At 37.7% G+C, this 61311-nt stretch overlaps 3 protein-coding genes across 9 annotated transcripts; 1 reads left to right on the top strand and 2 right to left on the bottom strand.

Moving 5' to 3' along the window:
- Positions 1 to 7879: 7879 nt before the first annotated feature.
- LOC148846906 (cytokinin riboside 5'-monophosphate phosphoribohydrolase LOG8-like) lies at positions 7880 to 13085 on the top strand. Of its 6 annotated transcripts, none has more exons than XM_088952029.1 (8): positions 7924 to 8190; positions 8520 to 8617; positions 8744 to 8774; positions 9199 to 9298; positions 9408 to 9478; positions 9581 to 9724; positions 9811 to 9915; positions 10115 to 11194. In XM_088952029.1, the coding sequence occupies exons 1-7, from the start codon at positions 8053 to 8055 to the stop codon at positions 9901 to 9903; spliced, it is 675 nt and encodes a 224-aa protein (XP_088808155.1). In that variant the 5' UTR covers positions 7924 to 8052; the 3' UTR covers positions 9904 to 9915; positions 10115 to 11194. The 6 variants fall into 6 exon arrangements, with proteins under 6 accessions (XP_088808154.1, XP_088808155.1, XP_088808152.1 ...); XM_088952026.1 differs by lacking the exon at positions 10115 to 11194 and adding an exon at positions 12709 to 13085 and having other exon boundaries at positions 7929 to 8190; XM_088952027.1 differs by having other exon boundaries at positions 7929 to 8190; positions 10744 to 11194.
- A 7239-nt stretch (positions 13086 to 20324) lies between these two features.
- On the bottom strand, positions 20325 to 21092 carry LOC148846905 (uncharacterized). The gene has a single exon (XM_088951878.1). The coding sequence runs from the start codon at positions 20907 to 20909 to the stop codon at positions 20532 to 20534; it is 378 nt and encodes a 125-aa protein (XP_088808004.1). The 5' UTR covers positions 20910 to 21092; the 3' UTR covers positions 20325 to 20531.
- An 8197-nt stretch (positions 21093 to 29289) lies between these two features.
- On the bottom strand, positions 29290 to 59467 carry TAG1 (membrane bound O-acyl transferase (MBOAT) family protein). 2 transcript variants are annotated; one of them, XM_088951876.1, is made up of 16 exons: positions 58905 to 59467; positions 57757 to 57837; positions 57514 to 57587; positions 57342 to 57417; positions 56450 to 56517; positions 56230 to 56353; positions 55128 to 55226; positions 49516 to 49617; positions 49271 to 49407; positions 42267 to 42348; positions 42118 to 42138; positions 35585 to 35647; positions 33894 to 33941; positions 31440 to 31502; positions 30924 to 30977; positions 29290 to 29908 (listed from the first exon to the last, which is right to left on the bottom strand). In XM_088951876.1, the coding sequence occupies exons 1-16, from the start codon at positions 59292 to 59294 to the stop codon at positions 29804 to 29806; spliced, it is 1587 nt and encodes a 528-aa protein (XP_088808002.1). In that variant the 5' UTR covers positions 59295 to 59467; the 3' UTR covers positions 29290 to 29803. The 2 variants fall into 2 exon arrangements, with proteins under 2 accessions (XP_088808002.1, XP_088808003.1); XM_088951877.1 differs by lacking the exon at positions 42118 to 42138.
- Between the last annotated feature and the right edge of the window lie 1844 nt (positions 59468 to 61311).

The following is a 61311-nucleotide window of genomic DNA, read 5'->3' as shown; positions in this document are numbered from 1 at the left end:
AGGGGAATAAACATAAATGGCCCATGAGGTATCAACTATGAAAAATTGAGGCGTCAAAAAGGATTATGAAAAAATGAGGCATATAAAAATAAATTTAGATGAACATCAATGATATAATTAAGAGTAGATTCTGGGGCATGGCCGCATGGGGGACTATGGCTCCTCTAGGCCCCCCTTAGCTCCATCCCTGCCCAATAATCATTGAACAACTTAGGTTGTTTTTTGGTGATTGTTGTATATAATTGTTCAAATTCAAGGTTTTTAAAATTGAATCAGACAACGAATAGGGGTCTGGATCATCAGAATTGAATAAAATGTTTCATTCTGACAAATAAATTAAAAAATAAAAATAGGTTAAGCCGTTGAATGATTCGACCACTCGGGATAGCGGTTTACTGACCAAATCAATGGTTTTTGGAGAAATAGCGGTTTTGGGGTAAAACGGATATATAAGCAAGTGAATGTCATAGACATAAACATGAATGGTAAACCCAAATGGCACCTATGGTCAGCATGTTAAGTTATCATTAGCATCACACGATTGCTTATATATTTTCTTATCAGCTTTATAAAGGTAGAAACTTTCTTGTCCACTGAATACCAGAAGTTGAAAGGATTTAGATTTTGAGAACAATAATGGCAATTCTACTGTATTATCTTAATTTGAACAATTTAAGGGTTGTTGGCCAATATGTTTGATATTGTTTCTTTAAAAGAAAAACAATTATTCTTTTGGTTTAAAAGACAAGGTCATACACTCATACATATTGTCAAACACCCCGTTAGAGGTTAGAAACCCTCATCATTTGATGTAAGCTCTTTCCCATATGTGTAACAATTCTGCCAGCCTACAACATGTTTAGTGAAGGTATCAATCGAATCACTCCAAACCCCAAATCCAGTTCTTTCATGGAAATCCTCGTCATTTGGTGTAAGCTCTTTCCCATACGTGTAACAATTTTGCCAGCCTACATTTTTAGTGAAGATATCAATCGAATCACTCCAAACCCCGAATCCAGTTTTATCCAACCATTTCCTCAACAAACCTAAATTTTCCTATCTAAAAGAATTACGAGATCAGACACCAATGCTAGTCAGAATTCGTCTAGCCCCCATTCCTGAAATACATATAAACTACCTTTTTCTTTAGCTGCAATAAATATAAACTACCCTTAAGCTACGGTTATTACTCTTGTAAACTTTTTCCCAATTCCCAGTCACCGGACAAGATGTACAACTTTTAATTTAAAACACCATAGAGCAAAGGATGCATGCAATTTTACCAAGACAAGCAAAACCAGTAGCAGAAGAAGCCAATCCAGCGGCAGCCGGAAAGTTGTTATAGGAAGCAATATGTACATGCAATTTGTCCCAATCTTCCTTCTTAATGTGAATCCCCTTGTCGTCATCACCAACACTGTTTGCACGGCATCGGATTTCCCTCAGACAGTTCTGAAATCTACCACCAGAGAGGGAAATCTCCTATACTAACGAGCAAAAGTTAAAATTTCCAAGAATGAGCAAATACTGACAAACAAATGAGACATCCATGAAATATTACTGTTTGAATCAAATAAACTACAAGAATAGACCATTCTAATATCGATTCTAAGGGATTTTAATTCTGATTTCGATATTCCAACCGCAAACCAAACAGACTCTGAGTCGCATTAAAAACAAACAGTATGTCATGCCCAGACAGAGATAAAAGATACTTTTAGTACCATTGATAATATAAAGTTGCATCCTTGATATATGGTATGAGCATATTAAAACTAATAATAAACTCTTAATTCTTCTCCTAATCTAATAATAAATCTAAGAAACTGACAAGATCGAACATATTATTTCAGATATTAAGAAAATGATAAATCTAAAAGGCATCTTTGTCACTAGATATGAATGGGTGGTGTAGTGTGTTTCCATCTTTCACACGGCAAAACTATTAGTTTGGAGATCAGAAAAGAGTCTCGTCTTCAAATTCCTTACTTTATTCACTAAAAAGAGTTTCATCAGCCCAAAAGAATCTGTTATGTGTAAAAAAAATAAGCCCATTTACAAAAATTGAAAATTTGAACAGATAATATTAATTATGTGAACCAGAACCACCAATACAAAGTGGATTATAAGGATAATGTTGACTCTGAGATTAAACATGTGGCCTAATCCAGTGGATCCCCCATTCTTCGTGGCAGAAATGCATCCAATTGCGTCTAATTTAGAAATTTTTTTATTTTTTCTCAACACGCACTTAGTCTCGTCAGCTCCTTATTGGCTTGGAACTGGGTGGACTTAATGTCCATCTGGTTTGTATTATTGAGTCCAAAAATTGACTCATGGGAATAAGTATAAGGGTCATCTCCTGGCATGATAGGGTAGGGTCATATTGGTTAAGTTTTTTCGACCAAACCGGGCCCATTACAGTGATAGTACAAAATGGGGTTAGAATTTAGGGCTCGTTTAATTCACGGGAATAGGGGTTTGGAATTGGAATTAGAATGGACCATTCCGATTGCAATTGTTTGGTTGGATGAAATTGAAATTCTATTCTCATTCTTGGTGGAATGGTATTTCCCCATTCTCTCATTTGCGGGAATGGTCATTCCCTCCCCCTTCTATGGAAATGAAATTCCATTCCAACTGATTCCAATTCCTATTTCAATTCTTGCCTGAACCAAACAAATTATAAGAATGGACCATTTCAATTCTAATTCCAATGGATTTTGATTTTAATTCCAACTGTAAACCAAACAAATCCCTAATATGGTGTGTGTGTGTGTGTGTGTATCTACCATGTATACATTTTTTTACTCACCAAAGAAGTTTTATAAAATAGTATATATTGATTAAAACTCTAAATTTTTATATTGATAGTATTGAATGTTGCTATTGTGAACCTTTTGTATATATTTGCACTATTCTGTACATATTTGTATTTGTACTTCATGATGCGCATTTTGGCAACTACCTCTTGAAAGATAGCTCGGATGCCTAGTTGAACAACTCCTAGTTGAAAGGTGGATTGGATGCCTAACTGAACGGTTCCTAGTTGGAAGATGGCTTGGGTGCCTAGCTGAATAATGACGAGTTGTATAGTTTACTAGGGCGACCTGCATAAAAACAATGTCAGAATGCTCGAGTTGCTTTACTCAGGGTGGGCACTCTAATGCTTAAGTCAACGAATCGAAGATTTTTTAGGGAGCTAAATGTGAGAGAGTTGTGAGAGTTAAATCGCGCATATACCTTCTGAGGTTGGAGGTAAGGCCCTTATATAGGCATTGTTTGGCACGGGCTTCACGCACCGCGTCCGAGATCTCCGAGAAGATGTGCCTAACCGATCTGAAGTCCTTAGAGGTAATCCTGCACGTAGACTCGGGAGTGATGGGATGCATGTAGAATTGGTTGGCGAGCATGTCTCGCAAGTCGCCACTTGGACCTCAATCAGGTCGGCAAACCCTTAAGGGAGGTCACTCCTCATGTTGAGGTCACTTCGGCTGGTACTAACGAGGTACCACAGGTCGGCCCTAGACGAGGTGTTGCTAGATTCCCTGAGTTGTGGACGAGGTCACCAAATAGGTTTCCACTAGGTTGGCGGAGGTAGGTTGTCAGGTAGGACTCCATTTTGGCTAAGGAAAGTCATCGCCCATGTGGTATTGGGGTGTCATCCAATTGTTCTGAAATGCCATGTGTCATATTGTCAATGGAGGGCCAAATCTACCCTCATCAGTACTCTTGAGTTTGGAAGGACTACAAATGCAAATATGTAGAGTGCAAAGCCTTATATTTTGTATTATCTTGTAAGTATTTGCACTCTATATATTTGCATTTGTACTCTTTCCAAACTGAGCCTTAGGGAACGGTGGTCTAAGTGCAATATTTGTATTGGTTCAAAGTCTTAGTTTGGAAGGAGTACAAATACAAATATGTTGAGTGCAAAACCTGGTATTTTGTATGTATTGTACTATATATTTTTTATTTGTAGTTGTACTCATTCTAAATTGAGTCTAGGCTGTGTTTGGTTGCAATGCAAACAAATTTGTATGGATGTAAAACTATAGCTCCATTTAGAAGGAGTACAAATACAAATATGTAGAACACAAAGCCTTGTATTTTGTACTATTTTATATGTATTTGTATTGTACATATTTGTATATGTACTCCTTCCAAACTGAGCCTATGGCAGTGTAAATGATTTCAGTATAAATTTTGACATATTTTTATTTCAAATTTTAGCTTATTCTGTTTGATTACAAATTTACAATACAAATGATGTAAATGAAGACATGAAGAAAAATAAAATAAAACCCAAAACAAAATTAATAAAATTTTAGCATTTTTTTTTCATTTGCACTCCCATGCATTTGTACTAGTGCAAATAAAATTGCACTGCAACCAAATTGAATCTTAGGCTTGTTTGATTGTGGTGCAAATTTATTTGCACTAATACAAATGTATGGGAATGCAAATTCTCATTTAATTTTGTTTTGGGTTTTATTTTATTCTGTTTCATGTTTTAATTTACTTCATTTGTACTGAAACCAAATAAAATAAACTAAAATTTAAAACAAAAATAGGTCAGAATTTACACTTGCACGGCAATAGTTTTACAGCAGTGCAAATTTATTTGCATTGCAACCAAACACAGCCTTAGAGAATGGTCTAAGTGCAATTAACTCTCCCTTAGACCACTTGTCATCTATCCATATTGACCCAAACCTCCAAAGAGTTGGTTAAAGTTGAACTTCGATGGGTGAGTGGTAAGGGACCACAATATATCCTTCTTCTATGCTCGGGATATGAATGTAAAAGCTAGTTCGGCCATGGAAAGTGAAGCTTTAGCTTTGATGGAAGCTTTGAACTTTGTATCTTCTCCTAATCTGGATAAAGTTCAAATTGAGGGACACTTTTACGCTGATAAACTCTCTATTGGAGGACTCCTCTTCACCTCCTTGGTGTATTAGACCACTATTGCAGAGAGACATTTTCTCTCCTCTCTAACTATAACTGCTTGGTTCGAGTTCGAAAATCCTATCCGTGCCTCGTTACAGTTGTATATTGAGAATATCTATCGTATTTGCATATTACCACTTATGGGGAGATGTTAATATACAACTGTAGTGTCATGCGGGTAGGTGAAGGGAGGATTCTTGTGGGTTAAGAGATCTGAATTCGCTCTGTTCGCCATACTCCATGATAGCTTAATAAAGTGGCTACTTGATTGTTCATCATTCTCTCGCTGAACTGTGCTTTCATTTGGTCTTCACCTCTGTTTTTCATCGTGGATGCTTTATCTGTTGATCTGTTTCATCCTTCTTAATCGTCCTGAACAGCTTGTTGTGTTGGTTGCCACTGGGTGTAAAAAAAAGTTCCGACTATTATTTGTGGGTTATTTAGAAGGAAAGATGCAAACTAAAATTTGAAGTTTGCATTCTTTTGATGATAATAAAGGGCCTCCTATTTCTTCAATTCTTCTCTTGTGATGATAATAAACAGATGGCTAATGGAGATTAACTTAGCTCATGGTAACCATATTTTAAAACATATATAACTCTCTTATTCTCAACATTCATAATATTCCCATCGCACCTCAGAGAAGGTTCGTCGGGTTCCTTTATCTGTTGATGGTTTCAGCTTAGGGATGATGCATGTTGAGGTTGAAAGTGATACTAAATGTTTGATTTATGTGTTATGAAATGAAAGCTCTTATCCCTGGTAAATTACCCATCTTTCTCATGGAATTAAGACAATAAGTTCAAATATGAGCATTAAATATTCTCACACTCTAAAAGAAGGAAACCATTGTGCTTATTTTCTTGATAACATGGGTATCAATGAAGAAAGATTTTAGATTTATCATACCATTCAAGATATCCCTAGAGAGTTAAAGAAGTTGCTCCAAGAAGACTATTTGAAGATTCCTCTTCTTTGTATTGGTTAATGGTCTTGTGTTCTAATATATATTTCTTACTCTGTTTGAGTCTTGTATTAAGCAGGGTTGAGATGATTAGAATGTGTGATTTTGTATTGGGTTTTGGGCAAGGCAGTATGCATCCTCTGCTCCTGTATTATTGTTACCCCCTGTTGATAATGGTTAATATAATTTAAGATGACTACCCTTCCACCTGGATAAGGATAACCTTAGGGGTTCTTAAAAAAAAAAAATCTCTGTATGGATTAATACACTGTATTATCATACTTGTTACTTAAAATGAACTGACAAAATCACAGTGTCTATGTGAAGAATCAAGAGTCTTGATGACAACGCATGTGGGTCAAGTTTATTGGATTGGTTTCCGAGTTATGGGCTGTTAAGGGTTACTACAAAAATGGGCGTGTTTGTTGCTTGGGCTAAAGTGGTTTTTCAACTGAAAGGGAAAATTATAAAGGGAAATTCTATGATGTGGAAAAGATATAGTATGAGAAGAGTTTTGATCAATTAAAATCCATCCATGAATTTTGATAAATAACACCTGGTATCACATTTATGATTCCAATTCATTGGGCAGAAATTTTTTAGATATCATATCTTTTCCATATGATAGTTGAATATCTGAACTCTGGAAAACTGTCACTTTAGGCCAAAACTGTTAGGTGAAAGGACAAAAATACCCGTTAAGGTTGATTGGTTAGCATCTTCCGTATAAAAAACCAATCAGCCTGACAGGGTTTCTGATACTTTTATTGGCGTAGTTACACGGAAAATCATAGCGGGAAAAGAGTTGCGGAGAATGGTGTTACTGTCAATGACACATGATTTCTCTACTAATCCTTTTTGCAGTTATTCACTTGAGAAGAAAGGGGTTTTAGATCACTGCCATTGCCAAAGAAGATGAATAATTGTTAGCATTGCTGAGAAAGAAATTTAAGGTGAAAAAAGTCTATATATTTTTCTTCAAGTCTGATGTAGTTTAATTTACACTTGATTCTATTCAAAAACCTTCATTGTTCAACATTCTTCTCTTTTGCAATCATTCATTCAAACTTGAATGAAAATAAGAAAACTTTAGGTTTCAATGGTTTTAAAGAAAAGGGCAAATTGGCATAAAAAATAATGAGAAGGTTAGTTAACATTTTTAAAAATTTTAAATGCACTTTTTAAAACTCGGATGTTAAATTGACAGTTTTCAGGTGTTTTAGGTACCGCACCTTTTAAAATTCGGGTACGGAAGTCAAAGGCTACTCAAATTACAGGATAATAATATGCAATTTACCCCAGCCGAAATTACTGGTTTTAAAAGCGTGGAGGGAATCCAATAGCCTCTGATCGAATATCATTTGAGGTGGGGCCCTCGTGAGTCATTAGATCGCGACCCTTACCTTTTCTTATCTTTTTTATTTTATTTTTGTCTTTTGTTGGATGTAGTTCCCATCATACAAAGTTTTCAAAAGAGGGTTTTGAGCACTGTTTTCAAAACCGGGACCGATTCTGTTTTCCTCCAAATCAGTAAACCGCTGAACCGACTGGTTAATCGTTCGAGTCATTTTCTAATTTTTTTATTTTTTGTCAGAACAGGCCAGCCGTTTGGGTCGAACGGTCAGACCGTTCGAACCGGTAACCGGACCCCTGATCGGTTCGTTTTTAAAAACCATGGTTTTAAGACTAAAAATTAGTTGTTTATAAGCAAAGAGGGACGAAATTTCTGTGACGATTTCGATTCTGAGAACACGTTTCGGATATATCGGCCGAATATACCTGTTTCTATGTTGAAAGTTTAGATAGGTTCTCCATGGAAGACTATAACGTGTAACGTTTCCTTGTTTCCTATCGGAAGCCGAAAGTTCCTATATTTACGAACTTAAAATTAATGCATTCCTTTTTTAACGGAGAGAAACGAAAAGCAAAAAATAAAAAAAAGAGAATTTTATGCTGACAAGGACCGACAAGGAGGCGTTTGATTAAATTGATGAATGCAACAAGAACCTGGTTTTGTCTTTGACCGCCGGTTCTGTGACTCTATTTTAATCCTCTCTTTTTTTATCTTCCTTTGTTTTCTGAAGAACCCAATAACAGTAAGTGAAGGATTTCTTTCTTCCACGTGATTTGCAATTTGAATGAGAACTCTTGAAACCTTTAACGTAATGGAGGGCAACACCCAGAGCAAATTCAAGAGAGTATGCGTTTTCTGTGGTAGCAGCTCAGGCAACAGGAAAGTCTTCAGTGATGCTGCTCTTGAATTGGGAACTGAACTGGTTAACTCTGGTCCTTTTCGTTTATCTACATATAAATTGGTCGATTGCTTTTTTTTTTTTTCTTTCTTTTTTCTTTTTTCGTTCTTGCTTTCATGTAGCTTTCTATTTCTTTCTATGAAATTTTGGTTTTCGGCTCCCAAACATAGAATTGGGTGTGCATTAGGATTGGTTTTGAGGACCCGCGTAATGGGTATTTTATGTTTTGAACTGAATTCCTTCTGTGATTACTGTTCGGTTTTTAGTTCATAGAATTTCAGGCTTTTTTCTGGGGTTGGTTCAGTAAGATCTTTTGTGGGTTTTATTTTTAATTTGGTCGGTGTGGACTGCAGGTGAAGAGGAAAATAGATTTGGTCTATGGTGGTGGGAATGTTGGCTTGATGGGTTTGATTTCTCAGAGAGTTTATGATGGGGGTTGCCATGTTCTTGGGTAAATTAGGATGCTTTTATTTACGCTTTTGAAACAACTCTGGCATCAAAACAATCTATGAGCTTCTTCTCTAATTGATTTTTCTGTTACTCTGTTTTCTTTTGGCTTTGTTCTCCATATACGCAGGGTCATTCCAACAGCACTCAAGCCTATTGAGGTATTTGTGCTCTTAGGCTGTCATCTCTTTCTTCTTCTTATTTTCAGTATGTTTTAGAAGGCTGAAACTTTTATATAATTGAGGGAACATACTTAGAATACCATCTATCCTATAGAAACTAGCAGACATGGAAATAGAGCTATAATTTCATGGGATTATCTTGATTTTGGTCTCCAGTTGGACTCCAGTGCTTATAAAAGCGGTTCTTATCCTTTTCATCCGTGTACGCAGTGACCTTCAATTTTATCTGTTAATCATGTTATAAAACTTACTGCTATTATCTCCGGGGAGAAGGAAATCTCAATCCTAAAAGCAATTGGGAGACATGAATAACTGATTGGGTTGTAGCTTTTTTAATTGTATGATATTGTCACATTCTGGTTGAGTAGTTGGAAACTAGTTGCAACTTCGACTGTATCAACAGATATCTGGCGAAACTGTGGGGGAAGTAAGAACTGTTTCGGACATGCACGAGCGCAAGGCTGAGATGGCTCGGCAATCTGATGCATTTATTGCTCTTCCAGGTAAGAAACACAGAAGCTTTTAACTCTTCAAACATAAAATAGAGGTAACTGACTTGGTTTTCTCTTGTTCTTGGTCGATTTTCGGCAATGGGATTTTGATTTTCTGTAGGAGGATATGGAACAATGGAAGAGACACTAGAGATGATAACTTGGTCACAGCTTGGAATTCATAACAAGCCAGTATTAATCAGAGTTTTCTGGTTTTTCTTATTACTTATTTGATCTATTTTCAGGGGTGGAGAGGTTACTCATAATGCTTCTAACTTGGTATCATGTTCACAGGTTGGTCTGCTAAATGTGGATGGCTATTACAATTCTTTGCTTGCATTATTTGACAATGGCGTTTCAGAAGGATTCATCAACCCAGCTGCTCGTGATATAGTTATCTCTGCTCCAACAGCCAAGGAATTGATGTTGAAGATGGAGGTCGTCAGTTCATCTGATCTACCTCTGTTTCTTTCTTAACAGATTTCTGGGTGTTTCATCTGAATGCATTTCTTTAATCTTTGCAGCAATACAGCCCATCCCATGAACAAGTTGCCCCACGCAACAGCTGGCAGATAGAACAACTGAGTGGTTATCCAGAGCCACCCAATCAACCATGACATCATTCATCGGTGGGTGTCCATCCATTCCACTGCTTCACTACTTCCAGTTCTGATTAGATTCTTTGTCATTCCATTTTTTTTTTCTGAGAACTCATTGAAATTGGATTTCACTTTCCACTGTACATAAATAAATACACACGCACTTTGCCAATTCAATTCTAATAGCATCTTCTGCTGTTGATATCCCTGCACAATGAACTGAATTAAGGGTGGTCAATGGGCGAACTGTTCTTGAGTCGTTTTGTGGGTGTACCTCACAAACAGAACATTGAACATTCCATCATGTGGTGAGATGGCCCCTCTTTGCAGTTGCAGTAGCTTAAATTTTCCACTTCTGTTCAATTGCCGAGTTGCAAAGTCAACTGTGACACACAGCAGGAGAGACTCGGTGACAACTCACATGATCACCCAACTGACTCGATCAAAACCCTGCAGCTCATCATCTGATATGCTACAGTATCTGTGACTACTGGGTAACTCCACGTAGCCGATTTGTCCAAAATATGAGGAGACTTACTGACCTGTCACTTTTTTGGAAATTTCAGATTATGTTCATTGCTTTTATAGGAAGAATTGGCCTTATTTGAAGATGCCAACTGACACCCACATGGATGTCTGTCTTAACTCTTGATCTACGAGTCCATTAGCATTAGGTCCTATACCCGTTCAAACACAAGTCTGGACTCTGGATGAGTTTGTTACCTGAGCTGACAATGAGGTGGGCCTTCTGGTCTAACAATTTAAGGCCAGAATTAAAAGGTGGAAGACTAGAGAGATAGCTGTGTTTTTCCGTTCATGGGTCCCTTCTCTCCTATGATGTGAAATGGTTTGTACCAGTGTCGAAAAGCAGCCAGCGTTTACCAGTTGCAGACATTGAACTCAAGTCAGAGAGGGGGTGCCATCATACATTTGTTCATGCGAATTTGTTACTCAGAATTAGCTTATATCACACTGAAATCCACTCATTGTCATTTCCGGATTGGAAATTGAAATCATCACTAGGGCTGCAACTTGGGCCGGGTTGATGATCTGGCTAGGGTTAGGGTTGACCATTCGGGCAACCCGACCCCCTATAGTACTAGACTACTAGTCTACAACTCTACTACATGTCATATATATATATATACTGATTTGTTTAGATACATGATAGTTGTATAGCCCCCCCTACATACTATCATGCCTTTCTTTATTTAAGTTATTCACACGTACTTGATTACTTGTCTTTTCCTTTTGTCTTGTAATTTTTATGTGTGACATATCAAATAGATTCAAATTATTTGATTGATCCTATGAATTGTTATTAGTGATTTTATTTCCATAATTTTATGTTTTATTATTGTTAATTTCATGAATTTATATTTTTGAGAAAAATTCTATCATAAGTCATAACTCATGATAAATAAATACTTATTTTTCTACTAAATTTTAAGGGATGGGAAGGTTGGGTTGGGCCGAACCCAACCCGAAGTTGACATCGGATTGGGTCGGGTTGGGTTAGGGTTGAAGGAATTAGTTAGGGTTAGGGTTAGGGTTGAGTAGGTCAGGTTGAATATTGGATTGGGTTAGGATTAGGGTTGGGGGTTTAGAACATAGGGTTGGGTTAGGGTTGGCCTCAACCCAACCTAACCCGTCCCGACTTGCAGCCCTAATCATCACCGTTGTTTCTTCACTTGGGAAAAACAAGGGAGAAGAAGTTGACAAATATTGATATTTTAGATTTGCCATGCCAAATGAACAAATTATTTACAAACTAATGCTCCAGACACATGACTCCAATCAAAGAGTTAATCTGATCCGGCACCACACAGTCTCCAACTCATCTGGGTGGGTTTTGAATTCCAAAACCATTATTGCACTGGTATTTAGTTGCAACCCATTAATCTTAGGGAAAATTTTGGATTAGTACCCTGTACTTTGGGCCTAGTGCCATTTTGGTCCCCAAACTTTAAAATATGATAATTCAGTATCTAAACTGTCAAAACATGACAATTCAATACTTGTTGTTAACTGGTTGTTAACTAGTCGTTAAGTGGCATTTGAAAAAGACACAAATGCCCTTCAAGTGTCATCTAATTTATTTTATCAACCATCCAAACATTGACAAAAAATTAACAGTCTCAAATCCTTGTCTCTTCTATTTAAGAAAGTTGGGATCACCAGAATGCCCACTCTAACATGACTGACTTAACTTTCTTTAATGAAAAAGGCAAGGATTTGAGTATTAATTTTTTATCAACGTTTAGATGGTTGATAAAGAAAATTAAATAATACTTAAATGACATTTGTATCTTTTTCAAATACCACTTAACAACGACTGATTAACAGCTAATTAATGACAAATACTAGATTGTCACATTTTAAAAATTTGAGTACTGAATTATCATATTTTAAAGTTAGATACTGAATTGTCATATTTTAAAGTTCGGGGACTAAACTGACATTAAGCCTAAAGTAAAAATACTAATCGAAAATTTTCCCTTAATCTTATTTGTTTTATCCACACAAAAGTGCGGTAGATTAATGTTTTTTTTTATAATAAACTGTTCATTTGTTTTAGTAGTTGGTCTGTTGAGCTTAGTAGGACCCATTGAGCGCTTGGATCGGGGGAGTGGATTTTGTTTTGAATTCCACTCTTTAATTGATTCGTCCGGGGAAAAAAAGAATTACTTTCCTCAACGATGCAACTAGAGATACTATTTTTTTTTCCTCTGCCTCAATATAAACTCATCAAACAGTTGAATCTGGAGATTCGTAGAATTGACGATTCTAATTCCGCTGCCTATCCCATTTCAATCCAAACAGTTTGCAATCAATGATGGGAAAGAGCTAATTCGTCCCCAAATGGTTCGAATTTATCTTCGCTCTCTGCAGTCAGTGACGGACACATAGACAAACTGAATAGTAGCCTAAAAAAATTCAAGCCTTAATGCTGATTACGTGTCCATGACCATCAGTGGAGTGCTCTGCGTCCTCCATGCAACGAGAGAATTTGAACTCAAATCCGACGTCTTATATTGGGTAAGGGCTGGTGGACAATATATAAATCTATTTCGTTTATCCATAAGTTTTATTTGGGTAAATGCATTTTTCTGCGTTGTTTTTAGCATAAATTTTGTTCAGATAAAGTTAAATAATTGACCATTTTTATTTATAAATATCACTATTAGAAGGGTCAATTATGTCCAATAATGTTTTACCGTGAAACCTGCAATTACCTACCAATACACAAATGCGAGTAAATTGATCGATGGATTACAAAAGAGGGCTTTTGTTTTTAAGGATAGAAAGTGGGTTATTGTGGTTGTAAGATTGACTTGAATAATCTTTTCTTTTTTTTTGAGAGAGAGAGAAAGAGAAAGAGAAAGAGAAAGAGAGAGAGACTTGAATAATCTTTTAGTATGGACTCGTAACGGTTTGAGAATTGATTTTTGACTATTGAACATGGGTGGGTTTGTAATGAATTATAACAGTTTTGTATCCAGAATTTCGATATGAACTGATACAATTGCATATCAGTGGATATAGGTGGATTGACACCGAAACAAAGAAATCCCACCCTGTAGTCCTGTACCATGTGATGGTAATAATAAGCCGATACACATTGGAATGAATAGGGAACAATACATAATCGGTACTAACACACGTCAGCCTCATAGAAAATTGATTGTTTAGCGGTTGGTGAACTCCTATGACTCCACTAGTGTAGATTTGTAGTAGTCGATAAGATGCATGCTGTGATTCCAATGGTTTTGTTGATTTTCCCATGGTTGAGTAGTTAAGACAAACAGTTGGTAAACTCCTATTGACTTCACCTATAGTGGGCATGTTCTAATAGTTGAGTTATTGGTGATTTTCATGGCCGGATTCACCTGTGAATGATGTGAATCCCACATTACAAAGAGATTAAAAGATGTGAATGATTAATGTATAGGGATTGATCAACAACCTAATGACTTAAGCTTAGTCTTGTGTCAAAACAATCTTCCCCGGTATTGTTTGTGACTCCACTTGATGCACAATTATTTACATATATCATATATTCTAATTTATTTTGTAATATAAACTATTCTATAAATATCTTTAATTAAGTGAGAATAAAGTGAAACATGGTGTAGTGGTGGGTTTGCTGGCTTTCGACTTTGGATACATGGGTTTAAATCTTTTTAGTTGCAATTTTTAAATGATTAATAATAGGAGAGAAAATATTGAGGGAGAAACATGAAGGCTTAAATATAGAAGTATACTGTGAATATAAGTGGAATGGAATGGAGTTTCCACCATTCTACTTGTGCCACGTGCCAGTAAATTGGGCATTTCTACCTATTTTCATCAATACATCTTACTTTATTCGAAAATCCTTCCAAACACGACCAATAAGCCTTAAGCCGAAACCCATGTTGTGTTGGGTTAAGTTTGGGTTGGGCCTAACTTGATAAGCTTAGGCTTGACCTTGAATGGGGGCCAAGCCCAAACCCAAAGTCTAAGTCTAAGGGCTGGGCTTGAGTTGACCCTCAACCTCACACAACCCACCCAAGTGGGTACCCTTAATTTTAGAATGTATAACCTAAGGAGGAAGCTGGATCCCTCTTCTGAAGAGGTTCAAGTTCAAACTGGTGGGGCCATTTCCAATGAACACATTCATTTGTGCCCCCTACATGGCAGCCAGCACTTCAGTCTGCAATGCTCCCCCTATTTGAAGGGGGTCACATTTAGGGGGTGTTCTTTGAGATCTTGAGAGGGAGGAAAATTGGTTAATGGGATTTTGGTTCCAATTGACCAAGAACCCCATGTTCTTTTTTCAGATTTATGTGAGGACCAGAGAAAGTTTATTTTCCTAGGTATCACTTACCCAGTAAATGATACCCATTGGATAAACAACTTTTCCACCTACAGGAAAAATTGTCAACACTTGAATGGGACAAAAATGTCCCTTTTAATAATGGATTTTTATGGCTAAAATAGTCATTATATTATTTACCTGTGAAATAAAAAAACATGAATAAATACACTTACCCCGATAAATATTTCCCAACAAAAATTCACCTAAATAATTACATTTACCCAAGTAAATAATTTGACTGAAAAACGAACAAGGCCTTAATCCCAAGTACTAATTTTTTGTAAAAGTAAATGTGAAACGCTGTTACACTCCTCTTGTGATTGCTGAGAGTGGAGCAAAAGTGATGGATACTTAGTCACTTCTTTGGCAGCTAAATGGGGAAATCCACCGGGCTCACAAAGTTGGGCCATTCAATTTGTATCTCTGATATTACATCTGTTTTCGGATTTTAATCTTCTCGCCATTGCTTTAGTTGACTCTTGCCATGGCTTTTTTGGATTTCAGATACTTCAGGGTATTTTTTTGGTTGCTAGATATGATTTATGCAAAGGTGTTTCTACAGAATATGCTGAATTGTTAATATCTTGGAATGTTGTTTATCTGCACAAAGTCTGGGTATGAAGTATCTCAGCATTGAGAGTGATTATTAATATTGAATATGCTTTAAATCAGCGATCCTTTGCTTGTTCGCTCTCCTGTGGTGTGGCCTCTGTTGCAGGATTTGTATTCCTTAAGACTATGTTTGGTTTGAAGGAAAAGGTAGGGAAAGGAAGGAAAGACAGGGACATTTATACAAGGTTTGTAAAAGTTTTTCTACCTTTCCCTACATTTTCCTTCAAACCAAAAACTGCCTAAATGAATTATTTCTCAAGTTCAACTTTATCAACAGGCCTATTATTAGTGCAGCTCATGAGTTGGCCTCAAAGGGAAGATCGGGTTGGTGCGCAGAATGGATAAGTCCCCCATGGCCCATGTTGGCCGATTCCTTTTCTGATAGAGGATACTGAAAGTTTAGCTTCTGAAGTTTGGAAGCCTCCTTAATTAGTCTTAGTTCTGTTTTTCTGTGTTGTTTGTTAGTTGTTTTGTCTGTTGCTCTGTTGCTATTCTGTGTTTGGTTTGCTATTAGTCTTTCTTACCCCTCCCCCTCCCCCCACACCCCCCCCCCCCCCAAAAAAAAAAAAAAAAATCGACTCTGAGTGTTGTAGGTAGAGAGGATTTGATATAACAAATTCAATCCAGAAATTCTGTTTCTAAAATCCACCCCTAACGACTAGCACCTGTCCCTGTATTTGGAATTGATTGGTGCACAGAAATCGCACACTGTTTTATGATTTATCAAGCATGTACTACAGACAACGGTAATTGGAGTGGTTAAAACTTAAAAAAGGACAACAAGAACCAGTGATTGCTGTCTGTCTGCTGAGGTGGGTTTGGTAGGTAGGCCTCTCTAATTAGGTTTGGGTTTGTTAACAAAGTTGAGTGGCAGGCTGATTAGGACTTAGGACTTAGGTAGAGTACTAATTAAATGCAGGTGCTGGTAAATACTACATGCAAGCGTGCACAGTAGGTAGAGTACTGGAGCTTATCATCATTTGCTATTTATTTTGCAGAGTTTAGTCATTCACAGCTTTGTTTTGTTTTGTTTTGTTTGGAGAGAGAGAGATATGTACCCATAAGCCATAGCCCACTTGCCTGAAAAACAGCATAGTAGGTAATGCTGTCTATTTTAGCTTGAAAAGAAATGCATGCATTCAATACCTGAATACATAGACTGGAGAGATACGATCAACACATAAAAGCAGCACAGGTACAGGTAGGAGCATTGACGTAGTCTGATAGCTTCTAACGGCTGTTTGATAATTATCTTTGCGGCAATTCCTCAGTTTCATTCAAAACCTCTAAAACACTTCTGTGATCGTATCAAATTCACCGAGAACTAGTATGCATTGGGATCAGATTCACTCTTCCATGGGTTTCTTCTCAATCCTTTGATGCTTTTCCTGATGTCTTTATGGTCTGTTCTCAGAGAGGATAATATGGTGGCCCATGAATTAGCAAAGCAGGGTGTGAATGGCTTGTCAGCTCTTTGGTTGCACCCCCCCCCCCCCCAAGCTGTTTGATCGGATATTTGAAAATGAACCTTGCTGTTTCTGGGGATAGTAGACTTACCCCCCTTAATCTCTACTTCTGTTTAGATTTTTGTTTCTCTAGTTTTTCTTTTCTAAGTTCGGGTTTAGGCTGAATTTGGCATTCCTTACTTTAAGGACTTATCTCCTTTTTGCAGTTAAAAACTCAGTGTTCATGCTGCATTTGGCATTCCTTATTTTAAGGAATTATTTCCTTTTTGCAGTTGAAAACTCTGTGCTCATAGAGGCATTTTAACTCCAAAAAGGAGATAAGTCCTTAAAATAAAGAATGCCAAATGCAACATTAGTCTTCTTGTCTCTTTCTTTAGAGTTCCTTTCTTGCTGTAAGTGTTGGTTGTTCGGTCTGCTTTCTCTTCTTGTAATCTGTTCTTTCTTGGTCAATGGAAACTAAGTTCTTACCCACCCACCCCCCCAAAAAAAAATAATAATAATAATAATAATAGTAAATCTCTCTTGTGATCAAAAGGTGAATGTTTATGCTTTCTTTATCAGTAAGGTGAATGCTTTTGATTACCAAGAAGGGAGCCTGTGCTTGGGTAAGCCACGGATGATAAGTTTGTTATCACCATCCTCAGATGTTCATCTTCCTAATGGCACTCGGGTAGATGATCAAGAAGTGGTGGTTCTGTAAAACATATCAATTTCATCTTCCTAATGGCTCTCTCTCTCTCTCTCTCTCTCTCTCTCTCTCTCTCTCTCTCTCTCTCTCTCTCGCGTGATTCTTAAAATTGAATGGAACAAAACTTTTCAGATGTATAATTACTTGATCAATCTAATGCTTTGGAAAAGCTAAACTAATGAACTTCAGATCGTTAGGCATCAAACGTTATAGTAACTATGACTTGCACTCCTACCTGATACAAAATTTGTACTTTTGTCTCATTTGCACTCACTAGCAGTGTAGATTTTGCATATGAAAAACTGATGCAAAATTTGCACCACCTTTCCCCTACCTCAATTCTCTCATATAATTATAAAGTAGGTATCACATCATCTTGCTTCCCACCTCACTCCCAAACAAATAACCCTTCTTCCACCTCCATTCTCTTGCATATAAAAGGTGGGAATGGGACCGGATCATTTTACTTGTCACAAACAAATAAGACAAGGACAAGTCTGAATCTAAAATAAACCAGAATCTACATTCAGCCCATATACACTCCTATGCATCTACACCAGTGCAAATTAAATTTGCACTGCAACCAAACACAGCCTCAGGCTTTGATGAACTCCCATGGCAATACCAAAAGGCACTAACATAAAATTTGCGATGTCAAATTCCCCCTTCAGCACATCTATTTCTACACTAACATTTTCTTTGGTCATTTATATCTGCTAATAACCTTCAATACCTAGACTTTTTATCAAAGTTCCTGCCAATGCCATAAGTACTAAACTGGAAGAACAATCAGCAAATACAGACATTACATATTGAACCTTTGGTTTGACCAATATATTTTGATTAACTTCTTTCCTCATCTACATTCATCAAAAGAACTTCTGTCTTCTTCTAAACCTTAGGAAGAGATCAAAAACTTACATCTGATTTAGGTCTTGAGTTCCACTCTCCTTGTTTCATGGAAGTACATAGATATTAATCCGGTTTATCTATTGCAAGTTGCAACTTTATTAATTCAAAGAAGTTCCATAATTGTATATAGGTCAATTTATCCTATACTTTTGGGTCATCCAAGTACAACAAGCCAACCATATGACTATCATAACCCTGTACTAGGACTCATGCTGCACCATTAGCGCAGACATCACTCAAGATTCTTTCAGCGAAACCCATAAATCCTATTTTTAACTTCACATGTACAAGGAACCAATCAGAAAAGATATCTAATGTAAAACCACAACAAATGTGTCTGCAGTAAACTCCAATTTCCAACCACTCAAAATATGTAATGTAATATCTAACAAACTCATCTGAAAATCCTGGGTTTTCATAAGAAAGGGAGTGTGTGCCAGGTCCAAACAGAGGATGTAATATATAAGAAGAAAATCCAACATTTTATAGGAAGCACACTGCATATTGTAAATGATGAGCAGGCAGAGTAATTCACTGCCAAGTCCATCATAGCACAACAAAGGAAATGACTTATAGTTGAGGCTTCATTGAATTTCAAAGTAGTTTCTGATGTACTTAATCATAAAGACAAACTGTGTCATCTCATGTATTCCCATTGGATTATAGTATTGAATAGAAGCAATGGAGGAGGGCTTCAAAAAATTGGGAACTTGATAGTTAAGTGGACATGAGCATACTTTGGTGCCAAGATTTCTTTTAGTACAAAAATAACCACCTCTTTCAAAATTTGCCACAGGCAAAATAAGGAAGGGAGAGAATAGAGGAGAAAGGGGAATTGGAAAATCAATGGTTCAATGGAAATGCATAAGACTTTGTGCCATAAACATTTTTGGTTATAAATGAATGACATCCACAGTTCCACCTTCAATCTGCCGCACATAGGCAGACAAATACATGTTTTCTGTAAAATCTTATCGTAGGGCAGTAACAGTTCAGGCAAAATAAAGACCAACGCAATGAGTTAAATTGGCAAATCTGCACTTGTTCAAGTAACCAGTAAAGAAATGATGATGCTATGCTTTTTTACCTTTATCATCGCAAAAGGAAAGGTCCAATCTCCATTAAATTTGTAACTCCGATTCAGTGGTCAGATCTACGACTTCATTAAAAAAGCTCAACTTAACCAATCCTAATCATAAAAAAGACTGTATCTCAATTTCACCAATCCTAATCATAAAAAAGACTGTATGGCTTGCTTGAAGGGCTAACTCACAGACCAAAACTGACCGCATACCACAGTGCCCAACAATCAAGGGACCAACACTAAGAAGTGCCCAAGAATCATGGATCAAGGCAAGACAAGCTGGGAACGAATCTCCTAGTGCCAAAGAAGAAAACTTAAACTACTGATTGCAGGGATCTCTCTTAAAAAACTTTATACCTAAGAACCCGTTATGGAGTGCAAAATTGGACTCGCATGGGCAGGTGCCCAAACGCAGAGGCCCTATCCATGTCCAAAATCTAGAAGCGCAAACGTAATTATGAAGAAATAAAAGGAGAAGATCAAGAATCACAAACCCCTTCTCCTACCAACTGGAATATGGAACCCATTGTTTACAGATGATCAAATCATAAGAAAATAAATCAGTTCACCCATAAAAAACCATAATCAGAAATAACAAAGACAAACAGACTTTGAAGAATCAAAATTTTCCCTTCAGACTGTGAAGAACCAAACTTAAATACATAAGAATCTCATAAAAACACTATCCAGTATCAGGAAAAGCTTCAGATACATTATATCTTAGCTAGAACTTCCAAAATCCCTAGGATGCGGCCAAAACCCACAAAAAAGGATTAGTTAAATTAAAAGGGGGAAAGAAAGTAACTCAGCAAGAAATGATCGAACTCGTAGCGACTACATACATTTACAAAGAAAGAAATCCATAAATAAGCAAACCAGTTCATCTATCTATCCATGTCCATGGAAAGACTGTCAACTAAAGATTTTGATAATATCAGATTCGAGATTGTCAAGCATACTGGACTTACATAGCCCAAAACATATAAACTGAAACAGAGGCGCAAAACAAGAAAATCCCAATAATCACCACCATCCGTAGACCACCTGGGTGTATCTGTCCTTGAGCCACCTGAAGCTCTTCCGCAAAGACCCCTTCATCTTTCCCTCCACGGCATAAACCTTGTAGCTAGCAACCCTCTTCTTCCTCTGCAACTCAGGATCATTGAAGCTCCAACTCTTTGAGGTAGAGGCACTAGTACTTTTACCTTTCTTGAACTTTGCATCTTTCCCCATCTGGATTGGTGGTGCTGGTGGGGGGGGTGGTGGTGGTGGTGCAGAAGAAGCATAGGAAGCACTATAACATCTAAGATCATGCATACCAGTTGCAGTGGGTCTGCCCCCATAGTAGCTCTCTATCTGCATCCTCCCATCCCCACACGACCTGGATCTGAAATCTTCCATGAAGGCAGAGAAAGGCTGAAAGATTTGAGTCTTTGAACAATAGAGAGGAGAGGCAACAGGCAAGGCAGAAGGGGAAAAAACAGAGACGAGAAGAAAAGGAACAGGTGGATTGGCTTTTCTCTGTGTATTATTATTTTCCTTTTACTTCTGAATTGGGAACAGCTCAAGCCTCAAAGTGGCTTCTTTATTTTTCTATTGGATTTGTGGGGTCTCGTGGCATTTTATCACTGTGAACTTTGCCTGCTGAACTCGGTGAACTGCTGAGAAAAATACTGTAACGTCGGCGGGTGCGACGTGGTAAATTTAGAGTTGGCCGTTAAAATAGGTCCCATTTAAGCTTTAGCGGTTAGCTTAAGCTGTTTGAACTTTGAAGAAGCTATCAAAAAAGCCCCATTTAATTTTGGGTTATTATGTTTCTTCCTAACATTGCCGATGTACTTTCTGGACTCCCAAAGCCATTGTGACTTTGTGAGAAAGCCCTTCTCAAATCTTAAACTTGTTTGTATCCAAAGTTTAGATGGGTGATAGATCTTACAAAAACAGGAAAAATAAAAAGAAGCTGATTCATTCTCAGCATCAACCTACCAAGAGTGAATCAATTTGCCTGAACCAGGCATGAAGAGAAAGAGTCAATTTTCGGTGCAAATCATTTTCACAAACTGAGGCCATTGGAACTAATCTGTAGGCTATCCTTGTATAATTGGTGTGATGTTAATGATAACCAATATGGTATAGGGAGGAACAGATGTATGCAATCTTATCCTGCACATACAGAGAGAGAGGCTATTTCTAATATTTAAACCCTGATCATCCAAGTTATAATAGAACAATCCAACCATTGCGCCAAGGCCCACCTTCCATAGATTAAGATTAACTTATTAACTGTATTGTCAACTCCTTCCCACCCCATCTTCTTGCTTTCACATTAATCAAGGGTAAAAGTCAGTTATATGACATTTTTCTGTTTTGCTTTTTGAGGCAAGACCTGAATCAACCCCATTTTATATTTGATGGTGCATTAAGCTCTGGAAGGAGTACAAACACAAATATGTAGATATGTAGAGGGCAAAATCTTGTATTTTATATGTATTTATACTCTTTCTAAACTGGGCTTAATAAGCGAATTGGATTTGTTTAAGATTAATTAACAAATCAAATCAATTTCACAATTTTCCAAAATTATGAATCAAGGGTGAATTAAATTAAAGAGCAAAGTGAACAATGTGAATTTGTGGATTGCTTGCAGGTGTCTTGTGTCATCATATTTCATTAGTTTGCTTTCGTGGTTTCATCATCATGAGAATGTGTCACGCTCAACCGATCCTGTGAAATAATAAGTTGTCGGATTTTCAACCACCAAAGCTGGGTGAAAAATACTGGAGATGGTTGCAAGCTTGACCTTTCCACTCAGAATTTTATTTTGGTTTGCAAAGTGTCATAGATGTTCATTAAAGATGCTGCCTCTCTTCAGTTTGTGAAGCTTTCTGTCACCATCACAATTAACACTCTCACGCGTGGGAAAAACAAACCATCATACTCTTTTGATGCACAGCACAGATTCAGTTAATAAATCTTTTGTTGTGTTACAGGGAAGGGAAGGGAAGAAGGTGACACTGAAAGTGGGTTTATTCGTTCTTAATACAGTAAGATGGAGAAAATGGAGACACATGGATCCCACAAACCTCAATGAAGTAGACCCAATTTTTGGATCTTTTGTTGGGAAGCAAAATCAGTGGCACCTTAAACGGTTTGCTAACACCTTAAGAGAGGATTTGCAGAGTAATTTGAATGGATTTGAGACCAGACATTTTTTAGCAGAATGCGGAAATGGGGAAGATTGGTTGAGTACAGATTGCAAAGTTGGACGACCCATACATACCCATATGCCATATGGAAATGGAAGGACAACTTTTCCACGTTGACGAAGTCAATTGATGGAGAGTGATGGGCCTCCCTCATCCTCACCCTCACCTTAACCTAAACCTACCTCAAAATCATTCACTTCACACCCTTTGCCAATCACGGATCTAATAGCATTGATGGTTTGGTGGGCCCAGCCCACTAATGTGGATGGACATTATCGGGCCTTAGGATATGTTTGGTAGGATAGAAATTAGAAACACAGAAAGCTTGGGAAAATTCTTCACAAATTTAGTGAAATTCCTCAAGCAAGATATGAATGATTATCAGAAACTCTAGTCCCAACATGTGATTATTATTAGAGATCATCAAATGTCAAAAGGAGATGTGATTGTTAGTGGGAGTGGGAGATAACTTCATATACATGGGATGTTACTTCTTAGGGGTGAGCAAAAAAATTCGGTTAATATTATATATATATATAAAATTTATTATTTATTATTTAAAATATAATATGTCATATCTATTTCTAGTGTTTTATTATATATTTATATATATTTTTATTATATATATTGCAAATAATAAAAAACTGATGAACCGACAAACTGAATCGATGATTAATCAATCGACTTTGATTTGATTTTGGTTACCGGTTTTTCAAAGAACGACAACCCAATTCGGTTTCAAAAATAAACCCATGGTTCGATAACCCCTATTATTTCTGATCACCTCTCAACAAAAATTCAAATCGAGAACCAATTCGAATTCAAATATTAAAATAAAATAAAATTTGAATATTACCAATACCAAATCCAATTCCATCCATTATTTACACTCCTGCCAATATTGACTATCAATTTTATAACACTTGTTGATTTGTTAGGGTATCAAGCCCTTGAGCTTGAAGTTTAATACAAGTCTACTTTTTAGGGGGAAAAACTCAAAAAAGTCTTGGTCATAAATAACGAAAGCTAATCTGAAGGTGTGATGTGATATTTCCATCTCAATGTCTTCTCCACATATAGAAAACAGCATTCCCCACTTTCAAATGTATCAGTTTTGCTTTACGCAGCCAGAAAGAAAGGAAAAGCTAAAGGGAGAAAATTCCTACTATGCTTGCAATTTGCAATTTGCCACTGAAAGGAGAATAAAAAAAGAAGGAACAAAAATGCAGTGCCCTCCCCATTCCTACAGCTTTATAAAATTTATGGATGGGCCTCTTTGCTGAGGATCAGGATCATGTGGCCTGCATCCAATCTCCAGATAGAATCATTCGTGATCATCCTTCCGATCCTCAGTTGAGGAGATCTTCAGCTTGTTGTCCTATCAAAAACTAACTTTTAGGCTTCGTTTGGTTTATGGTCAGAATTGAAATTGGAAGCGGAATGATCTATTTTTATGGTCTATTTGGTTTAGATAAGAATGGGAATAAGAATTGGAATTAGCAGGAATGATATTTCATTCCCAAGAGAGAGGCACAGAAAAGGGAAGGGAATTTCAATTGCATCCAATCAAACAGTTAGAATCGGAATAGCCATTCCGGTTCCAGTTCCAGACTCTTATTCCTGAAAACCAAACAGGGCCTAAGTGTTGAGAATGTTTTTTTGGTATGAAATGTTGTCATAAGTGTGGTGTAAAAGAGTAATTGCACTCATTATTCTTTTGACCAAAAAACGGTCAAAAAACAAACGTTTTTAGCAGCTCAGGCTGTTGGCCTTGCCAAAGTTGCATAAGAAATGAAAATTAAAAGAGTTCAATTATAATGCATTCATTAATATTGGTTGCATGTTAAATCCAATCAATCAACTTAAAGTCTATTTACTTTATTATTGGTATATATGTGTGTGTGGGGGGGGGGGGGGGGGGGGGCGAGAAGAAGTAGGGCATTGGAAAAAATGGTTTGGAGGAGAGTTAGAGTATGATCCTTTACATTTTAATTCAAGTTTTCAGGGGCAAGTTAGGTTTAAATCTATTACATATTTTTTCTTCTTTTTTTATTTTTGGGGTTGGAGGAGAATTAGAGTATGATCCTTTACATTTTCATTCAAGTTGAACAAGAAAACGAGATAGGAAGCATAAGAAGTAGGGTGTTGGAAAAAATGGTTTGAGAAGGTTTGAATCTATTACATATTTTTCTTTTTTTTCTTTTTTTTTTTTTTTTGTGTGTGTGTGTGGGGGGGGGGGGGGGGTTGGAGGAGGAGTTAGAGTATGTCAACTACAAGTATTAGGAGGTTGTTAATACCGTTCCAAGGTTATGTCTGCTTGAAATCTTAAAACCTGCAAGTGATTCTAACCATCAGTATCATCCCTTTTGGCTATTATATGTATCAATACTTTGAACTATTTGTATAATAAATAAGCAATGTTCAAAAAACGATACGATATATTCCATATCGGGCGTATTGTATCGTATCTTTTGGATCTCAATATGCCTGTTTACAGGTGTTTCAGAACCCCACCATTTTTTAATGATAAATATAGGTATTAAACTACCTAAAAACCAAATTTTGAAAAAAAATAAAAATAATATACATGATTCAAAGTATATCGTATTGATCATTATTGAGTAATTTTAAAAATAGAAAGCTTTCCCATTTCCCAATTCAATTTTAATTAGTGGCAATGGATTGAAATATTGGATTTGATTTAGATAATCTCTTGAGTTATAGCCCATAGGCCTGATCGTTGTAGTATTTAAGTAAGTGAAAATTTTCAATTAGTACCCTGTACTTTGGGCCTAGTGCCATTTTAGCCCCTGAACTTTAAAATACAACAATTCAGTATCCAAACTTTCAAAATGTGTTAATCCAATACCTACAGTTAATTAATTGTTAAGTGGCATTTGAAAAAGAAACAAATGCTCTTCGAGTGTCATCTAATTTTTTTTATCAATCATCCAAACATTGACAAAAAAATTATTAATCCCAAATCTTTGCTTCTTCTCCTCAAAAAAGTTGGGGTCACATCTCAGTGGGCGTGGACATTCTGAACCCCAATTTTTTTGAATAAAAGAAGCAGGATTGTTAATTTTAAAATTTGGGGACCAAAATAACACCAGGCCTAAATTACAGGGTACTAATTTGGATTTTCCCTTTAAGTAATGCATTAAACTAGAATTATCCCATCGAAAAGTTGAATGTTATATAGTTTATGATGATATTGGTAGCGTGAAGGGGACAGCTAGTTTCATGATTTTATCCATTCATAATTGGTCGACTGCTCATAAATCGGTGATCGACTTTATGTGTAAAAATTAAAGTGGGGTATGGGGTGAGGTGGAGGTGGTCCATACCTGCCCAATATGGGCATGATCACTTCATAAATAAGCAGAACAAACAAGGGAGGAGACTCACACTTAATCATAACCATAGATTTCACCTGTATTTGACGTTAGGTAGTGTTTGTTAGCATGGCTGTTTCGGCTGTGGCAGCTAATTACTTTCGTATGGAAATCAGCACACCGTGCCCAAACATGTTATGGCCACATTTTAACAATAAACATGTTTGGAAAAGCTTTGGTTGTATTTGGTAACTTTGGTGTTCAGTAATACAAATTTTTGAGAAAGGGATTAATCATTGTTGTTTATAAATGAAACATCAATATTTGGAGCAAAAATAGCATTTTGTATTGACCAGCTCAAAAGAAAAAAAAAAACTGGTAAAAAATATATCTTTATTCCACAAATTTGCATTCATCAATCTTAAAAGTTGCAAGTAGAAACAAGTTAACAATAGTACCAAACATAACCTTTATCTTGTGATAGCTAACCCAAAAAGATAAACAAGGGACTGAATGGGGTACTGTGTCATGAGAAGGAAGCTTCCAAACAGCCCATGCTAATTTTCAGACAGCCAAAGTTTTTCCAACACTGCGAATGCCCATGAATTTAACATATATGGACAGAAGATATTCCCAATATCAGCTGGATGTCATGTGCGCAAAGTTTTTGCTTGCAAGAGATCCGGGCTCTCATTGTAAGCTGACTAGGCAAAACATCAACGTTTTTGGTGAAATCATGTTTCGTTGGATCCGTTTCAAACATTGATACAAACAAATACCATTGTACATACTATACACAATTGCCACACCATTCAAACATACAATTATCTAGATGTTCATCTAATGGTTGTGTATTAGCTTTGAAACATCTGCTAGCCATATTTAAGATGTAATATCTGCTAGAAGCATAAACCTAAGGTAACCTTTCATAGTTGTATAGTTGTAGGATACACCAACTAAAGGGGAGTTTTGTACAGTGATGCTGTGTTTTCATTGCATTTTGAGTTAATGGACACAAATTTGTACGAGAGATTTTTTTACCTAAAACATTTTTGAAAGCACTTTGAGGTGATAGATACAAAGTGTCATTTCTACCTAAATCACACATTTTTCACAAACTTGTATTAATCAATCCAGAACACAGCGGAAACACAATGCTACTGTACCAAACACCCTCTAACAGTGGTCATCAGACCATAATTACTTATATATACCCTATGCATTTAGGAAACTACTTGAATGCACATTGAGCTTTTAAAACCTACTTATACATGCTTTCTTGACTAGCCCCACATTACACAAATAGGACCACTGTTAGTGTACTATTAAGGGCCGTTAATACCTTACTTTAAACTGTGGCTTTAAAACAAGACCAGACCGGGTGGTCAGGCTGTTCGAACCCAGAATTGGTCTCCAGGTCTGGTTTTGCTTTGGACTGTTAATTCTCAAAAAACATTGAAATGTTCAAAGAGCTGTTGACCCGGGCAGTCGAACTGCTAAACCATTCAACCCGGCAGCGGTTCATGATTTTATTTAACTTTTAAGGAAGTGTAAACAGAGGATATCTCAGATCTGAGATAGAAATATCAGTTCTCAGATCTGAGATCATTGAAATGTGAGAGAAAGAGAGAGAGACAGAGAGAGAGAGATCTGCCAAATCTGAGATCGGGTAGATCTGAGGTCGGATCTGCTGCCACCAGCTCGCCACTGCTGTCTAATATTGTCGTCGTCATCGCGACCACCACCTCCTCCTTCTTCCTTTCTTCTTTCTTTTCTTTCATTTTCTTTCTTCCCTTCCCTTTCTTCCTTTTCCTTTCTCTTTTTTCTTTCCTTTCCCAGCCAGCATACCTCCTCTCTATTTATATTTCTAGATGCAAAAGTTACCTTGACCATTTCGACCCATTTGAACCAGATGGTCGAACCACTGACCCAGAACTCGGTGGTCATAGCAGTTCAATGCCCAGGCCAGTTTTTAAAACCTTACTGTAACCTCTCTTATAATACCAATATAACAATATTGCCCGTAGGTTCTATAACTAAAACCGTATTAGCTCTGGCTGAGCTTTCAGTTTCAATCATGGTGGTTTTCTACTTATTCCTATTTGTTTCTCACTACTACCATTTTGCTTTGCATTTGTCTCCAGACTACAAAATTAAAAAAAAAAAATAAAGAAAAAGCTAGGCATCAACAACACACAAAAAAAAGAAACTCAGATTTAATTTACTGGCGTAAATCTGAGTGGATGTGCGGTTATGCCTGAATTCCTTCAATTTGTTCAAGTAATGATTCAGGTAGCCAAGCTAACGCAAACGTGTACTTCCTTAAGATGTACATCGCTCATAGGCTGAGCAAAATACATAGCTGCAGCATTCCAAGAAGAAAGAGTTGGCCAATTCAAAGTCTTGTAATTTGTAAATCGAATTACTAGCCCTCCAACTCCACCGGCATCATCCAATACAACGATGGATTTATGATTTATCAGCGGAAAACCCAGATCCTTCTAAATGTCCATATGTGGTCTCACATTCACTAACAAGATGAACCCCAGCAGCCTGGGCAAAATCCAAATTTTGGGGTTTTGGAGCTAATCATTTCCTCAACAAGTGTACTCGACAAAAGAGCCAAGTTGTTAAGGATTTTCAACAGCTTTTGTCATTGATGTCTCGTAAAATTTGTCCTCCATGTGTTAGGGAATATGGTATGGTTTTTTGCCAAATGGATAGTTGATTTTGACGTAACAGATTGGGTTTGAAATTTGAACAAGTTAAGGTGACGAAGGTTGCTGTTGTTGCCGTGTTGTTCACGCTGTGGTGTGTCTTTTCTTCTCCATTATTTGGAATTTTGGATTCGGATGCAAGGCTAGGGACCATGGAATCATTCCATGGTCTACGCCAGATTGATGTTCCAGTTGTGTGGGTCTGGGGATTTGGTGTTTCATGTTTGCAGCATCAAAGAAGAAGGAAGAATAAACAAAAAATAAGAAAAAAAATGGCATATTTTAAAAACTTATTGAACAGTTAAAAATATGTCTCTTACATTTTATCTTGTTGGACTAAACCTTTCAACAAAAGTAATTTCCTAAATATACAGGATATATATATATATATATAAGCAATCAACCCATCAAACAGCAATTTGACCTTTGAATTACAAAAAAAAATGCCTAGCTTGTACTGATGTAGCAGCAATTCAGATAGAAACGGCCATGTTTGGTGGCCACGGTACCAAACATGCCCCAATTTGGTAGAGTAGAAATGTTTGGTTTCACTGTATAGCAAGGAGATTCTACGGAGAGAGATGCTATAGATTGTTACAGTTGTTAATTTGTTACTTCAGCGGGTCTCAACTCCTACAGGGAGCGCCCAAATACAGTAAAAGTCAAAAATAGGTAACGAATGATGAGTGAAACATACATCACGATCTACCAACATTACAAGTGATAAGTTTGCCACAACTTAGTGACATACTTAATGTCAGTGTCAATAATCATCCCTCCACGCTTGGGTTTATGGAGTTGATTGCATACACTACCGATCAAAATGAAATATGTATATGTGAGCCTTGTACAAAGTACAAACTTCAGTGGCTAGGTACACGAACCAGTTCAGTGCATTCCAAAGCAGCACAAATTAGATGATCAATGATATCGTCCACTCATCCTGCATCAAAAGTGGATGCCAAGACAATCTCCCCCAACCATCAATTTCAAAGCTTTTTTTCAGCCATCAAACAGGCGATAGAGAAACTGGTGGTTTACTGGGTCGTCATTTTTCTGTTCATTAAATCATGGTAATACAGGAGGACACACATTGGCTGACCCAAGATGCTGAAGAAAAACCAGAAGATCATATTCCCAACCTGACATCAATTAGTTTTTCAAATAAAAATTTGTTAAGCAAGGATGCCAAAGACCACTGCTTGGTGCAATGGTAAAATCTTGGGCTGACAAGGTGGGTAATGGCTCTTTCAAAAAGGTATTAAGCAAAAAAGGAATCAGAACATGTAAACTACAAATGTTGGTTAATCGGTGGTTGAGACTGAAATGTGAAGATTGCAAAATAAGCTGCACAAGTACACACACCCACCCACCCCTGTAGAGATGCAAGTAGGGTCGGGTTAGGTTGGGTTGCAGCACTTAGCAAAAGTCTATTGCCCTGAAAAGCATGTTGCTACATGTACACACACATATAGAGATGCAAGTAGGGTCGGGTTAGGTTGGGTTGAGATCAACCTTAACCAAACCCAAGCTGTTGAGCCCCTAACCCAACACAATTTTCTGGTTGGCTTGGGTTCAGGTTAGCCTGACTTCTCTACTACCCTTCAACAAATGTTCTTATTTCCTAGACTTGGGTTGAGATCAATTCAGTTTTAACGTTATCATATATTGAAGGACATAGTTATCATGCTATGGAAGAAATTTTTCCTTGTACTTTTTCAACCCTAACAGTAACCCTAAGTTCAATCTGAGCATCCAACCTAATTTTTCGTGTTGGCTTCAGGCTAACCCAACCCAAGTTGCAGCCATTCACACATGGGGCTTTTACAGGTTTCTATTTATTCTGAATCATCCAGTCATGTACTCCAATTTGGGCCCTCTAATAGAGGCCCATTATGCAGACAAATAGGAGCTTTGATTACAGTGGTTTGGTTCATCCAAAGAGTGGCAGATTATCATTTGCTTGGAGGATCAGGTTCACGCAAATGTATCTGTTTGAGAGCCCAAAAGGAGTCTCTATTGGCTAAATGGTTTTAAACCTTCAGCCATTTTCCTCCGCATAGAATCTTTACCAGTAGAAAAATTTAGCTTGCAGAAGTTGCAAACAAAATATGCAAAACAAACTTAGATGAGATTGTCCAGCAAAAAAAGGCATACCATAGTATTTCTGAATTTCTTCTGCAAATAATTTGTGATGATGACCAAGGGAACCTGATAATCAAGAAAGTAAAAGAAAACCAAAAAAAATGTAAACCTCCTATCCAGTAAAAATCATGGCTCAACTATTCTGTCAGTTTCAGGTGGAAAGTTCCTTTCCCCATAGTTGCATGGATTTAGGGTATAGGGAAGCAACGCCCTTCCAAGTTAACCTCTCTTTTGAATATGATCCAGCAACTATGGCAACTATGTAGCTGCTATATAAAAAAATATTCTAGTTTTTCCAGGTCAATAACATAAAAAAGATAAATATAAGCAATGCCGGTAAACTGAGTTATGCAACTCGTAGATACCTTGCCCTAAAGAAATGGCAGGACACATGAAAAAACACTAGAAAATCATCATCCCACCATGCCAGTAGGACAAAGTATCCAATGGTTGCACAAACTCATTGTTTACTAGATTTCCTTGATAAATATATACAAAGAAAAGGAGAACTCTTTAGGATAATATTACCTGAAACATAATTCCTATAAATGCCCAAAATTTTAACATGCGACAAGGGACACCAACCAATAACTGTAGGCAATACAAAACAAAAACAATGTGCAAAAATCAGAAAATAAACATATATGAATAAAGGAAATCATCACAGTATCCATTATATATACTAAAGTTGCATAAGATACAACAAAGATAACTTGTTCAAGCAGTCATTTCAAAATGTAACTTGTTTAAGCAGCCACTTCAATATTCTTTCTGTATGGATACAGACCACATTTTTGGCACTTTTTTGCACAAAGTGGCCGCTCTCAGACTCAAGCACATTCTAACTCTTGTCAGTTTGAGATTTTACCACAAAACCACGCAATGATCCCTAATGGCCTCATCAATGAGTATGTCACTCCATTACAAGGAACCAGTTTTCCCATTTCCAAAAGAGCGATTCTCACCATCATCTAAAAAGTTTATGATAAATCCAATGTGAAATATAAAAAGTTTATGATAGACCCAGTGTAAAATATTTAACATATGAAGATGGCCAAGATTCTTGTGACATGTTTGATTGATACAGGATTACTGGTTTGACGGTTGGAGGACCATATTATGGTGTACAATTCTATACCATACCCTACAATGGATGTTTAGGGGGGATAGGTGATTTATCAAAAAACGAGTGTGAGAGAGAGAGAGTAGTGTTTTAGGTGTGGGGCTTTAATTTTATTTTCTTTCCTCCAGCTAGTTACTAAAAAGTGGTCTGGGCCACCCACCTAAATAATTAGAGGTATTTGAGCCTTTCTATTATATTTTGTTTAAAGCTCTAATGTGTCACTGAAATTACATTATTTGAATGGCTCATATTGTTAGCAGGTTTAAGTCTTGTAAAAAGTATTGTTTTCCCTGCAATCAGTACATTACCTGTACTTCCTCAAACTTTGGTCATAGAATTCATGGAAGTCTCTCTTGAGTGTTAAAATTTATCACTGTTATACACTGACACTGACATGGATACAGAAAGGGAAACGCCAATACAACTATCTATTTCCTAAGATCCCGTAGAGTGGTAGTAGTAAGAAATGATTTAAGAGCCCATAATTTGATGCCAGATATGGCACAAAGAGAATGGAATGGAAAAATAGGATTCATGTAGACGACCCCATGTAGTTGGGACAAGGCTTAGATGATGATGATTTCCTAAGATCCCATAGACCTGGACATGAATAAAGTTAATAGGTATCTCATCTAATATGCATTTGTCATTTTTTGGTAGTGACTGTCATGCTTATATATCTCACTTTTGAAGCTAAGTATCATTTTTTTTAATATAAATATCATGCCAAATTTAATTAAGCTTCAAATATAAACAGATTTTTTTATAGTATGATTTGTCAAAGAGTGACATACCACTTCATATATATTAGAAGAATACTATAGAAATGTCTGTGGAGCATCCAGTGTCATGTCAGATGTATTGTGTCCAACACCAGTACACTAGGCATATAAGGTATTTAGGTATCACATGCTAAAATGAACTCTGCTCTCTTGTTCCTCTATTCCTTTAATTAAATTCTGTATAACCAGATTGGTCTGATTTTGGCTATTGTAGCATCACCAAGATCCAATTTAAACATATAGGAAGAATATATCATATTTAATCCAGTTAAAATAAAAAATGTGTCTTTTACTGACATGTATAACCTGTGTCAATAATGGGTATACAACACATATAGGACATTACCAAAATTTACACAACAATGTGGTATGATGCAACTGCTCATCATCCCTGATGTAAAACTTCACATGCCTTTGGCACTTAACTAATCTGAACCGTAAGGGCAATTTTATTAAATGAAGAGAAATGAGTGGCAGTCATCTGTAATCTTCATTGTGCCAGGGCTTTTGTTCATATTTTTGGCTTGAAAACACATTTTCTACCACCATCATGTTCATTATAATTTAAGATTTTTATATTTACTACCACGCCCAAGGAGGGGCACCCAGTCTGGAACCTTTGCTGTCATAATGGTTAACTCTGACTTCAATTTCTGCAAATACTGAAAATACTCTGATAAATATTAGAGCCCCAATATTGTATAAACAATTTTTCATGATCTTCCAAATGATTTCACACCTTAAATTAAACAATAACTTGCAGAAGACAAGGGAATCATAGATTTGTAAGGATGACATGAAAACCAATATTACAAATTGTAGAATATGAAGACACAAGAAACATTAAACCTATGTGGAGGGAAAAGATAGGAAATAGTAAGGCCGCTTTTTCTCCCAAGCCCAACCTAATAGCTAATAGTCTAATACAATAAGAGATTTAAAAGAAACAGGAAAATGAGACCAAAAAATAAAAAAATAAAAGTGACTACATGTGCCACCATTAAGTTACTGTGTAACCAAACACATTATATATCAGGGAGAATTGTTATCCAGCAAAAGCTTAGTAAGGTAATGTACCTCATGGAATACAGCTGAAATGAAAAAGGCAATTACAATGGAAACTCCCTGAAATCAAAATCAAATAAAAACACAAATTCAAAAATTTTATCAGCAAGATTCCACTATCAAAGTTGATCATTTAAATTCAGAAATAAATGAATCATGTTGAAGGACAAGAGCATAAAACTCCAATGAATTAAAATTTTCCTAGTGAAAGGTGATCAGCCAAAGCCTGAGAAACAATGCTTTGCAGGCAGAAATGGCATTAAGCAACTTGACAAACTCTGAAACTCCTTTTATTGACTATTAACTAATAACTTGAATAATTTTGGTCTAATTCCAAGGTAAATAGCATAACTAAGATTTTTTTTTATAAGTAATAGCAATAACTAGGATTAGTCATTTATAATTTGTGTTATTCATATATATCTATCAAATTTAAATAATTAATATCATACCAAGCATATTGTGGCACCTTGAGAAGTAGTAGAAATGTAGAATATTTCTTCATCAAGGAAAGAAAAGAGCCCTTTCTAACAAAAGCAATATATTGACTCATTTGGATTTCATCTTTTGAGAAAGAGCCACTTCTCATAAACATTGTATGGTACATATTTTGTGCACCTTGTCATCTCAAGTTAAGCAAGAGACATATGTTCTTCACTCATATTTCTTCTATTAATAAAATAAGAAAGTAGCTCATGGCTTTTTAGAGTCCCTTGCACCTTGTAGATCTGTAGGCATATCCATTAGAAAAGAGATTTGCATTATCAATTAGACAAGTTTTTCTTCAAAATGAAGTAGTCATTTGACATTTTTCTGTAATTAAATATTTTCTCCTTCACAAACTTGGAGAAAGCCTGTCCTGTGAAAACAATCACCATGTTCCCCAGAGCAATGTAAGGTCTATGGTGTTTATTGAAAGAAAATAAACTAATATTAGTTAACTGATAGCTTAAGTTGAGTACAAAACAGCTTTCAAGTTTTTTTCTTAAAAAGTTTGAGTTATCCAGATTGAAGGGTTTCGATTTAGGCCCAGACAAAGGGTTAACAAGACCCAGCTGCTTTGGGTGAACATACAACAATCATGTACAGAGAGAACTTGGGGTTGGGTGGCCATGGCTAGCCCAACATGACATTTCAGCTTCCATTGTCTCTATAACTCATCTATTCATGTTAACAAAATTCTGACAGTGAACAATAAAAAGGAGGGGTGGATCAAGTTGAGGTATGAACTTTTTCTGCAGTTTGATGTGGATCAGTGGGCGGTTATGTAGGTTGGGGTACTCCGGATGGATGTGGTTTGTGGGCAGTGTCTTAGCTTCTGAGCTATGGGATGTATCCATGTTTGTGCTGTTTCTATATTTGGAGCTTGGGTCTAGGTTTTCCTTTTTACCTTTAGACTCTTCTCTTTTGTGGGTACATGCTGTACATATTTGATCCTTTGTTATATTATACAATTAATTTTATCTGTTAAAAAAACTATTACTTTTTAGTTTTTATAATATGTATATGCATGCCCATAGCCCTTTTTGCAGAGCACATATAGCAATTAATGATTTGGCCAAGAAAGTGGAAAAAAAAGAAAAGAAATTTAGAAGAGGAGAATAACCAAATAAAACATTAGGCAATATGAAATCAAATAAAACAATCATCGCCATGCAACAAAGCAGCATTTATTACATTAAAACTTAAGAAAAGTCAATTACCCTGGGTAGTCCATGTCGTATGCATGGAAAATAAACATGGCGAACCATCCATTTATGCACAGGCTGTAGTCAATGAGGAAATCATTAGTTACTAACCATTCATGCCAACTAAATAATGTCATACTTCTGTTAAAAAATTTTTAATGAGTACAGTTTTTGTAATATTGTTGTAATATAATTCACAAATTTAAGGTTAAAAATCAATGTATCAAGAGAAAATGCATGTATAAATTGCAGAAAAAAACAATAAAACTAGATTTTAATTGAGAAAATAACATTGATGAAAATATAAGAATAAATGAATAATTAAACCTGGAACAAAGCAAGGAGAAGTCAAACACTACCTTGTCCCTTTAGAAAATGGAGGAGCAAGTGCTTGAGTTTTTTTTTTTTTTTTTGAAAGGAAAAGATTAAATTTTCATTAAAAGAAAAAAAAAATACATAAGAAAGGTGATAAGATATCACCTGAGAGAAGCACACTACACATCCCTGAGACAAAACAACCCTACGAGAACAACAATTGGTACTCAATCAAAGCAATCAAACCCAAAGGCCCCACTGAGAAAACTGAGAAAACATTCCAATTCTTTTATCCGACTTCAGCAAAAACAAACTTCCCAGGCTTCACCCAATAAGAAGAATTATTCCTCCCCATCAAACTCATCCGCCTGTCCTCCCCTTCATCCCAAACCTCTCCCACCTTCCCCTGTTACATGTTCCTTCCACCTCTCTTCCTTCTTTCTATCAAACTCTTCAAAGGCCCTTCTAGCAAAAGCCTCACCACCCCAGAAAAACAAACCTAGAGCCTTGTCAATCTCCACTTCTCTCTCAACCAATTTCCTTAAACCCCCACTACCATCTTTCTTTATCCTCCCCCTCTAAACATGACTTGTCTTCTTTCCTCAACTCTTTGCTCTTTCCCTCCCTTTCCTCTACAGCTCCACTCCTCTCCAACTCCCCCCATGAAGGACATCCCTTGACCCAATTTGGTCATCACGGCAAACCCCAACAAAATTCTTATTGATCATGGCTCTCGCATTAACTAGGTAACATACACAAGATGGGATTTATTCATCCCTCTAGGCCTCTTCCGTCACTGACTCTTTGGCTGAAATGCAACAGCTGTCTCCAACTTCCTTCTACCCAAACCAATTCCGATCTTTCCAACAAAAACTTCTACTAAATGGTCCGCCACAAAAACTTGATCAGACAAACTTGTGAGATTGCTGCCAGAGCAAACAGTTGTGCCAAGATCTTCAGCCCTAACATCCTGGACCCCTTGAGAACTTACCTCACTAAATGACTCCCTACCATTGTTAATCAGGACAGAAGCACCTGCCTTGACACATTCGTCGCACAAGATTCTGCCCCCCCCCCTGACTTCCAAGTCGCTCATGCTGTTTCTGCTGGGCTTATTTTCTGAAACGTTACAGATTTGAGGACAGGGGATAGCATGAAGCAAATTCTCTACCAGAGATGAGTTGCCAAGACCATAATACTAACAAAGAGAGAGAATACCAACGAGGCTCATCCTAATGACTAGAAAACAAGAAGAAACCGATCCACAAACCATAATACTAACAAAGGTAGGAGATTCAATATGCACAACTGCATTGGACAGGGAGATGAACACTTGAACCAATGATTAAAGAAGAGAAGAAGATGGAAAACTACAAGGAAAAGACAGCAAAACCTAAGCAATTAAACAACTAGAAAACAGATGCTCAAAGCATATATTGGAGCAATAGAAATGACATCCTTCCCCCCTTCTTTGAATAAAAGTAAAAAATATTTGAGTTAATAAAAAAGAGGACTTTATGAAAGGATGTACATGAGTACACTAAATATGCAGTTGCAGCCCCATCTCAAAGCAAAAAGAACTATGAAGGCAGATAGCTGTCACTATACAAAGAGGCCCTTCCTGCACCAACCCTAGCTAACCATCAGCACTCAAATTGAGTTGCCCAGAATCATTCGCCCAATTATATTTTTTGGATTTGAGAATTCTTGATATCTTGCCATTTTAATGTTGCCATCATGAAACTTAACGTTTTTAGTACATCCATATATCTCTTATAAAAAAAAAAAGTACTTTTCAGTAGGTTTGAGTTGTTTATATTAAACACTGAATGATTATTTTCGGTAAAACCGATTTGTATTTCCACTAAAACACAACTTTTACTACATATAAAAATCAAACAAATTACCTTTTTTTTCAGAGAATATATTTAGTGGAATGTGGAAGGAAACGCCTTAGGCAGGATTTTCTTTTTTTTTTCTTATTTTGAATTTGAAGAGGACAGAATAGAAGAACATCTTTCTGAAAGAATATCAGACATCATTCATCCAAAAAATGGGCTTTGCCCAAGAAAATAAAGGCAAAGCCACCTATACAGTGAGTGGCTGTATGACCTATACAAAAAACAGATAAATAATCTCAAATATGTATATATCATGCTTTAATGTCTAGCTTTTGAATCTCACATATTTTTATAATATGATTTGTTAAAACAATACCATTTTAAATATTTTAAAAATGCTAATAATATAAAGCATACTGGGGCCATTATTTGGTATAATGGTAAAATAATGGGCTGGCAAGTGTGAGAACGTAGATTCCAGTCTGAGGGTAGCCACTTTGTGGGAAATAATGCCAAAAGTTAGGGATAGGACTGTACCCAGTCTACCCCTCCCGAGACCCCAGATGGCTGGGACCGACATGGGGTAATGACCTTTTTTTAAAAGTCTTGGTTAGATTAGTTGCTGGAAATCCCTTTGAAGATTTTTTGTAAGGTATGATTCATATTAAACTATAATAAAAACAAGGCAGCGCTGCTATACAGTAAGTATGGTTATAGACCTAGCTACAGATACACCTAATACATTATACCCAGCAAATGTATGGAACACTTCCAACCAATGGAAAATAGATGTGCTAAAAGCAAATGTACCCTTCGAATATCTGTTTTTTATTGGTAACAAGTAACTTGTTTTAACTTAGAAAATTAATTAGTACAAGGCTCAGAAACCAAGCCAACCCACATAAACTTGTAAGTACAATTTGGCCCAAAATAGTTGCTCCCTAGTCACCCCTTGCTTTGCTAAGGCACCAGACAATGTATTACTGACCTATTCGCCATTTCACCCACTTGAAAGTTGCCTCCACCTCTCTTGCTAGCCCCGTGTTTTCCCTTATTATTTGTCTTAATATCCAAGGACCCTCACTGCTGCTCACCATACAACCCACAACCAAGATGGAATCGCCAAAAATCTCAATTTGTTTCAGATTCAGTTGCCTTGCTAACTTTAGTCCTTGAAGGAGGGCTGAAATTTCTACTGTTAATGAGTCTTCTACTCCTAATGGACCAGGTAGAGAGCCATTATCATTCTGCTGCCATCTGTAAAGATTCCCCCTATGCCTGAAAGGAAAGGAGTCCACCAGGAGCTTCCATCAAAGTTCATTTTAATTCTATTGTAACTTGGAGGGACACACTTCCCATGCACTACCACCTTTAATGCAGATTATGCTGCTATAACTTCCCACCCTCTAAGAAAATCATCCATGGAATCATTGAAGATCTTCAATGTCTTAACCCAGTGAGGATTACCTTCATTTAATTCCTTCAATTAGAGATTCCACAGATTTGCATTGCTAATTGAACAGTATTATCTTTCCTCCAAAACTAGCCATATTATAGCTGCTATTGTAGCTCTCCACATTACCTTTCCTCTTCTTTCAAACAGGAGTAGGAATCCTGAGTTGAACAAATTGGCAACTTCCAAAGGTGGCACCCATTTGCAACCAAAGAGAGAACAAAAAACTCCCAAACATGAGAAACAAATGAGCAGGAGATTAGTAAATGAGAAGCAGTTTCACCACTATAATGGCATAAGACACAAACATGGGGATAAGCAACAAAGGGGGTCTTCTCTTTTGTAGCATGTCACAAGAGTTTATCTTTCTCAGCATTCCCAACAGAAACCTTGAATCTTGGGAAGACAAGGTTGCACCACACCTCCTTCACCAGAGAAGTCGCTACAAAAGAGGAAGATAGGACTAAGACATCAAAAAGGGAGCACAAGAGAACATCCCTAAAGGGGAAAGAGCACAAACCCTACTATCAGAACAAGAAGAATCTAGATAACAGACTTCCAAAATGGCAAGCAGATCCAACAAAGACACAAGCTCACCTTCTCTTAATCAGTTAATCCTCTTCTAAATTCAACACCCCAAACAAAACCATCTGAATAGTATACTAGGAATTTAGAGTTAGGATCCAACTTATAATTACAGAGGGCATACAAAGAGGGAAACCCATCCTTGAGCAAAGAATCCCCATTTCTAGAGGAGTTAGGACCCAACTTTTAAGGCCATTCTCAGCGTCATATCTTATGGAAGAGAGTCAACTATGGATTTCCAAGGGTAGGCAGAGGAGGTTGTAGAAGAGACAGAAGCATCCCAACCATTTCTGGACTGCCCATGTATGGTCTCTATTACCTTGTGCCACAGCCTATCCTGTTCTAGAGGAAATCTCCACAACCATTTTCAAAACAAAGCAGAGTTTCCAAGGACATGTTACCTATAACCCCTCCCCCCTCCCATCTCTTTGCTCCTACCCAATAAATCCCGTCTCACTGAATGGTCCATTTTAGATTCACCTGGCTCCCAAAGGAAATTCCTCATAATTTTCTGTAATTTCCTAGCCACTTTCATTGCAATTCAGAACATTGAAAGGAAATAAATAGGTAAATTGGTCATTGTAGCTTTTTTTTTTATGAATATTGGCCATTGTAGCTTTAATTAGAGTAATCCTCCCCCCATAAAGATATATAGTTTTTCTTCCACATGGCTAGCTTTTTGGTGAATCTCTCCAACACAGGTTTCCAAAAGTCACCAGCCCTAGGATTCCCTCCCAAAGGCAGTCCATGGCCACTGTTTTACCTCAGGCTCCTATATAGATCACCTTCACCTTTTTTTATGAGTATAGATCACCCTCACCTTCTCCATATTGATTCCAGCCACACAACTTTTCCTTAAATTTATTTTCAGATTTGACTTCTTTTCAAAGCTTTGGGAAAAGCCTATGAGGTTCCTAAGATACTCTTCATCATCTTCCCCTTCACAAATCTTTGATCAAATTATTCTTATTCAATCCAGTGATCAATCTACTTAGCACATCAACTACGAGGATGAATAAAAAGAGGGAAAGTGGGTGCTCTTGTCTCAGTCCTCTCTTAGCCAACCAATCCACCATGTCATAGGCCTTCTCTAGATCTAGTTTACACACTAGTCATTTTCTGCCACTTCTTTTCCTCTCCTCCATACATTCATTAGCAATAAGAATTCGGTCTATTATTTGCCTCCCCTCCGCAAAGGCTCCTTGAAATGGGGGGATTAAAGACGGAAAAACCACCCAAGTTCTCACACCCTGGTGATGATCTTATACAAGCTTCCCACCAAGCAAATTGGTTTAAAATTCTTGGGATGGCAAGCCCTTGGCTTTTTGGGAATCACAACAATAAAGGTTGCATTAGCCCCTGCATTAATCCTTCCCTCTCAATGAATTCATCAAAAACCCCTTTCACATCTTATTTTATTACATCAAACACCCCTTTCAAGTCTTGAAAAAAGGCCATAGTGAACCCATTTGGTCTTGGAGCTTTTATTCTGTTTATCAAAAACACTGCCTCACAAATCTCTTCCATTTCAAATCTTCTCTCCAACAGCTCCACTTGCTCTGTGTTTAACAATGATCAATCCACCTCTAGAGGGTCAATCCTACCCTTCAAATGTCTGTTTTGTGGGAACTAAGAAGTCAAAATTGGAATTTTTGAACTAGTTATGCATTTTTGTGTAGTAGAGGTGTTTTGATCATTTTACAAAATTACATGTGTGGGACCCAAGTTAAGATCTTGCTTTGTCTAGCCATTGTTTAGTAGAGTATTTAAATTAGGTTGAATTGAAGCTTTCCTCTGCCCCCTCACCCCAAATAGGACCATATTCATAATACATGAATATAGCTCCATTTAAACATTCCATGTCCTATTCATAACAGAAATATCTATAAGTTTAATAACCATGCCAACTAGAGCTCATCTACAACAAAATTCGCAAGAAATTTAGAGCAAAAGAAACAGGAACCTTAGGTCTTTATTCATACAATATATGTAAAAGGTACAATATTATAGCAAGGTGCCAACCGGCTGGTTGGTAAGGTCTACTACTGGTTGTAGCAGAGACTTGGGATCAAATCCTGCCTGCACCTGGGTTGTGGGGTTTATGGGTTTGGGGGATGGGCTAGCCCCTTGTAGCAAAAAAGAAAAAACGTTACAATATTATAACTATATCCATATTAGGCATTATATGTAACCAGGAAGGAAAAACTATTAAACTTTCATCCTCAACAAATCTAAGAAACTACTTTGAATCAATAAACCAGTTGAACAAATTGTAATAGATCAACACAACTGATGATTTTTCTTATCACACTGAATTGAAAAGTGCGAAACAGTTGGTAGTAGAGAGGTAATACCATGTTCCACATTCTCCAGTACTGATAGACAGCTCCAATGGCAAAACAAATAAACGGAAAATACAGTAATTCAAAGAAAATCAGTTCAGCTAAAGAAATATTGAAAAATCAATACAAAGGAATGCAAGCAATCAAACAGGAAATGCTACCTCTTCTATTGTTTTTGCATTCCACCAATCCTTGTAGAACTCACGATCACCAAAGCAAAGAAGCTCAGCAAGTATATTCAACCTATTTATTCAGCATTGTATCTCAACTTAAAATGTCTCAAAGAAAAAAGAAAAAGAAAATTTGCAACAAAAGAAAGCTAACATCACTAGTTGAGTTTTATGAGAGGGTTTTATGGCCCCCCATACTTCCAGGCAGCCACAGCTAAAAGCATGCTTTAAACTCCATCTTTAATTAGTAATATGGTTGAGCCCAGTCCTAAAACCACTCCCACCCCAAAGGAAATTTGAATTTTCTCTTTTTTTTCTTTTCTTTTTCTTTTTTTTTTTCTTTTTTTTTTTTTGAGAAAGAAGTAAGGTATTGTAGTGAAGTTAAACTGTAACAAACAAAAAACATATATCTGTCCAGTATGCTCCATGTACAGCCAGCAACTATACACAGAAGCCACCCCAAAAAAACTAGGCTCTCAAGACTAAATACTAGAGACATACTTTAAAATTAGATAAACAAAGTGCCATAATCAAAATACTGATGATGTGGGATATTTGAAGGAATCCTTGGCAAACAACCAAGAAGACAGGGTAGCCATAGCCCAAACCACCACATCATCTAAAGAGCAAAAATTTCCTTCAAAAATCCTTCCATTTCTTTCTTTCCACAGAACCCAACACATCATGTGAGGAATAGCATTCCAAAGCACCTTGCCCCTACCACTTAAGCCCAGCAACTTCCAGGAGAGTAATAAATCAGGCAAAGAACTTGGCAGACACCAGCTGACATTCAGTAGGGAACAGAAGTGACTGAAAAGTTTATGAGCAGCATTGCAATGAACGAAGAGATGATCAGCAAACTCGACTTCCTTGTTACACATGACACAGTTCAGAGAATTCGGTACCAAACCTCTCTTGATCATCTGATCTTTAGAGAGACATTTACCATGAGCTTCCATCCAAACCAAGAAGGAGACCTTTGATGGAATGTGAGGGGGTCATACTTCTTTCCACAGAAAAGCCTGAGAACCACCAGCAGCCAGCTTCTTATAAAAGGGCTTCACAGAGAAAATGCCATCACTGGACCATTTCCATACCCTTGAATCTATTATCTTGCTGATTTGGGTGTGGTTGTTGAGTCTGAAGTAGCTGGAACAATGCTAGCATGTCTGAAAACTGGCTCCCAGTCATTGAGATGTCTCCCAAATTTAGGACACCAAGACCCTGTACTCCCACACCGCTCGAACTGATCTGCCACCATAGCATCCCTATCCTCAGCTATAAGAAACAGTGAAGGGAAAACCTCTATTAAAGCAGAGCTGTTGCACCAAGGGTCTTGCAAGCATCTTACCCTTCTCCAATCTCCTACTTTCAGTCTCACCCCTTGAAAGAAATTAGGATAAGCCTTCTCAATCTCTTTCCAGACTGAACAACCAGCAGAAGAGGGAGTAGGCCCAGGATTCCAACCACTGTTTCTAGTACCAAACTTCTCCACAATCAGCTGACTCCACAAGGTTTGGGGTTGAGAATTGAAGAGACAAAGCCACCTACCTAAAAGAGCAGTGTTAACTTGTCAGAAACTTCTCACACCTTAACCCCCTTTGGTTACAGGTTTGCAAATAGTTTCCCACTTAACCTGATGAATTCTATGTTCACCATCCTTCTCACACCAAAGGAAATTCCTTCTAATTTCTCCAGCCTTTCAGCCACCTGGGCTGGGATTGGAAACAGTAATAAGAAATGAATAGGCAGGTTAGCTAGTGAGCTTTTCCACAGAGTAATCTTGACTCCCGTGGACAGGTACCTGGACTTCCAACCCCCCAACCTATTCTCCAGTCCTTCAACAACTGGGTCCCAAATGGACTTGGAGGAGCATTTTGCCCCAACTGGAAGACCCAGAAAACTAAAAGGAAGCTTCACCACTTTGCATCCACGTTCCAAAGAAAGTTCCTGGATGTTAATGACCTCCCCAACTGGAAAGATCACACTCTTCTGGAAATTAACCCATAACCCTGAAACCACTTCAAAACCAGAATCATCCAAAGATTAATCAACTGCTCCTCTCAGCCTGAACAAAAAACAAAGTGTCATCCACATACTGTATCAAGGGAACCTCTGTTCCTCCTTCTGCCACTAGAAAACCTTCAATATATCCTTCAACCGAAGCTCTTCTAGTCATTCTAGCTAGGGCCTCCACCAAGCAAATAAACAACAGGGGAGAGAGTGAACCTCCCTGCCGGAGACCCCTCGAGGTTTTAAAAAATCTAGAGGGTGACCCATTTACAAGAATAGAGAATTTGGCAGTAGATAAACACATTGATCCAATTCCTCCACTTCTGTCCAAAATTCATCTTCTGCAAAAATGAGTTGAGAAACCTCCGGTTTACGTGGTCATAAGCCTTTTCCAGATCAATCTTACAGACCACCCCATTGCTCCCGCTCCTTAATTTCAAATCCACCAGTTCATAGGCAACTAAGACACCTTCTAACAACAGCCTTCTTGGCAAGAAGCCCCCCTGTGAACCTGTGATGATCTCAGGAATTAAATCTTTCCCCCACCTGCAGCTTCTACAAAGTTGTTTCCCTTTTGCGGCAATTTTCGACTGCATGGAAGTACTTTGTATTTCTGTCGCCCACCTTCAGCCAAGAGATTTTAGCCTGTTGCCTCAATTTTATCTCTTCCTGATAGACTACCTTATCAAAACAAGACTTAGCCTCACTCCTGGCTACTTTCTCCTCTTCAGAAAGGTTCACAAGCTCCTCTTTTTGTCCAGCTCTTCAATGGTGTTTAACAACTCTCTTTTCTTTACTTCTACTGCTACCTTAAAACTATTCTTCTTCCAATCTAAAATTTTTTTCTTTCAACAAATGTAATTTCTTGGCTAAAATGTGAGATCTTGAGCCTTCCTACCTCAAAAGGCGACCACCACTCCTTCAACAAAGCTTCAAACCCAGCCTCCTAGAACCATAGATGCTCAAACCGAAAAGGGTCTAGCTTTCTCCTCAAACCCTACCCCCATAGCAGAATAGGTCTGTGGTCAAACGCTAATCTGTGCAAAGCTTCCTGATATAGGTTAGGGAATATTTCTTCCCACTCAGTCAACACTAAGAACTAGGGTAGGATCACCCTGACTATTAGTCCAGGAAAACTTAGCTCCAGCCAGAGGTAAGTCCACCAGACCATGCCTATAAACAAACTCCCTGAAAGTTCTCATTCCCGTAGTCCTCCTCAAAGCCCCATTCTCCTCCTGTGGGAACCTGATAATATTGAAATCCCCATCTATACACCAGGGGAGATTACCCCTACTCCGGATCCTGTCCAGTTCCTCTCAAAATGCATGCCTTTCAAATTCTTCATTAGGACCATAGACCCCAGTGATAATCCCCTTGAAATCTCCTGCCCGACACTTCAATCGAGACAAAGTATTCCCCAACAAGAGAATCACAAACTGTGGCAATGTTAAAGTTCCAAACTACCGATATCTCCCTTGCTGTTCCAGAAGCATTTAAACATCTCCACCCGCACTACACATCCCTCCATACACTTTTGACAACCAAAGCTAATCTACCTGTGTATTTCATGGGAGGAAGGGTCACTTTAATTAAATCCACTCTAGCTAATCTACCTGTTTATTTCTTGTTAGTTTTTAAAATCCCGAGTGAGGATAGCTAGGAAGTTAGAGAACCTAATGAGGAACTTTCTTTGTCTTTGGTAACCGGGGGAGGAAAAAAAGTATCATAGAGCTAGATGGGAGGTGGTGTGTAAAAGCAAAAGGTTAGGAGGTTTGGGAATTGGGAATGTGCAGATAAGGAATTCAGCTTTGTTAGGTAAGTGGCTATGGAGACTTCCTGAGGAGAAAGAAAAACTATGGGCCAAGGTAAGGGTGAGCATACATGGGCTAGCGGCAAATGGCTGGGACACTGGAATTAGAGCAAGGACTAGAAGAGCATCTCCGTGGAAATCCATCCAAGCTATTCTTCCTTTGTTCTTGCCTTGGACCAGGTATGTTGTACATTCTGGAAACTCTATTAAGTTTTGGGAACAAATATGGGTAGGGGTTGCCCCCTTGAAGGATCAATTTCCTTCATTGTTGGCATTATCTTCATATAAAAATGAGCCTATTTCTACCTCATTGGTCCCCTCTAATTTTGGGATAGGGTTTAATTGGGATCTAGGTTTGAGCAGGGCTATTAGGGATTCCGAAATAAATAGTACCTTGTCTTTGATGGGCATCCTTGATGGGGTGTATTTGGACCCTTCTCAACCAGATAAAAGAATATGGACTCCTACTCCTCATGGGCTGTTTACTTGCTCTTCCTTTTTCAATGCCCTAACCCTTCCGGTAGCTAGTGGGGGCCCATCCTTCCCTGTTAAGGAGGTGTGGAGTAAACCTATCCTGCCTAGGATTGGAAGTTTCTGTTGAGAAGCATACTTGGAAAGAATCAACACTTGTGACTTACTTCAAAAGAAAAGACCAAAGAGTTGTTTGTCCCCTTACTAGTGCTATCTCTATAAGGTCGACGGTGAGTTCCAGTCTGCCCCCCTCCTAGTGGTTGTTACAAACTAAACTTTGATGGAAGCAGTTATGGCAATCCAGGGCCATCGAGTATTAGGGGTGTTCTAAGAGATGAGAAAGGGACAATAATTGCCCTGTTGTTGAGTCCAATTGAACCCGGTGACTCTCTTAGAGTTGAGATCTTGGCAGCATTGGAAGGTGTTCAGAGAGATAAGGAATTAAACTTACAAAAGTTGATCATTGAAGGGGGCACCAAGCTGGTGGTGGAGTGGTTGAAAGAAGATAAAAATGGGATGTGGAGGTACAGCAATGAAAAGAAGAGATTCAAGTGGTTAACCAGAAACATGGAAATTGAAGTAAATTGGGTCAAGAGGTGTGCTAACTCCATTGCTGATGGGTTAGCAAAACAAGAGGTAAACAGGGATACATTGTTTTGGGCACAACTGTAATGTTTTAGCATGTTTTGTTTCTTGTTGGGGGAGATAAGAAAGGTTATCTCCCCCTTGTATCTTTATCTATTTCTTAATGAAATCTTTGTTATTGATCAAAAAAAAAAAAAAATCCATACTACTTGGTTTTGTTTCCTAAATCAGGACAACATCTGGTCTATGCAATTTGATTAATGAACAGATGACTACCCTTCTTTGACCCGAACACAAGTCACATACATTGACTACATTCCACGATAAAACCTTCATCGCAACACTGAGAAATAAAGAAACTATCACCACCCGGAAAGACCCCTTGAGACCCCTAAAACCACCCAACCTTCAGACCCGCTTCCTGACTTATCTTCCTTTTCTCCTCCCCCTACCCCCTTCATCTATACACCCCACCTTATTATTTAAGACCCAAGTAAGCCTTAACAACTCCTTTTTCCCCATAGCATTCTTCTTACCTTTGGCATTAGCTCTCCCCCTTTCCTGTAGTATCCTGTATTCAATCTCCATCATGAACTCCATCTGCTTCTCAAAACCAGCCACTAAGACACCAAGGAATTCCCCAAACTTTTGGTAATTGGAAAGCACCCAGTTCGAAATTAACTCACCTTCAAGTAATGTCTGAGACCAGTGCTGCGACGTCCATTCCTCCATCTCAGACCCATCCTCTGAAATCTCCCCCTCCTCCAGTGGAGCTATGTCTTGGGAACCATACATCATCAACTCCACAATAGCAAGTTCTTGGGAACTCTTACACCCCTTCCTGTTCTCCACTTCTCTTGCATCGCCAGTTCCACAACGGTGTACAGGAGATACACCTCCCCCCTACAAGCCTCCACAACTCACCATTGCAATATTGGTTTCCTAGGTGCTAGGACTTCCTCTGAACTTTGGAGTTCCCAAAATGCCAACCTCCACCAATTCTTCATATGTTGATGAGTCCTCTTCCTCCACCATCAATCCTTTCCCTTTTCCCGCAATCGACCCTTTTTGGATCCGCTATTGCTTCAATTAGGAGTTCCTTCCTTCTAAAATCTTGATCGCCCCTAGGTCCCTTCCAAGCTTCTCCCGAAAGTTCTTTGAGCTTTCTTGGTTCTACCAATGGCCTAGCTTAAAATTAGAGGTTCAACTTACAAAATGCACCTTCCTAGGAGGCCCAACAGATGGAGGGCCTTGGGCCAAAGCATTTGACCATTTGACCCCCCCTCCCCGACCTCACATTCCCCTTCCCAGTTACAATTTTGACCCCTGGGCCACCCCTTGTGTTTAAAGTTTCGGGTATGCCATCCGACCCACTCATCTTTTCCCAAACCACCTACAATCCCCAAACCCAACAAGCATTCCCCTATTAATGCCTTTAACTCCTCTTTACTACTCGGCCAAAAACCCTCTCTCAAATCATTTGAAATTTGAACCTGGTCGCTTGGCCACAATGAAGTTCTTTGTCAGATGCTATAGACTTCTCCATTGTCCAATTTTCCTTCCCATTTGACTCAATCAACAGTTCCTCTATCATCTTCTCCAAACCGACAAGCAGCATTGCCTCCTACGTGATACCCACTATTTGTCCGACCAAAACAGACCCACCAACTCCTCCCTCTCTTCTACCTCTAAGGAAACCTCCCTATAGCTTGCAATCGACTCATCCCTTGTCATCCTCTTAGTCAATTTGTGCAAATTCGTTGCCGGCCTCACCAATGGTTTCAGTTCTAACCAGATATGAACAGCATACACGACTTCACCCACCTTTACTTCCATCATGGTCAGAATCTCTCCTCTCAACACCTCTCACCAATTCACGCATCACCAACTCATCCATGGAGTCATCTGTGGCTAGAAAACCCCCACAAAATTCCCCAATCGCAGAGATAAGTTCCAGACTCCACAAAACCAGCGGGAGACCTGTACTTAAATCTTAAGTTTTATTAATGAAAGCTACCCGTTATTGATCAAAAAAAGAACAACTAATAAGGAAGAAAAATACCCTCCCAATTGCATAAAATGAAGTGCTTAACTGTGTCAGGAGAGGTGGGCATACCAAAGGTGGAAAAAGCAGTAGAACATGCACAGCCATACATACAACGTAGGAACTGATAGCTTCAAGACCCTCTCAATGGCATATAGTAGGTTCCCTTTCAAAGGATGTTGAGAATTCTGGATAATTGGATTAATATACTGCAAAGTCCTTCCACCGGAAGTATATAAGAAATATTGTTATGTAAATTGAAATCTAAAAGGAAGTGAACAGAAAACTTCGTCATAAAATATCGAGGAGCAACTTACTTGCTCTATAATAAAGCCCATAACTCCTGTAAATATTACAAGCTTCACAAGTTGACGGATCACCCAACCCTTCCGTATGCATGTCGTACGAGGATAGCTTGGCTACAAATAATGATTAAGAATTAAGTAAATACATGGTCTCAGGAGTCAGGACATATGCATGCTGAGGTCATAAATACCACAGATGTGTCATTAAAAGGAACAAAAAATAGGGGAGTGAGCTCAAAATAATCAATTACAGAAAGCAAGAGAAAATGATCAATTAAAAAATATAAATAAGTGAAACTTCGACCACTAACTGCTAAGCCTAGATTTTTCATCCCATAGATCATGTAGAAGAGAAACAAGAAATGCACAACATAACTACTAACAGCAGAAGTAGTTTATTAAGGAAGACCCATGTAAAATGATAGGGTGGAGGAGGGAGATAAATACCCTGACAAAGTATAGGGCAATCCTATAATGGACCCTAAGAATTATATAGGTGTCCATGGGGAAAATCATAATTTGCAAAAGAAGAGAGAAAATTACTTAATGAGACCTAAACAAATATTAGGATTTAAGCTGCAGTCCAAGAAATCAACAACTAGGAGAAATAAAAGATGAACAAGAACTGAAAACCTGAAATAAACAAATAAAATCCTGGAAAACTATGGGACTGTGGCTTGACTATTAAGTATAAAGGGCAGTTAGACTAGAGAGAGGATCTATCAGGAATAAGTCAACTCGTTTCCCTATCTAAGGACTCCTAAACATACTAAGCATCATACCTAGAATAGTAGATAAAAAATTATGGACAAGGAACAAATTTAAAGGTTCAGGCTGATGATGTCTAAATTATAGAAAAGGCCATTGTTTGTTACAATGGTAAAAACATGGAAACAAGTGAGAGATGGGTTTGACTTTGGTGCAATGGTAAATTTCGAAGAGAGTATCCAGGGCCATATTCTTCCACTATCCTGATTCAATAGTCCATAACAAGGGAGAGATCAAGGAGGATTTTGCCCATAGAACTTGGAAACAAGTATGAGAAAATGGATTTGACTTTGATGCAATGGTAAATTTCGGCATGTATCCAGGGTCATATTATTCCGCTATCTTGGTTTGATAATACATAACAAAGGAGAGATCAAGGAGGATTGTGCCCATAGAACAAGAGTGGGATAGGCAAAATGATGGGGTGCATCCAAAGTCTTATTTAATAGGGGAATATCACTTAGGCTAAAAGGAAAATTTTATATAATGGTTATTGTAAGCCAATAGGGATAGGGGTGGACTTAGAGTCATCAAAGCGGATTGAAAGATGTCACTAAGGGGAATGAGACTTATGACGCTTTTCAGTATGACACTCAGTATACCTAGGTTCCTTCGAATGACTCCATTCTTGATCCTATCCTATTTAGTTTTTCCACTCATCCATCTCAGCATACTCATTTTTTTGTAATAAATAAAAAGGAAGAGATACAAGGAAAGCAGTCAGAAGTCACTCAAAAGAGATGAAAATTTCTTTTAGGCATGTTTCTTAACTACTTGGTACTCTACTCCAGCATAGTGATATGACCCAGAAATTTGACACGTAGTTCACAGACTTACAGCAGCGTTCACACACTCGAACATCAACAAAAGAAACTAGTATTCATTCAGCAGAAAACATTAACAGTTGGTCGGTTCTTCGAGAGACCGCCGGCTCTCCCAAATACTCACAATATTCTTTACTCAAAGAAAACATACCACCCCCATCCCCCAAAGCCCCTTCTTATACTCTACTGATAGCATAACTGACTCCCTCTATAAATGCCCAGCTGGCCTAGTTATAAATGCCCAAAACTCTTCTTATTCATAACTAACATAGCTATAAATGCCCCAAGACTCTCCTTATTCCCTCCAGCTATAATTGCCCTCATGTGATTAATTGTTCAATTATTTTCCCCCCTTAGCAGATTGTTGACCTTTCCTCTTCCTGGCATTAATTGGGGCCTATCATTACCCGCCGCCCAAAGTCTAACCTTGGTTAAAATGAGGAAACTGGTCTCGAAGTAAGTCAAAAGGCTCCCAAGAATCTTCAAAATCAGGCAGGCCCAGCCAATGAATAAGAACTCCCAAACCAGTAGATCCAAGCATAGTGGATGGACGCACACCACGTACTGATATGTCCCTGCACAGGCCAAGCAGCAACATCGCCCAATGCACAGATGGCGTGTCTGCTTTGTCACCTCTTGAAGCATGTCTATTTCCTCCAGCTTCGCGTTTCCAACCTTCAGCCCTCTCCATGATCCTCCACAGCCATCCTGTCCCCTCCCTACATGGTGTGTACTGCCCCCAACTTTCAGGCTTGTAGAAGTAAGAGAGCCTAGCAATCGCATCCACAATATCAGCTGACTCGTCCATCATAATTACAACAGCTGTCCCTAAACCCGTTTGGACAGCCTAGAGTGCATCAAAATCCATCAACACATCATCACATATGTGCTTTGGAATCAGTGGAACAGAAGAACCCCCTGGTATCACTACAAGCAAATTATCCCATCCACCTCTAACTCCTCCACAGTGCCTCTCTATCAGCTCCTTCAATGGCATACTCATCTCCTCTTCATTTGTACAAGACTTATTCACTTGGCCTGAAACACAGAATAGCTTTGTCCCATAATTGTTCTTCCTGCCAAAACTAGCAAACCATTCAAGACCACACCTTAACATGGTGGGGGAAACAGCCACAGTTTCAACATTTGTAACAGTTGTTGGACATCCATATAACCCTGCCTTAGCTGGAAAAGGAGGCTTCAACCTTGGTTTTCCTTGTTTTCCTTCAAGGCTTTCCAACAATGTCGTCTCTTCTCCACAAATGACCCAGAAATTTGACACGTAGTTCACAGACTTACAACAGTGTTCACGCACTCGAACATCAACAAAAGAAACTAGTACTCATTCAGCAGAAAACATTAACAATTGGTCGGTTCTTCGAGAGACCGTCGGCTCTCCCAAACACTCACAATATTCTTTACTCAAAGAAAACATACCACCCCCATCCCCCAAAGCCCCTTCTTATACTCAATTGATAGCATAACTAACTCCCTCTATAAATGCCTAGCTGGCCTAGTTATAAATGCCCAAAAACTCTTCTTATTCATAACTAACATAGCTATAAATGCCCCAAGACTCTCCTTATTCCCTCCAGCTATAATTGCCCTCATGTGATTAATTGTTCAATTATCCCCCCCCCTAGCTGATTGTTGACCTTTCCTCTTCCTGGCATTAATTGGGGCCTATCACATAGTTGGTCTTACAATTGTTTTATAGAATTTTCCTTTTAATCTAAGTGGTATTCACATATATCATAAAACTCCAAATGCACCCCTCCATTTTGCCCCTCTTGCTCCAATTCAATGGATGACATCCTCCTCACTTCCTCAGTCTCTCCCTTGCTATGAAATATCAAACCAAGGTACCAAAAAATGTCACATTGAGTTACCTCTTGGTCTCCAATCCAAGTGCACCCTGGTTTGCAGTCCCATTATTATTAAATTTGCATATCATATGTTTTGTTTTAGTTCCACTTATTTTAAACTCTCTTGTTTCTAAGGTATTTGTCCACAAACTTAAATTTACATTTAATCCTTTATTAGTTTCATCAATTAAAACAATGTCATCAACAAACAACATGCACCATGGGACCTCCTCCTGAATATGTTTAGTCAATTTATCTATGATCAGTGCAAATAAACAAGGGCCAAGTACTGCACCTTGGTGAAGACATCATAACAGTAAAATCTGATGTCTCTCCCACAGGTGTTCTAAGATTGGTTGTTGCACCCTCATGGAATTCCTTAATTAGGTTTATATACTTATTTGGAATTCCGTTCTTTTCCAATACCCATCATATTATATCTCTCTAGGTACTCTATCACATGCTTTCTATAAATCAATGAACACCAATATAAAGATCTAATTTTTCATCTCTGAACTTTTCTATCAATTGTCACAAAAGAAAGATAGCTTCTACGATTGATCTCCCAATCTTATAGATATTGGTAATGAAAGCAAAGGGTGGTTACTGAAGTTGGGATAGAATGAAAAATGATGTCAGGAATGGGATAAATCTTGGAATAAACATGTGTAAAAGAAGTCCAAACTTCTGGGAATTAAAAGAGAAAACAGTATGAGATTGGGAGGGGAAATAGAATAAGTTTCTAGGAGCATGTGTGACATTAAGAGGATAGCTTCTGCCATTGACAATAAGAAATAAAGGGGCTGTCGTGGGGAATAATTAAGTGGCAGTGCCTGGGACAGACAAATTAGACTCTTAATAGAATTATAGAAACATGAACAATTGGGAGGTGGAGGGTTAGAGGACATATTTACCACCATATGCTCATTAAAAATCAATTTCTCTATCCTTTCTGCTTGTGGAACAAAATGTGGATAAAACTATTTGATTGGTATAGGAGAATGGATGCAAATACACCATACTGCATCAGAAAGCAGAGTAGAATATAAATCACTAGCATCCTCACTTTCTTTTTTTAGGAAAAGGTAAACTATAACTGTATTGATGAATGAAGGGGAAAATGGGGAAAATCTCGAAGCAGTAAGTACAGTAACTGTCAAGGAAAGAGAATGCATAATATTTCAGCTGTTGTGGTAATTACAAGAATAGAACGTGCCTCACATTCTGGGGCTACCCCCATTTTTCCTTGTGTTTATACAAGCTAGCCCAAAAGAAATGCTCCCTTGACACCCCCTTGCTTACCTAAAGTATCTGCCATTGGATTTTCTGATCCACTGACCCATTTGAAAGCGCCTCAACTTCTCTTGCTAGCCTCCTAATCTCCCTCAATTCCTGCCTGTACATCCAAGGGCCCTCATAATTATTCACCATCCAACCCCCTACCAGCATGGGGTTTCCTTCAACCTCTATTTCAAGTATACATGGGTTTGGCTGGGTGTACATGCATGCATAGGTGCACACATATTCATTTATAGGGATGTACATGTATCCATATGTATATGGCAGAAGATGACTCATCCCACCAGGGATGAAAACAGATGAGTATTAAAGCAAATACAAGCCATGAGTAGGGGTGTTCAAATTCAGCTACCAAACCAAATAAGCTGATTCAGTTCGATTCAGTTTTAAATTTTAAAAAACTTCGGTTTTCAGTTCAATTTGGCAAAAAAAATCAACCAAATAAACCAATAATACATGTGTATTGATATATTAATATAATATTATTTATTTATTAATATATATTCATAAAAATATAATACACTATTTTTTTTTTTTGCTAATGGGTCCAAACTGAATTGAATTTGGTTCGGTTCGGTTATGACATGTAGTTCAGTTCGGTTCATTAGAATGAATAAACCAAAATGTCAGTTATGCCATTGTTACTTAAGTGATAGAGTTTGTACATTTTAATCCTTTTCTTTCATTCCACATCACTAGTTAGTAGTTTGCACCAACCATATACCATCTTTTGAAAAGGAGGTTTTTCCCCTTTTTGGAGCAATGAAATATGTTTACCTCAAACTCATGCACGTAAATTCATAAAATTGTATATACAGTAGTTGAACAATATACAATTCCATTTTTTGGGGTGGGGAAGCATAATTACCTGATAACATAATGTGGGGGCCACCATGAAATATGCCAAACTCTTGAAGCTGACATTATAAGAACAATCCACATTCGAAAAGTTGAGTGAAACATCACCCTAACATCAAAAGCAAAGTTTTTTAAGAGATTTCTTCCTACACATTAACGAGAGAGAAGCTTTTGTTCTGATGCTAGATAAAAGAAAATAAAAAACAATGTTGAGTTGAAAGAAATGTTACCCAGAAAGACACAGCATAGTTGCAGAATGCAAAATAACCATATATGGCAACATGAAAACTAGTTTTCCTTTAATGACCTTTGGAGAAATTGGTCAGAAGTAGTGAGGTGTTCACCCCTAAAGGACAAATCAATTACAAGCTGGTCTCCTCCATCTGAAGGCTCACTGAATTTGAACTTTGACGGAGGTAGCATGAGTAATCCAGGATTATCCGGCATGGGGGGTACTTTGAGAAATGAGAAGGGAGAGATTTTGTTGCTCTACTCAGGTCCCTTAGGAATTGAGGACTCCATTAGGGCAGAGCTATTAGCTGCTGTACAAGGGGTGCAATTTGCAAACCAGCTGGAGGTACAACACCTAATAATCGAAAGGAATTCCAAAGTGGTGGTGGATTGGTTGAAAAATCCTGAAGAGGCTATGTGGCATTACAAAGATGAAATGAAAAAATTCAGTTGGTTGACAAGGAATATGTTGGTAATTGTACAATGGGTGGGGAGATCAGCAAATACTTTGTCAGATGTGTTAGCCAAGCAAGGGGTAAATAGGGAAGAACTGTTTTGGGCTCAGCTGTGATTCCTGTTTTTCTTTCCTAGTTTACTTGTAAGATTCAAGGAGGGGCTGCAGCTCACGCCTCTCCCTGGGATGTTCTATGAATTTACTCTAAATCAGCTTCTGAATTAATAAATTTATTAGCATTCATCTAAAAAAACATGAAAACTAATTTCACCCTGGAACTCTAAACAAGCCCAGATATTTCCTAACTCCAACTATTACCAACAAAAGTAATCTTTACAATTTATTGAAACTTTAAATTTTATAATTTTGAATTGACACGTTACATGATATGCATTATATCAAAGAAAGGGAGTGAATCCCATGGTACCTTAGCATCAGGCCTGGTAAGTGCCCTGATATCATGGTTTGTATGTGCATAAGATACCAATTTTAACCACACAATGCTAGCAAAAAACATTAATGTGATACCGGATTGAACAGCAGAATCACACCTGTGTGAAAATCAGTTTACTATAAGTATATAATGATAAGAAAAAACAACAAAAATAATAAAACAGAACATAAAAGAAAGAACACATAAAACTGACCTGAGAATCACATATATTGGATATATGATTGAAGCAGTAGTAGTTAACACATGAAGAAGAACAACAACCTGAAGGAAATGGAAATAAGCTTCTTAGTGAACAGTGCATCAACTCTGAAAAAGAAGTCTTAGAAACCTTGTGACACCCTATTAAGTAACCCAATCACGCTGATGCCAATTAAGAAAAGCAACTAAAATTTTGAATACCAAATTAAGAAGTGGCTTTCTTATGGTTAAGCATTAAGATGCACTAAGTTTTTCAGATTGACCAAGTCATATGTAGCAACAAGAGTTATTTGGAATTTAAAGATAGAGCATTAGAAATCCATGGTGAGGTGAGAAAGCTTTGGATAGGCCTTGCCTACCTGTATGGTAGCTAATACTGAACCATTTACCTGCCTAGCACTAGTGGGTGATAAGATTACCAAATTCCATAATATCAAAGTACCTACCATTACCAGTACATCTGGATTCCTCAAGTTAAGGACCATTGATGCACATTTTTCCTCTAAGTAGTTCAAACTGATCTTTGGCTGCTACACATCTTTTTCCTCTTCAATTCATATTTTAAAAAGCCTCCAGTAAGATGGTCAGAGTTCATGCAAAGAACAGATTTTAGTTTGGGCTCTATTCAAGGAAATGCCCAACATACGGGCAGAACTAATTGCTGAAGAAATAAAATATGTTTTAGGGAATTCCAAAGCAGTAGCCAACCCCATATAGTTGGGATAAGCCAACCCCAAAGGAGCACAGTACAAAGTGCAATTTCAGAATTCAGACTACAAAAAATATCTCTATAAATGAATAACAGATAGTCTTCATGATGTTTATTAAACGGTAATAATAAAGGACGTAGAGAAAATGAATGATATAAATGTCACACAATCACTTACTAGTTCAGAGATAAACCTGTGTTCTGCCAACTTTTCAACCACAAATGCAGCAAGTGCAAAAATTGGCAGAGTCAGGCTGCAAATTTGAAATCGAAAGTATAACATATCCCATGTCAGAGAAGCATTGCACTTGGATTAGGTGAATCAAAAATGATAGTTGGAGAGAAATTACCAACACATAAGAAGTGGCCAATCACTTAGTGATTTTGAACTGAACCAAAAACCAGACCTCATTAACAAACCATACTGCAGACAGAAATCAATGATAAGACATCCAAGTTTAGAGGCCCAAAAGAACAGCATCACCTCAAGAAAGACATGCTTATATGAAGAAGGAAAGGGGAAAACAAAGACCATGTCAAAATTGCAAATGTTTTCCTAATAGAATAACATTGTGAGGTGAAAGGGGGAAAACCTTCATTAGGTTCTCAATGATAAGTCTGCTGTTAACAGCAACAAGCACCACGATACAGAGATTGAAGAGACCTGCATGGCTCTGTTGAAAAATGTCAAATAAGAAAAGCAAGTAGATAAAGGAAATTTTTCCTCTAAGAATTGGTATATTTGTCTAAATATAAACTGATTCAACAGCAGAATTGGTGCTCAGTTGCTTCTAAATCACACAATTGCATGTGATTACCTAGTATAAATGTGATGTTTATTCATGAACCGTTTCACCAAATACTTGTACAAATTCAAGATGATTTAAAAGATACATAAAAGCATCAATTTCTCATAGCAATTGTCTCAACAGTAAGTGCAATACGGTTAAATGTTTGTAGTTAAGATGGTAAAAGGTTTCACACCCACATAAGCCACAATATCATTCCTAAAACGTCATTACCATGATATGAAAAGTAACCCCTTGATCATATAAAATGGAACATTTACCTCTCACAACTTCAAAATGTATAGGTGGAACAGAGCTGCTTATGAAGAGCATAAGTAACCACATACTAGCAGCATGTATTATATTTTGTTTCAGCAAGAAGATACGAACTGAGTTCGTAGCCCTTCCGCACATGCCATTAACCACTTTAAATGTAAAGTACCTTTGGTACTCATAAAAAACTGAATTAAGTAAGAAAAACTGGAAATGTGTAAAGGGAGAAGGAAATCATCAAAAATAAAAATAAATACAGATAGAAGATCTTGCCCTTTCGTTGAGGACAAGGCATATTCTATCTTTGAATTATGAGACTATGAGAGAAATCCAAAATCCATAAGGAACATATGTGCAAGAAAATAAAGAGAGAGAACACAGAACATGGATACCGTTAAACTTCTAGGGGAAATACCAAAACACTATTGGAGAGTAAACCTTATTCAGAGAACCAGGCATGGTTGCTTAAGCTATGTACGAGTTTCTTTTTTTTTTTTTCAATAAACGGGAATTCTAGAAGGAAAAGGCGCGTCCCCCTATTGGAGAATAAACCTTCAAGCCCCAGTCGATCCATGAACGTAAAAAGTCATTAAACTCGGGCCCGCACGGAATACTGAAGGAAAAAAGCGAGATTCTGTGCAGATTTTTAACTAAACACAAGCTCCAAAAGCAACACTGACCTGTTTGAAAATGGCGTCAGAACTGAGAGGACTCTCCTTTACTCTATGATGTGCCGGAGTAGAAGCTCGATAGGCAAATTTGACGACAACATCCGGCCCCTGTCTTCGATCTTCTCCGTTACTCGACGAATTTGCCTCATCCTTCCTACCATCATCGTCCTTCCCAATCCGATTTACTTCCTCATCCGAGGTCGTCACGGTACCGGAATCAGTGGAGGATTCCTTGACCAGGCTATCAATCTCAGAAACGTAGGTCTTGGAAAACGAATCAGAGGCAGCAGTTTTAAGAGTGTTGGCGGTTGTTCTCCTTCGAACAGAGAATTTAATATCCGATTCGCATTGGAGGGTCGATTTCTCATCGAGGCTATCAGGCGAGCTCGGAGTCGCCATTGAAGGGCTTAGGTGAGTTGCAAGAGAGGAAAGATACTTCGCATGCAGAGACAGTGAGACACGATTTTTCGAGCACAGTGCCTTTTTGCCTTAATGCAATGTCGATTTATGGAGGAGGATTCGCGGATAGACGGTACAAGTCAAAGCTCTTCCGGTATCGTACCTTTACCGTGGGAGGATGGGGGAAATGCTTCAGTAATCATAGCTCTCGTATAGTCATGTACTTTGCCCTATAGACATAGTGGGACCTACGAAAAGACATGCTGCTATCAGTAAAATCGGACATGCCTTTCCATGGTCCCACCTTTTCCACTTGCTTTCTCAGTTTTGGTAACAAGTTGTCAAGTCCCCACATTGTACGTTGGGAGATGAGGAAGAAATCAGGTGTAAGGTGTTGCACAAACTTACGCACTCAACAATGCATGTTACGGTGGAGAAATCATCATTTTCAGCCCGGCACGGAAATTTTCGGCTTGAGCCAGTGTTTTTGTGTCCAATCCCGGCCCGTGCATATTTACATATATATATATATATGCTCTATTTTTAAATATATAATATAATTATTTCATTTTATGTTTTATATTTGAGAAATTGCCTAAAATTTGTCATAAATTTTCATCATTTCTCTTAACTTTTCAAAACGTTCAGGTATACTCAATTCATTTTGTAACATATCATAATTACCCCTCCTATTATTCGCCCAAAACCCATTTTTCAATTTCCTTATAAACGTTTTCAACGAGTAGAAATCTTTTATATATAGAGAAATTGAATGATTAAGGGAATTTAAGTTTAAGGTTCAAAATATCAACACACCTGATATGCCAGTAGGGGCGTATTGGGCGTTTCAATACTTGCTTTTTTTACTTTTTATATTTTTTTTCAAAACTAATTCAGAGGAACAGTCTAGAATCCCTCCATCCCCTGAATTGGTCAGACCCCCGATACACCCACTGTATGGGCATATCGGAAGAATCCCAGAATGATACTTATCAGCCAATACGGGCCGATACGTAACAATACTTTGAACCTTGTTTAAATCATAAAAATATGTTTAATATGGTTGACTCGCCATTTAAAGGCAGCTTGGTCATGAAAAATGTAGTTATTCTGATTTGGACAACTTTTGTCAATGAATACTAAGGTGCTCTAATGGATGGTGAGTTTCAAAACAAAAACTCACCGTCACCAATATGGAATTCCCCGGATATTTTGAAAAGTTGTGGTAAACTTAAGAAAAATACTAAAAAATCATGCTAAATTCTAGACAATTTCCTTTTATATTTTATATTTTGTATATAAATGTTATAATATGACAATAGTCATATATAATATTTTGCATTATATAATGTGATGAGGGCTAATCTTCCCTTCCATTCACATATACATGGTGATACAAACGCAATATGACACTTCAACAACACAAGTGTAAGGACCTCATTTTATGGCACCTTGTCAGCTTGGCCTACGAGGCTACGAGGCCTAAGTACAATGAATTCGAAGCATGCGACCGATTTGGCACACAATGCTTTCGACATGTTCATCCTACCCAAGTTATTCGCGACCTGAGAGACCTATGTGACCTCAGCACACCTCCAACTTACATGGCGAGCTAGCTATCCATTATCTGCAAAAAGGGTTGAATTCGTGACCTGCCACCAAACAGGAAAATAACTCCATTTTATGGTTGTTTTTAAAATTTTGTATATTATTTATTACTCTTATTTTTCTTTAACATAATTATGTTGTGCATAAAATTTTATACTTTTTTGCAATTATTTTTTATTTTAAAAGGAGTTTATATGTAAACTATGCCATCATGGTTAAATTGATTACTTGCCACCTCAATGGAAGAACAATTTTACTTTTGGGTTAGTTTAAATATATGGGTTTTGTATTGTTGGAAGTATTGGATTATATCTCATCATCATCACCATCCAAACCTTAACCCAACGATATGGCACGACTACATGAATTCTATTTCACACTTCCATATCCATTGTGAAATAATGAGCAC

Source organism: Nelumbo lutea, chromosome 6 (assembly GCF_056320005.1).
Source record: "Nelumbo lutea isolate HS-2025 chromosome 6, American lotus-T2T, whole genome shotgun sequence".
Classification (NCBI taxonomy): Eukaryota; Viridiplantae; Streptophyta; class Magnoliopsida; order Proteales; family Nelumbonaceae; genus Nelumbo; species Nelumbo lutea.
The sequence above is the reverse complement of the archived record's forward strand: the minus strand, read 5'-3'. Positions and strand labels throughout refer to the sequence as shown.

Bases quoted from the DNA above. Each gene is read 5' to 3' on its own strand.
- LOC148846906 (XM_088952026.1), top strand. From the start codon at position 8,053: ATGAGAACTCTTGAAACCTTTAACGTAATGGAGGGCAACACCCAGAGC. The intron at 8,191-8,519 runs GTTAACTCTGGT...TGTGGACTGCAG, and splicing joins TTGAATTGGGAACTGAACTG to GTGAAGAGGAAAATAGATTT. The intron at 8,775-9,198 runs GTATTTGTGCTC...CTGTATCAACAG, and splicing joins CAGCACTCAAGCCTATTGAG to ATATCTGGCGAAACTGTGGG.
- LOC148846905 (XM_088951878.1), bottom strand. From the start codon at position 20,909: ATGGAAGATTTCAGATCCAGGTCGTGTGGGGATGGGAGGATGCAGATA.
- TAG1 (XM_088951876.1), bottom strand. From the start codon at position 59,294: ATGGCGACTCCGAGCTCGCCTGATAGCCTCGATGAGAAATCGACCCTC. The intron at 57,588-57,756 runs GTTTTCCCCCTT...TTCTGTCTGCAG, and splicing joins TCATTGAGAACCTAATGAAG to TATGGTTTGTTAATGAGGTC. The intron at 30,978-31,439 runs GTAATATTATCC...CTTGATTATCAG, and splicing joins TTATAGGAATTATGTTTCAG to GTTCCCTTGGTCATCATCAC.